Source organism: Urocitellus parryii, chromosome 10 (assembly GCF_045843805.1).
Source record: "Urocitellus parryii isolate mUroPar1 chromosome 10, mUroPar1.hap1, whole genome shotgun sequence".
In the NCBI taxonomy this organism is placed as follows: domain Eukaryota; kingdom Metazoa; phylum Chordata; class Mammalia; order Rodentia; family Sciuridae; genus Urocitellus; species Urocitellus parryii.
Window position 1 is genome coordinate 91,707,948 of NC_135540.1, and position 72,089 is coordinate 91,780,036.

The 72,089-nt window shown below is 33.1% G+C and overlaps 1 protein-coding gene across 1 annotated transcript; it reads left to right on the forward strand.

The window, feature by feature from the left end:
- Nucleotides 1-17,940: 17,940 nt before the first annotated feature.
- On the forward strand, nt 17,941-40,766 carry LOC144257233 (UDP-glucuronosyltransferase 2B31-like). Its single transcript, XM_077803347.1, has 6 exons — nt 17,941-18,690; nt 20,004-20,152; nt 30,694-30,825; nt 32,672-32,759; nt 33,655-33,874; nt 40,355-40,766. The coding sequence occupies exons 1-6, from the start codon at nt 17,967-17,969 to the stop codon at nt 40,632-40,634; spliced, it is 1,593 nt and encodes a 530-aa protein (XP_077659473.1). The 5' UTR covers nt 17,941-17,966; the 3' UTR covers nt 40,635-40,766.
- The last annotated feature ends 31,323 nt before the right edge of the window (nt 40,767-72,089 follow it).

A 72,089-nucleotide genomic window follows, 5' to 3' on the forward strand; every position in this document is an offset into this window, starting at 1 on the left:
CATAATATTTAGAGTAGTTATTGATAAGACAAACACTGAAAGTTAATTACATACATAATATGGAAGAGTGATGTTAAAGATTATACTTCTTTCATGTTATTACAATCATTTTATCAAAAATACTCAACTCCACTGCCAGCCTTTATGCAAATATAGTTGAAAAATGAGGGCAAATAGTAAGATTATTATTTTCTAGGAGGATGAAAAACTGTATATAATAGGATTAGAGTTCTCTAAATATGTGCCTTATATATACACTTAATTATATGAATAGAAAACAAAACAGAACAAAAACACTCATATTTATATGTGTTTGTTATCTAGGATGGAACCAGGTCCTCCTGCCTATTAAGCAAATGTTGAGATACTGAGCTGTATCTCCAGCCTTTAAAATAATTAAATCAATTTAAATTTTGAACAATAAGGAAAATATTAGTAACTAATTTCCTTTTTCATAATATTTCAATATACATATATAATAATATGATCAATACAAAGGATACTGAGGATTACTATAATATTGCTTGTCATAATCCATGAAGAAAGCTACTTTTCATAGACCTTGCGTTTTACAGTGAACACCTAGAAACATAGAATTTTATAAAAGGGACAAGTGTGTCAGAGCCAGGATTTAATCTGCTTTTATTGTTTTAATCACTAATCCATCCATAAAATTTCAATACATCTTCAGATCAATATGACGTCTTTATCATGTTTCAAACAGGTATCTGAAAGAAGACATGGACTTGGTTTCTATCACTAAATTGTGATTTTTCTTTGAGTACTTGTACTCATAATCCATTAATATTTGTTTACTAGATAATTCAAGCATTGCACTCTCAAATGATAGATTTGTTGTTCTCCTTGATTTTTCCTTTGTCATTTAATAAATGAAATCTCTAGGTTGGAGTTTGAGCTCTAAACTTGAGCTCTGCTCTCCCATCATTTCTCTTCATTTGTTTAAATCCTATGGATTCAAGTTCTGGTCTGATGAACTAAGATCTGTGTAATGATCACTGAAGAAAATAATGTATTTCCTTTCCACATTTTGTGCACTCATTTTCCCATATACACAAACCATTTCATCTCTATGTTTTGTAGTTAATGCAATCTATTTCTAATTGATTTTCCTTTAGCTCTAAAGAGAAGGCTATATGGTTATCAGCCATTCACAATGACCAGTCTGTGAAACACCTGGACTGATCAAGTTTGTCATAATCCACAAAAGAGTCAAATACCTGTGGCCAGCTTCTTACAACCTAACCTGGTTCCAGTACTACTCTCTGGATGTGATTGGGTCCTAATGGCTTGTGTGGCAACTGTGAGTTTTCCAGTCATAAAATGTCTGTTATCAAAGTTTGTGAAGCCTGGCGCAGTTGTGCACACCTGTAATCCCAGTGGCTTGGGAGGCTGAGACAGGGGGATTGAGAGTTTGAAGGCAGCTTCAGTAAAAAGTGAGGTACTAAGCAATCCAGTGAGATCTGTCTCTAAATAAAATACAAAACATAGGGCTGGGGATATAGTTCAGTGGTCAAGCGTCCCTGAATTCAATCTCTGGTACCCACTTTTCCCCAAAAAAGTTTATGAACAGATAGGAAAGAAGAAAAAGAGTAGAATTCTTTGATACATATGGTCAGTATGCATGATAGGCAGACTCTCTCATTTAATTCAACCACTCTGAATCAAAGTGTAGCAAGATTAAGCTCCATGTTCTATAAGGTTTCTGTCTTCCTGATTTTTTTTTATTTCTTGTTAAACATTAATGGGTATATACTTCTATATAATGGTATATATATACTTCTATATAGTTTCAAAACTTCTCAAATAATTTTATTTTAGTACTGTCTTGTATATTGTCATAAATGAAAAAAAAAATGAGACCACTGAAACTTTAGCTATTGATTTCAGAATAGCAGAAAACCTAATTATTTTTTTATTGTGCATTTTCTGAAACATCCTCTGTTGGTATAAATTGCAATCAAATGAACCATTTGTGTGCTTTTCAAAGCATACCAGAGCCACATCTTTGTTAAAGGTGGATGAACCTAACTTATTCAGACCATTGACATAGGGAAAAGAGACTACAGTATAAATTGAGCTCAATTCATACTAAAACAAAGACTAGTGAGGTTTTCTTAGGAATAAGAAGGAAATCTGGAGAGGGATCAATAAAACGTGGATGCAACAAAGAGGACTATTGAGCTATGTGTAAATGAAAAATTGCAAAGGAAGAGGTAGAAAATTACTGAAAATGGCCTAGCAGGGGGATTTAACAATGTGTAACTTTGTTCCTTGAGAGAAATTGATTTTCATGAGCACAGAGGTATCATGGATGATGAGATCACCTCTTGGGAAATAATCCATGAATTACTGCAGATGGAAGCCAGGCTAAGTCTAGTCAAAACTCTGAACACATTTTTAAAGAAAATCCTCTGTGCTACATGAGCATTTACAGTATACATCCTCATGAAATACAAAATATTTCAGTGTGGAATTTTTCTTTGTTTCAAAAATTGTGGATGATCCTAGTAGCTTTATACCCAAAACTATGCAACTTGGTAAACTTTTTGGTTAGCAAGACAAACGATCATGTCCACATGAGGTCATGAATATTCTTGAATTGCTTTTTTTTTTTTTTTTTACTTTGTTAATGATCCTATACAATTTAGTCATAAGAGAAAAAATAAGAGGAGGAACTATTCCCTTTAGTTAGTAATGGGAGTTGGAGATTTGTGAGTTTGGTTCAGTCCCAGCAGATTATAATGTTATATTTTCCTCCTTCTATAATAATGTCTCCCATCTTTTGCCTTACCTCTCTAGTTAGATTCTTCTAGCTACTTTAATACCTGGACTAGTTAGGATATGAAAACCAGAAATTTGTATTTTTCTTTTTATTTATTTTTCTCCCACAGTGCATAGAAAAATAAACAGAAAATTAAATAGAGAACCAAGATAAATTGAAATTTGAATAAATTAAAAATTCAATAAAAACAAATAGTGTGTGCAGCAATTTTCAAAGCCTGTGCTGGACTCCACAACTTGCTGTTTAATATGTGCAAATATCATTTTTAAATTCTGAGAGGAAAGAAATTAAATGAAGAACAGTTCTTTTGCCTGACAAGAGAAAAGTTTAATTAGTTGGATGGAAGAGAGACATAATTTTCATTTTTGACACATACAAAAGATTTTTACAGCAATATTTTTGTGCAAAATAAGAATAATTGTTATTGAAGCTAATTATTATAATAATCTCCAGAAAAGTAGATAAGTACTAGCTTCTTTTATTAAACTTTGAATGTGCCATCATGTCAGGAGCTGCCACATTGGAACGGAATGCCCCTTAGCCTTGAATGATGAGAATATGGAGATATGGCAAGCCAGCCATGGGCTGTGAGTGAATGAACTATGAGCACTGAGCGCACAGGGTGGACTGAAACAATGTGGCCCCTCTTTTTTTTTTTTAATTTTTTTTTTATTATTTATTTCTTTGTTTATTTGTTTATTTATTTATTTTTTTATTTGTTGTTCACAACATTACAAAGCTCTTGACATATGCAGGGAAATGTATGGCACTAGAGCAGATTATGCTAGTGAAGCTAGCCAATCCCTAAAAAACAAATACCAAATGTCTTCTTTGATATAATGAGAGCAACTATGAACAGAGCAGGGAGGAAGAGCAGGAAGAAAAGATTAACATTAAACAGAGACATGAGATGGGAGGAAAAGGGAGAGAAAAGAGAAATTGCATGGAAATGAAAGGAGACCCTCATTGCCCCTCTGTTTGAGCAGGCAACATTAGCCTCTTTTTGCTCACTCTGCCTGTGATCCCCACACAGCACATGAGATGGGCGTGGCCTTTCTAGATGTCAGTCAACCTGCTGACAGTAAGACATCATGAAAATAGACTCAACCCTCTGAAACCTGAACTCTTGCCTCATTTGAATAGCTTCTCCCCAATAAAAGCATTCAGCATGTGCTCCTCACTCTCTTTCTTGCCTGCCTTGCCCCTCTTGTGGGAGCTGCAGTTGAAAAGTGGTCACTGAACCCAAAGAAAAGGTACTTTCTGTGTCTATGTCTTTATTTATTCCAAAATTCCCTTGGAGTGACCCTGACTGGTTTAGTTTTGTGCTGCAACACCATCATATCAATAAAAAGCAAAATTCAAAAAAATAATAATGTACAAAAATAATCAATAAAATAAAAAAAATCAACAAAATCAATAAATTCATCAATAAATATTTGAAAAAGTGTTCACCATCTCTAGCAGTAAGAGGAATGCAAATCAAAACTATTCTAAGATTTCATTTCACTCCAGTCAGAATAGCAATTATCCAGAATACAAGCAACAATAAGTGTATAAGTGTTGGGAGGATGTAGAAAAAAGTTTCACTCATTTATTGCTGGTGGGATTGCAAATTAAAGAACCACTCTGGAAAGCACTTGAAATGGAACCACGTTTTGACCCAGCTATCCCACTCCTCAATTTATACCCACAGGACTTAAAATCAGCATACTATAGTGATGCAGTCACATCAATGTTTATAGCAGCTCAATTCACAGTAACTATACTGTGGAACCAACCTAAATACCCCCCAGTAGATGAATGTGGAAAGAAACTGTGGTATATATACATAATGAAATATTACTCAGCTTTAAAGAATGAAATTATGACATTGCTGATAAATGGATGGAGCTGGAGAATATCATGCTAAGCAAAGTAAGCCAATACCAAAAAAACAAAGGCCAAATGTCTTGTTTGATAAGTGGAATCTGATCCATATGGGGGGGCAAGCGAAGAATGTATGAATTTTGGATTGGGTAGAGTTAAGTGAGGGGAAAAAGGAGGGTGTGGTGGTAGAAAAGATTGTGGAATGAGAGATATATTTTTATCCTATGTGCATGTACGATTGCATGACTGTTCTGACTATGCATCATGTACAAACACAGAAATGAAAAGTTGTATTTCAGTTGTGTAAAAAAAGGTTAATTAATTGATTTAAAAATAAAAAGGGGAAAAGTAATGCATTATATTAATATATTATTATATTACATTAATGTATTTTAAAAATTGGAAAATTTTGTGTATATATTATTACAAGGCAAATGAGGCTCTATAAGTTCTACATATATCAAAGGATTTTTTATTTCATAATGAAGAAATTCTGCAAAATCTCTAATGACTTTGTCAAAATCAGTCTTTTCAATTCTTAAATTATAAAGCCAGATACATAAGTCCTTTACTACTCATATGCATTCATCAAAATTTTTTCACTTGTTTTAAGTTCAAAGTTTTTTCACGGAGAGCAATATTTACACATTAGGGAAATATGCAAACATGAAGTCAGACTTAACAGAGTCATATAAATCCCTTTTTATATTAAATGCCACAAATTTAAATGTTATCCATGTGTTTGTCTCTTCAATATTCAATCTTGGAGATTTCAAACTTCTCCTTTAATATAGGAAAGTAAGAAAGTGAAACTTTTAAAACTGTTGAAATCCTGAATCATGATGACAAGGGTCATGTTTGTGGCTGAATTTGAGATCAATATTGATTTTAGAAGCTGGGTAAAAAATTAACCAGAAATTATAGGTCAGAGAAGGTGAGATTTGGAAACATCTAATCAATTATAATGAGTACATGCATGATGCAAGAGTTAACCTAGAAAAAAATCAAAATAGGAAGAACATATTTAATAAGTTCATAAGTACTTCAATGATGTATAAGATAGAGAGTTAGGGCAAAGAAATCCGGGAATGCAATGAGCCCTAATATAATGTGTTTAAAAAAAAGAAAAAAAAACCCACTTTCAATCAGTTAACTGGCAATTTTTAAAGTACACATGTGATTCCTATTGGGGGCTCTAATAGGTAAGTTTAATGCTAAAACCCAGAAAACTCACTAATTCTCTCCACTGCTGATCTTACTCATTCTTTTGTTCATCCATTCTGTTCCATTTTATTTTATATGTTCAATTTTCTTTCAAGTATATGAATGTGTGTTCTATTTTAGAGAACAACCCTTCAGAACAGTTGATTGCTTTTGCTGTAGCCTACAGAGATCTTCAGTTCCAAAATTTGTGCTTATTTTTTAAGCAGAAAGTCACTGCACTCTATAGAATAAAATTTTTTTCCCTACAGTTAAGGCCTATGTTTCATTTGGATTCCAAGAACACACTAATCATTAGTGAATATCTTTCTCAGACACATATCTGGATGAGATTGCTGTTGTACACAGCTCCTTTTTTAGGGTGTGTTTATATTGGGAGTAGAAATAGTGGGAAAATGTTGAGTCATTTATGAACACTTCAGTCTGCTGCAATAAATGGAACTCCAAATCTATGTATTTGACAGTAGATGGGGTACATTCCCTTTTTCTCCCAGTGATTTTTTAGTTTTATTTCACCGTAGTCAGATTTATCTCATTTTAAAAATTTACATTTGATGAGATTTCATCTCTGACCATGCCTGAGATCTCCTTTATGTTTCATTTGCACTTGAAAATAATATATGTATTCTCACAATATTCTCTTCAAATTATGTTGCTTGACTTTAATATGCATCCAAGTACTGTTCTACATTTTTCTTCTAAAGGACATGGCAAAATTACCATCTCACTTCATTTCTCAGTGGCAATGCACATGGAATTAGAAATACTTTCACCTCAGTCAACTTCCTATACCTTTTGAGCTGTCTGGGAAAGTCTTGGTTCCACTAAGTAGTTTTTTTTTTTTTTTTTTTTTTTTTTTTTCACTGTGGAACTTTGCAAAAATTTACATGGATGATTTCATTCTAATTTTTAAAAATTGACAGTAGATATAAGTTAAGGTCTGACTTACAGGTTGTGACAACATAAAACCTGTACTCTAACAGGACATAGTCAATTTTCATTCTCTCCCAGTGAAAAGTAAATATATATATTCATTTCTTTCAGAAGAAGACACAGTGCCATGTAGCTACCTTACAAATATTCTGTGATGTTAAATGTGTTTGGAGAGGAGTGTTTAAAACATGCCAGTTATTCTATATGGCCATTCTTTAGTGAATATTCCTCCTTCTTATTCCTTCTTTTTTCTCAGGAGACTCTTGCTGCATCTTTTCATAAACCCAATACAAAAACATTAAATAAGTTGCATGAGTTAAAGTAAGATAATGGCCATTTAATTTCGAACCTGGACATATTCTGTCTTACTATAATCAGTAACAATGCAAAGAAAAAGAAAGAAGGAAAGAAAGAAAGAAAGAAAGAAAGAAAGAAGAAACTCTAAAACATTTTATGAAAACTTGGCAAATAAAATCAAGGAGATTCGCAAGGCCTTCCTGAATACTTCACACCACTTTAAAATCAAAGTAATCCAGGTTTAGTAAAACCTATTAATCTTTATGGGCAAAAACACCAGTATCTAAGACAAAAAAAAAATTCTCCAGCCTCAGGCATGATTTGTTTTTAAAATAAAACATCAATGTTAGGGAAAGTATAGGAATAGTTGGTGGTTTCAGTCATTCAGTAAATCTTAGTTTTCTGAAGGCTAACAGAATACTGAACCATTAAAAATAGCTGTCAAAGAGTGTTCTGCTACCAGCTCTGCCATCACAAGACTATGAGCATGAAAAATCTAAACACGTGAGAGAAAATTCAAAGACTAACCACTGTAGTAGGAGAAAGATTTCATTAAAATAGTTCATCTTAAAACAAAAACCAATTATAATCCACAGAAGGAGATCTAATATCCAGAATTTATATATTCACTTACCAAAAATTTTGGGGGTGGGAATTTAGTCTAATAGTACAGCACTTGCCAAGCATGTGTGAGGCCTTTGTTTTGATCTGCAGCATTGCAAAAAAAGGTTTTAACAGAAATTGAAATGACATGCCAATAATCAGGAAAGTGTGATCTTTACATCTGAAACAAACAGGCACTAGAATCTGTTAATAAAGGGATGAGTTGTATTTAACAGGCAAAACCTTCAAGATAGCCTGCTGTGGTCCCATCTCTCAGCCATGGCTGTTAATTCAGAGGGCTAAAAAACAAACAACAACAACAACAACAACAAAAAAAAAAAAAAAACAGAAGGAGGGGCAAAGGGGGATTGAGAAAAGACAGATACACAAGGAGAAAAAAAAAGGTCAGGCCAAATGGAATATCACCCTCTGAAAGAGGATGAATGGCCCAGAATTAGTACAGCACATTTATTATATAGGTTTCTTCAAAAGATTATTTTTGGTAAAGTTTCAGCAAAGCAGGTAATATGAAGAATGCAGGACTGGTGAGATATTAGGGTCATCTTGTTATGCTCAGAATTCTCCATCCCTGTGAGTTGGTGCCTGAACTCAAGGTCCCAATTAATACAGCTCAGTGCCTTTGAATATAGCCTCCTTGCACTAGTGACAGCATAACAGCTGGGCCATCTTGACCTGTACCTTTCTACAGGTAGTTCCAGGTGAAAATACAGCCATAAGCAATCAGAAACCATGGTTCAAGTTACTGCTCTTCACAATAGCCACTATAAATGTGTTCAGAGACATAAAGAAAACAATGTTGAAGAATAAAAGATATTGTAATTATAATCTAATATCTAATATTGTAGACACAAGTAGTGATAGTAATTATATTCTTTAAAAAGAATCAAAAGTAAATATTGGAATTGAAAATTACTGTATTGAAATTAAAAAGTTCATCATAGGGGACCCAAATATAGATCTGAAACAGCAGCTGATAAGCCAGTCAACATAGCAGGTTGGTGAACAATGATTATATGACCCCAAAACAGAAAGATTTAAAAAATGAAGAAAAATTAGTGATCCCTACAGAATTATGAAGCACATTTAAGGACACCAACATGTGTAAAGTGGGGGTACAAGAAGAAAAGAGAATGAGCAGAAAAAAAAACCTTTAAAAATACCTGAAAACTTTTAATATATGATGAAAGACATTGATTTATAAAATCCAGAAGTACATGAATTCCAAGTGAGATACACACAGAGGTCCAATCACAGACACATCCAAGTAAAAGGTAATGACTAAAGAGAGAAAATTTTGAAGGAACAAGAGAAAAACAATTCATGACACTTGAGGCACTCCACAAATAGTAACTATTGACTTCTTATGATAAACTGTGAGACCCACATGGGGCTAATATGTCATATTCAAAACAATGATAAAATCTGTTGAAGGTAAATCCTATGTACCATTATGATGTGGTTAGTTAGTTGCTTGGCTACCTCAGTCGTGGTGGGTAGAGACATGGAATCAACACACAGACTCTGGGAGCTGGTGAGAGAACTTGCTGGAGATCCTCCTCAAGTCGTTGTCCAGTAACTCAGTTTATTTTTGGAATGCATACAACTGTTATAGGTTCTACTGGGTCGAGCCATCAATAGTATCCATAAGTATCCTTATGGATATCCATAAGTATCCATAAGTATCCTTATGCCTAATGTAACCACACTACGAGGATGCTCTAAATATTGCTATCATCAGGAAGGGTCTTTGTCCCTAGGGGAGGGGGTTTCTCAGTTAGGAGTTCCATGCCTGAAGCTCCTGTCTATCAGTTTCCTGGCCTGGCAGCTTGGCAACGCAAACCACAAATGCTAAGGATGTGGCTTAACTAATGGCTCACTAGAGCATCCCATCCTGCAGGCGTTCCTATCAGGTCTGAATGAGTGTAGATTCTTCAAGCATTCTGAGCTGCTCATAGCTGCTAGCTGCTAGCTGTAAACTGAAAGTTATTCCAACACCATTAAACTATTTTTTTCCAAAATAAGAAAGAAATAAAAACATTTTCAAACAAACAAAACCAGATAATTTGTTTCTAGGAAATCTGCCTTACAAAAAATACTAAATAAATTCTTCAGCTTCAATGTGAGTAAACCCAGGCTTCAATTCTTTTTTATTTTACTTTTTTTTTCTTTTTCTCTTTGGTTCTAGGGATTGGTCTCTGAGATGCTTTATTATTAAGGTACATAATCACCTCTTTATATTTTTTGTTTTCAGACCATTATGTTGCTGAAAGTCTCACTAAGTTGCCCAGGCTGGTGCCAAACTTGCAATCCTCTTGCTTATGCCTCCTGAGTTAATAGAATTACAGGCATTCACCACTGTACCTGACCCAAACTCCAATTCTAATCCACACCATAAAGAACAATAAATATAATTTGCAATTATAAGATAGAGTAAAAATGTATATTTCTTCTAATTCTCTTAATAAATCAAAAGGAAGTAATACGAAGCATATATTTTATACAGATGACATATATGAACTTAATGAAAATATGGTTAAATCTTTTTTTATTTATAATTTGGTCTTTGAAATGACACGAAAAGCAAAAATGACCAAATAAAATTGATAAGTTGGACTTCATTAAATTAAAAGTTTTATTCATAAAAAGATATCCACAAGAAAATAAAAAGACAAATCACAAGATTGCACAGTATATTTGCAAATCATGTATTGAATAATGTTGAGCTTATAAATATGTGAAGAAATCTTTTAAAAAAACCCTTAAAACTCAAACATAAGAAAACAACACAATCAAAATGTTCTGAACTATTATTCCAACTCTGGGAGTGGTATAAAAGAGCTTGTGTGGCAAGGTCATTTATAAGGAAGTACTGAATGAACTTGGCCTCACAGGCCATAGGTGCTTTTCTTAGACTTTCATCTTCTATTTTCTTTGCTCTCAACGAACTATCTACTATTCAAATTTTTCCTATATCTCATGCTAGGGGAAAACTGAAGATATTTTTTTCAGAAAATGCATGAAAATGTAAATAAATTTTCCAAATATATATATTTTTAAAGTGTCTCAATAAGCATGTGTTCTAGAATAGAAGAAATAAAGTTAAGGAAGATACTGGAAAACACAAAGAACTCAAATGTTCATGTTCACAAAACTAGAAAAAATATCTAAAATTCATATGAAAGTATAAAAGATCCTTAATAGCCCAAGAAATCCTGAGCAAAAAGAGCAAGACAGGGGGCATCATAATACCCAATTTCAAAATGTTACTACAAAACATAGTAATAAAAGCAGCATGTTACTGACATGAAAATAGACACCTGGACCAATGGAGTAGAAAAGAAACCAAGAAATAAACCCATGAGGCTATGTTATCTAATTTCTGTCAAAATTGCCAAAAACATACATGGGAGAAAAGATAGCTTCTTTAATAAATTTTACTGGGAAAGTCATATATCCATACGTACAAGATTGAAACTTGGTCCCTATATCTCATCTTATAAAAAATCAACTCAAAATAGAGGAATGACCCAGGCATGAGATCATTTATGAAATGAATGATTCACAAATTCATGAATCTTGAATCATGAATCTTCTACTAGAAGAAAACAAAGAATGACATTTCATGATGTAGACACAGGCAATAGTTTTCTGAATAAGACCCATATAGGAAAAATTGACAAATGGAACTGCATCATATTAAAAACAATAAATGGGCAAATGAGCTGAACAGACACTTCTCAAAAGAAGTAATAATGGCCAATAAATATATGAAAAAATATTCAGCATCTTTAGCCATCAAGAAAATGCAAATCAAAACTTCATTGTCCTTCCATCATCTGCCAGATGAGGACAAAGCATCCCTCCTCTCTGGAGAACTGCTGTGTTCTTAGTGAAAGCACACACCACTGAACAAAAAATTTCCAAGTGCCTAGCTCAAGGTCTTCCCAGCCTCTGAAGTCTGAGAAATAAATTTTCATTCTTTAAATATACCAAAGTAGTGAATTATAGCAACAAAAATCAACTAAGAATATTCTGCTTTCAGGTGCCATCGATTCCTGTGGTGAACAGCTGGCTAAAATACTTGAAACACACTTTGTGTACAATGTCATCTTCTTGCCTTGGTGTAAACTGAAGTAGTAGATCATAGAAATTTTATCTTTTCCTTTTGATGTAGCTGCTTTTATCTAAAAATTAAGTGGCAAATGGTATTCATGGAGAAGGAAAGAATATGATGCATGTACATTATTTTGTGTTTGGATCTACATATTTAGGAAGAAGTAGAATCACTTTTGCTTGTGAAATACTAAATGAATTATTTCAGTTGGTAGCATGAAGTCATAACTTTCCTCATTTGAAAGTGAGTGTGAAGGAATATTTGAAATCAGAGAAATTTGTACAGGTGATATTATAAAGGGGAAATATAAAATCAGTGATAAATCTCACAAAGATTTAAGGCTTATTTGCAGGGTTATTTAGAGCTCTGTGGCCATCACTCATTAGGCATTCCAGAATATCCTAATCCTACCAATTGAAGAACTTAGAATTTCTCTAGAAATTATACATTTATTTAATTTTATTTCCAAAATAACAATTATAAACCTCACTGAATGTCTTTACATAGTTATATAGGTGTGGAATTATGAACAGTTCTAGCACCACTTTTTGTATAGAAATGAGAAATAGTTTTCTCTCACATTGCTGTTTCCTCCTCAGAAATTAAAATATTTGGCATATTACCTAAGGAATTTCCTCATGTTTTCCTTGGAAATTTTAACATGCTACCTTATTACAAAATAGACTAATTGTGGCAAAGTATTTATGGATATAGCAAGATCAATAAATTTTGGAGCTACAATGGTTGCTCACATTTATACCTCTTACTTTTAGACTTTTAAACAGAAAACAAAAGGAGTTCATTCTACAGTGTTTCATTTTAATGATTTTTTTTAAAAAAATGAATATACTGAAGTCGCATAAAACATTTTTTCTCAAGTTAACTTTGCTTTGTTCATACACTATGTATATAATATACATATAAATTAAAATATGGATGCATATATATGAATGTGTAAGTATCCAAATATGTAAGTATCAAAATGCTTATATTTCAGTTTGCAAATATATAAATATATTGGTTTTATAAAACCACAGTTTATACATCTATAATTATATGATTCCAACATTATTTTCCAAACATTATCTAATATATACACATGAACATTTTCTAATTCCCTGTAGATTTTTTTTCTTGTTTTCCTTAAAGGAAGATTCACAGCATTATTTGAGAAATGAGGAAATCCAAAATGCATTTCATTAAAATCTATAACAATTTGGTATTTTCCTAAACCCCCTCCCCCCACCACCACTTTTTGATTTAGTTTTAAGACTCCAATGGAAACCAGTTAAACCCTTGTCTAAGGTCAACACATTCCTGTGTTTTGTTCTATTTGATTTGAAATTTCAGTAGGGATGAATTTTCACCATCCATCCAGAGTTTTGACTCATAGACAGAGAAATATGCAAAGTAAGATAAAGGGATCTTTCTACTAGAAAGCCATGTGTTTCTACACTATCACAAATGACTGCATTTCATTGTTATTGTAGAATAAAGAGAAATACATGAGATACTTTGAGAATAATGTCAGTTAAATTAAGTTCTTCCTTATTCAACACATAAGTATCAATTATTCAATCAAAGAATATTTATAAAGTGAAGAGCAGAGGAACAAATCAGACAATTTCTTCCCCCATATACCTTACATAATACTTGGAAAGACATCATGTAAATAAGTAATAAAAAGAGTGTCAAAAAGGTTATAATAAAGAAGGAACACAATGCTGATATAATATGTCTGGTACTTAGCAGTCCAGAAGTAACACTATGCATTGTCATTATTAATACTTTTGTTATTATTAATACTACTAAGTGCCTAATTTACACTAGCCACATTAGATATAACTCCTTACTTAATAGGAAATGGTTTTCCTAACCCTGTATTCTCTAACACAGTGCTAGAGAACAGATACTTTACAGATTGGATTAAAAAGAAATGTGTTCACAGTCAAATGTACAAATAGAAATGCTAAAATACTGTAGTAAGTATTAAAGGTTTTCACCAATATTCTAGCTTATATAGAAGATGCTTTTGAGTTATTTAACTAAATATCTGTTCCCCCACGATATTGCAGCCAAACTCAACATTCATTTTCTTTTCATTCATGCATTTTAACTATTTTTCACTTCAGATTCCAGTATTTTATGTCTCAGAGCAAAAAGTATTATTTATCTTATCAAAATGAATTTGTTTAGTGCCTTCCACCAAGTCTCTAGTCCATCTCTGTAAAGCTTCCTTGAGGAACATGAATCTCACAAACAAAATGAATTCTCAGAAAATGTACATTGCTTATAAAATAAATATCTAATAATTCCTACCACCTGTACCTGAAAAATTACACTTAGATTATAATTTTTTTTAAAGAGAGAGTGAGAGAGGAGAGAGAGAGAGAGAGAGAGAGAGAGAGAGAGAGAGAGACAGAGAGAGAATTTCTAATATTTATTTTTTTTTAGTTCTCGGCGGACACAACATCTTTGTTGGTATGTGGTGCTGAGGATCGAACCCGGGCCGCACGCATGCCAGGCGAGCGCGCTACCGCTTGAGCCACATCCCCAGCCCTAGATTATAATTAAGAAGTAATTCTGTCAATATAAAGCAAGATATTCCTTAAAAAAGAACATAGATCGTAATGTATTTTAATTCAATATCACACTTTAAGACATATGTAGAAAACAAGTGTTCTATGTGTATTATTATTTAATCTTCAGAAGATTATCTTTGTCTCCATTCTTGTGGAAGTTTTGTATAATCTAATTATATATATATATATATATATATATGTATATATATATATATATATATATTTTGGTGGTGGTGGGACAGGGGTACCAGGGATTGAAATCAATAGCACTAAAACACTGAGCCACATCCCCACACCTATTTTTTGTATTTTATTTAGAGAGAAGTTCTCACTAAGTTGCTTAGGTTCACCAGTACCAAGGCTGGTTTTGAACTTGAGACCCTCCAGGCATGGGCCAATGTGCCAGGCTTCTAATTCTATTTTTGAAGGATTTTGTTGTTCACTTTAAGAGAAAGTGGCAGTGGCAGTTTGTGTATGTGGGGGGGGGGTGTGGGTAGAGAGTAGGAAGAAAATGAAGATAAGGAATAAGATCAAGAATAATGCAACATCAATAATTTTTATTACAAGCTATTGTTCTTAATTCATAGAAACATTTGAATTGGCATCAATAGTTGTGAATATTTCTTCTAAATTTTGTAGAAAGAAATTATTCCCCCACATATATTGTTTTTCTGTTAGATTCATAGATAACTTCAGAATATATTAAAGAAGAGACATCTATCAAAATTCATCAAGAAAAAAAATTAATATAGTCATTGGTTTAATAAGATATTCATAATAATATAGTGAAAAAAATTCTCAAGGTGTACAGAATACTATCTTTAGCAGTTATCTATAAATGAACACTGAATATAATGTGATTATCTTACCTTGCTGAATTACTTAAAACCTTTATCTGCATAATGCATCATTACAAAATATTTTCCCTAAGTCAGCCTCATTACGAGTTTAGCTGGAAACTGAGGACAATCAAGAAATATAATAGATTAGTTGAAAAAATAGAAAGTCAATCTTATTTCATTTTTTATACTTTTCCACAATTTTCTCAAATTAAGCTTGTACTATTTACATAAGGATATCACAGAATGAGAACAAATCCATGTTTGTAATTAGTTCACCAACTGAGGTTGTATTACTCTACCTTTTTTGTGTGATATCATCTACTGAATGAATACCTTTGGACCACAAACCTGTGAGACAAAGATTGAACATAAGTTAATGCTGCTATAGTTTACTGGAATCACACAGAGTACCTTGATACCCCATGCAAGTCACCGAAAGAACACAATGGTCTCCCTACAAGAAAATAATTATACTTTTAAAGAATGCTCTGGACAATGTACAGTCTGCATGGTTTATATTTAGAAAAGTTTTAGCTTGTTTATCTCTTCTCTAATTTTTTTTTAAATATAAGCTCTCTATATTAGAAAATATACATTTTATGTTCAAAAGTTGCTCATTATTACACAGTGAAAAAGAACAAATCATGCATATAGAATGCAATGAAGAAAAGAAAAGAAAGAATATCATTTTGGTTTTGAAAACACAAGTAGTTAAACTTTTGTCTCCTCCACATTTTTCTTCCTTTTGTGGGGAAAAGGGTTTATACTTTGAATCTTGAATGTGTCCCAAAGGATTGGTCCCTGGCTCAAGGCACCACTGGGAGGTGGTAGAAATTGTAGATTGTCAGGCCCAGTGGAACAAAGTTAGGTCATTTGGCATATGCCCTTGAAAGTAATATTGGGATCTAAGCCCCTTCTCTTACTCTCTCTATGTCTTTTTTTTAATTCCTAGCAACTTTCTCTGCCATACTCTCCTACTCTGATGTAACCCCTCAAAATCAGCCCAAAGCAATGGTGCCAAGAGACTGTGAAATGTCCCAAACTGTGAGACAAAATAATATTTTTTCCTCATCAGTTCATTATCTCAGGAATTTTATTAGAGTAACAATGCAATTTTGAGTAACTCACAACAGAATTTAAATTGAATGATATGGGATTGCTGTTATTTTAGATAATAATTTAGCAGTTGGTGTGTATTGATGATCTGAAATAAGAATAATTTTCAAAGAATCCCAAGCAAACATGCCTTTATCAGGAGCTTTCTAAAAGGTGAGGTGATTTGATCAAAAGTTTGTACAGATCTACACTGGAGAATTGCTGGCTGAACCTCTTTGATTGTGGTGTAAGTGCTCCCTGTGGGACACAGAAAGGTTAGAAGAAAGACTACTCAAATCCAGTTACTTAATAGCACATTCTACCAACGTATTAACTGGATATCAGGGCAAAAGTTGTCCTATAGAAACAATAACCTAAGAAATATGATAATTTAAACATGTAGCTATACATGTATACTCCTAGTTTCTAAACAGGACTCTTGGAAAGGTTTCATTGAAATTCTAAACCTACCACCATAATCGTAAAAATCTTAACCTTATTGAAGGAGTGATTTAAGGGGTGGTGATTGGAAAAGTTCACCAAACTTTAAGATAAGCTATACAGGAATACAGATCTGAGAGAAAGTGAAATAAAATAATTTCTAATGTAACTTCCTTTTACTATTCTTAAATTGAAAAACATAATAACTAAAATGTTTCTTCAGATAACTAGAATGCAACACATTTCTTAGTAAAACAATAATTATAAATATCTAAAGGTAAGTTAAGTTCCTAAGTATTTTTTTTAATTTTTTAGTTGTATATGGACATGATGACTTTATTTTATTTATTTATTTTTATGTGGTGCTGAAGATTGAACCCACTGCCTCACACATGTAAGGGAAGTGCTCTACAACTGAGCCAAAACTCCTGCCCCAGTTACTATGTATTGTCTGCTTCTAAGAACATATTAAAAAAAAAAAAACAGTAACATTAGATATTAGAATGTTTTACACTATTGTTAAAAAGCATCAATAATAACTCTTAAAAATAGTAAGGTAGACATCATTCAAGTGTCTGCATCACTGAAATCTTATTTTCAGTAGGGGAGTCTTGTAATTTGAACATAGCTTGTCACCACCCATGTTTCTGTTGAGGTTTAGTTGTACAATATTGAGAGGTGTGATTACTTTGTCAACTTTTTAATCACTGTGACCAAAATACCTAAGAACAACTTAGAGGAGAAAAAGTTTATTTGGGGCTTAAGGTTTCAGAGGTCTCAGTCCATTCATGGCTAACTCCATTGCTAGGGGCCTAAGGTGAAGTAGAACATCCTGAGGGAAGTCCCAGCAAAGAAAAGCCACTCAGCTCATGTCAGCATCTGGAAGGAGAGAGGGAGAGAGAGAAACAAAGAGAGAGGGACACCACAGGACAGATGAACCCTTCTAGGGCATACAAACTTTTATAACCTTGATGTACTCTACCTTGTGTTTGTCCTTCTATCATCCACATGATAAGCCTTCACAATTGTACTTTGAAGTGCAGGAGTTATGCTTTAACTTTGGATTGATTTATCCTGAGACATATAAACCTGAGAAATTGAAGAAAAGAAGAGCTGCTAATGTAAAAGAAGCATTACATTGCACCAATATGTCTGTGAAAAGGAACTCAGTCCTTCTGCTGATACAACTGATGTGTTACTTTAGCTCTGGAAGCTGTGGAAAAGTGCTGGTGTGGCCCACAGAATACAGTCATTGGATGAACATAAAGACAATCCTGGATGAACTTCTCCAGAGAGGTCATGAGGTGACTGTTCTGACATCAACAGCTTCCATTCTTATTAATCCCAACACAACATCTGCTATTAATTTTGAGGTTTACCCTGCACCTTCAAATAAACAAAATTTGGAAGAACATTTCTCCAAATGGATCCATGAATGGATTTATGCTGCTCCAAAAGATGACTTCTGGGAATTTTTTTCATTAGTACAAAAAGTTTTCAAGGAATATTCTGATACAATTGAACAACTGTGCAGAAATGTAGTTTTAAACAAGAAAATTATGATGAAACTACATGAATCAAAATTTGATGTGGTTCTTGCAGATGCAGTTGGTCCCTGTGGTGAGCTGCTGGCTGAGCTACTTAAAGTACCATTTGTATACACTCTCCGCTTTACTCCTGGCTATACATATGAAAAGTACAGTGGGGGACTTATATTCCCTCCTTCCTATGTGCCCATTGTGATGTCTGAATTAAGTGATCACATGACATTCAAGGATCGAATTAAAAACATAATGTATATGCTTTATTTTGATTTTTGGTTCCAAACATTTGATGTGAAGAAATGGAATCAGTTTTACAGTGAAGTTCTAGGTAAGCTGTTTCTTTGATTAGTACTGTGAAACCTAAATTTCCTGTGACTTTGAAGCTGAGCTTGCATGAATATATAATCAGAAGAACTTTCTTTTCTGTAAGTAAAAGGATGGAATGAAAATATAGATGAACAATAGTCTCACCAATAAAAAAAAGAACCCTTATATTATGGGGCCAGTTAGAAACCAGTGGCAATTACTTATTCAAATACTTCAGGAAATAATAACCTGCAAATTGAATCACTGAAGATTACTCTGAGCAATTACGTATCCATTTTAGTATTCTTTTCATCTTTAAGGACAGTCATTATTAGCCTCACTAAATGTTTTAATAATGATAGATATGTACATTAATAACATACACATGTATTACTAGCACAACCATATATATGTACCATGGAGGAAATTGTTTACTTTTGAATAGAATTGTTTACTAAGTTAGAAATTAAAATAATATTTATTTGCATTGCTGTGAAGATTCCTTCACCGTTAAAAGTGTCTCTATCTCAGGCACTGAAAGTTATAAATTATGATAACTTATATTTCATATTCCTTTGATAAAAACAAACTAATCATGTGTTAAGGCCTAAACCTTGGTGTACAGTGGAACCACACCTTATGAGTCTATATTTCTTAAACTGCATTTACCATTTAAGACAATATGAACTAAATTAAGCATCAGAACCAATCTCTATTTTAATATTTCTGTAAACTTTCTGGCTGTTACTTTCAAAAATCTATATTTTAACAAGTTAATACTATTAATCTCTTAATATGAGGCAAGTCCAGTAGTGGTCATGAGAAATTCAGGCATACTCACTAAATCATTACAGTTCACTTGAAGAATCAAGGATCAAGGGAATGGTTTGCTCAATTGTAAGATTAGACTGACTACTCCTAGCAAACATATCTCTACAGTTACAGGAGCACTGATTGTTAATGGATATCATAAAGATTCTAAAAATTTAGGTTACTTTTGCACTTTTAGAGAGAAAATAAAATGAGTGTTTACTTCTAAGGAGGCGTAGGTTAATAATTTAATTATTTGTGATTGTAAATATACTAATGGAACACTAGGAAGTACCCACACAACTAGTTTCTGTACATATTAACGTATGTAAAACATATCAAATATAGTATGCAAAAGGGTGCTCTAAAAAACATATCAATTGTTGTATGCAAACACACAAACACACACATACACATGAGCATTTGAACACCTTGCCTACACAAATCCAACTCATTTCAAGGCAATATATCAAGCATTCAAGGTACATGTCTCTCATTTTCTTTTCTTCTCTTTTTTCCATTCAGGGAGACCCACTACAATATATGAGACAATGGGGAAAGCTGATTTTTGGCTCATTCGAACCTATTGGGATTTAGAATTTCCTCGTCCACTCTTACCAAATTTTGACTTTGTTGGAGGACTCCACTGTAAACCTGCCAAACCCCTCCCTAAGGTGAATCTTCTCCTGTTTGTTTTGTTCTATTTGATTAATATTTTTGGTAGAAATGACTCTGCATTCTTAATTCAGAGTGTTTAACTCAGAGATATGAAAAGCACGATAAAGAGTTTTGCCAATTATAGACCCAGGCATTTCTATGCCATCACATGTAATGGTATTTCATTACTGTCACAGAAGAAAGTAGGATATTGGGCATCGTTGAGAATAATCAGGAAAATTGATTCCTTCATTATGTAATACATAATAAAGGATCAATAATTAATTCTAATAAATACAAAGAATATTTATTAAGTAACTGTCATATACCAGAGATAAGTGCTGGATATAGAGAGTTATAAAGTTGACACAGTTTCTGCATCCACCAGACTTTATATTCCATCTGGGTACAGAGACTGTAACAAGTAATAAATTTGTGTGTGTGTTATCACAAGGAAATCATACAATACTAATGAAACCTCCAGCAAAGATCATTTAAAAAAATCCTAAAAGCCTTGAAAACTAAGGTGAATTCTAAAGATTCCACAGAAGAGGAAAAGGGGTTGAGGGAGAGAGGGAGACACAAAAGGAAAAGCACATACAATAGTAAGGGAAACTCCCAAGAACTTCAAGAGTGGTTCATCAGAAGAAGGCTCAGCAAAGTGCAGATGATGCTAGAGAGGTAAGTGAAAGCCAGATAATTAGTAGTTATTTAAAATATCTGTGAAGCACACTGGATAGATAATGAAAAGAGTTAAGCATAAGAGAAATGTGAATAAAGTTTCCAATTTGAAAAATTTCAAAATGCAGTCACCAAGCAGGATTTTAGAGCGAAAGACAATGCAGAGGAACCACTCAGAAATTTGTTGCAAGACTGCAGATAACAAATGATGTAAACATGGATGAGGTTGTTCTAACATGTGACTATGCTTATTTATCTATTAATAGTCAAACTTCATATTGTGTTACCTGGAAAAAGTAGATAATACTGATACACAATGTCCTTGGTAAAAACATAGGATCCATAGCAATATTCGCTATTGTAATTATTCCTTTTTTGTTTCTATAAAACTATTTTTCCTTCTGAAAATCTAAACTTTGTTATCTACTTTCAGAGACCCCAACTATACCAAAAAGATAGGATTAACACTTAGAAATAGTAGTATTTGGGTATTTTTACATTTAATTCATTTTAGCATACCCTAAACACTGCAGTGTACATTAATTTGGATTATATTCAAATTGAGAGATAGAAACTCACAATATGGCTGAAACAAACTACAATAGATGTTCTCTTGTAAATGTAGACTGCCCAGGTACAGTATGATAGCTCTATTACCAATAATATTAATTAGGTAATATGTGCCAGGCACAGTGGATACAATTTCATATATAACAGAAACTAGATTTCTGAAAAATCAACAAAGTATTTTCAGCCAAAGACCTAGAGAATAGATATTCCATCAATTTGCTTAAAGGTAAATGTGTGAGTTTTGACAATCAAATGAGTAAGTGGAATTGCTGAAATTATATTGTAAGTGTTCAAGCTCTTCACAACCTTTTAACTTTAAAGTAACTGCTTTTCTCAGTGATATGAATGTGTGGCCTTTACTTGTCTTCATTCCAGATTTGAACAAACTCACCTGAGAACTCAGACTATTACATCTTAAATCATGATAGGGATGTTACCTTGAAAGAGCTTTCTGCCATATGCCAACCTTAGAGGACACCTCAGGAAAACTCCCTTGGAAAACTTAGGCCTCAACATCACAATTTCCTGACAGAATGATCATAGAAAATTGCAAATATAATGATGATCTAAGATTTCTTGTCATTTATTTTTGAGTCCACCCTTTAGTTTACAATTACAAAATCATTCTGTCAGCAAATAGGATAATATTTCATAGAGGAAACAGAAGAATCTAAAACATTTTAAATAAATACCATGCTTAGAAGAAAACATTACTTGCCATACTCTTATGTGATCTCTTAAGAGTTTCTTTTTTTTCTACCTCTTTAAGGCACCAACATATTGAGATCTTATTCAAGCCTCATATTCAATAGAATTATTTTGTTGTTTGTGATAAGTTCCATACAATACAAACAGAAAACCAAAGTTAGTGAAAGTTCTGACTAAAAACTGAGACAGAGTTATTGTAAGTGTTTAACCATTAACCTCTGATCTTGAGAGATTTCCCCATTCACAGTAGGAGAAAGTGACCAGGTCAATAAAAGGGAAAGACAGCAGAGAGAGGAGGAGGAGGATGAGAAGGTAGATAGCAGTGTTATCATGATAAGGAATAATAGTAGCAGGTGTTATTTAATAGAATAAACAAGGTTAGAATACAGGCCAGTATTAGAAACACTGTCTTCTTGATCTTTATTATATAAAGTAATGCTCCCCCAAATTACTTGCCTTTCCATTAATAATTAGATTCTCAGACAATTTCTCTATTGTTTAAATATAGAAATTTGTCAAAATGTCAAAGATCCAAATGTATCAATACTCTTAACAATGCAAATAGCCTTGGGTTTCACAGTATACCAATTGTAATTATACAAACAAAAATTCAAATGAATGTAATCTGTGTTCATGGCAGTTACTTATAGAATACATATTGGAAAAAAGTCTTACATTAATTAATTAACACATTAAGTGATGTTATACATTAAGTAATGGTCTTAAAAGTTATTCTGGTACATACCACATCATCACAACCACTTTATTTACTTATATATTTATTTTTACCTCTCTTCTGGTACTATGGATTCAACTCATGTGCACTCAACTACTGAGACATATTCCCAGCCCTCTTTTAGATTTTATTGAGAGACAGGGTCTCACTGAGTTGATTAATGCTTTGCTGTTGCTGAGGCTGGCTTTGAACTTGAGATCCTCCTCTCTTAATCTCCTGAGCTACTGGGATTACAGGTGTGTACCACCTTGCCCAGTACAATTACTTTACAAATAAATGCGTAACTACATTAAGTCATAACACAAGTTTAGTTGGAGATTAAAAGGCAAAATACTGATTATAATAATATCATTCTTTGTGAGAAAAAAAAGAATTTTATATATACAAAATAATTTTAATCTTCCATTTACATTATATATGTGCATGTATCTATTCATGTACTTACATGAACAGAAAAAAAGACCCCAATGAAAAAATTCAAATTTTGAATCAGCAGTATCTCTAAATGAACCAAAGATAATTTTGGCGAATCTTTTTAGACATTACATACTTTCTTCATGCTCTTCCAAATTTTCATATGATTAAATTATTTTCCTTGAAAAATAATGTTACAGAAAGACTGGGACCTGTCTGTGTCAGGGATTGATTGGTTTAAAAAAAGGGTATATTTATAAGACAGTAGTAGTAAGAAAATCTTTGTACAATACGAGATTAAGAATATTTTGAGCAAGGAGAAAATATATTGAATATATTGCTGTACACTTTGCTCTAGGATACCGGAATCACAAAATAACTGGATGTGTCACAAGTTCCTAGGAGTAGTGCAATGTCCACTATATGTGATTGAGCTACTCAACAAGTTGACCTGTTCTATAAAAGGGCCAGAGGAAGTCCCACTGTGGTGCAAGAGCTCCCATGGTTCATAATGAGGTGAAAAATAAGGGTTCTTTACAGCCTCTGATACACACTTCATTCTCATAGAACTTCATTATCATTAAAAAATTTCAGGGAAAAAGATGAGACATATAAATAACCCAAAGATATGATTACTCAAGTACATGTATCATTCCAATGCAGTGAAAATGCTGATTATGGATCAGTATAGTTCTGGACATGTACAGGATTGTTAGGATCCTTAGAATTATGTATAAGAAATTCCAAACCATAATATTAATCTTCTGAATGCTAGTGTTTGTTCATCTCCAGTTTTTATGAGCTATTATAGAGGAAAACTTGGGAAACTCTCACAAATTATAAAGTAAGGAATGAATTACTATAGAGAGAGGAAACATAAAAATGTACAAAAATCCTATGCACAGGTAACTTTACTTCTGGGCTCACAAGGACCAAAATAAGTAATAATAATTCAAAACTAAAAAATCATCCAGATAACCTGCCTGGAATAAAATCTAGTGAAGTACTATAATAATAGCTATAGTTAAACACTAGCTATAGTGTTTAACAAAAAAATTAACATTAGTAATGAATAAAATTATGAATTAAGGGTCTACATATAATAATTTCTAACATCATCTCTTGAATTACTATTTAATGGCTCTATGTCATTTCTTACACACACACACACACACACACACACACACACACACACACTTATTTCTACAAGTAAGCCTAATGGAGCCTTCTATGTCATTACACACATCTCTTTCCAAAGAAAGTGAGTGACTGGGTCAATTTAAAAATATCCAGAACTCCCAAATTCTAATAATACATGCTTTTCTCTTCTTAGTTTACATACTAATAATTTCTCTGCTTTTCCTACATTTTTATTGGTTCATTTGAGTGTACATAATGATGAGATCTGATGTTACATATTCATACATGTACAAAATATAACAGAATACTTTGGCCAATAAAACTGCCCAGGAATTTCCCTTCCCTTCCCACCTCCCTCCCATTGGTCCCTTTCTCCACTGATCTCCCTTTTATTTCCATGAGATCTACCCTCATTTTTTTTTCCATTTTTCCTCTCTAGCTTGCAAATATGAGAGAAACTATACAACCCATGTCTTTCTGAGTTTGACTTATTTCATGTAAAAGACTCTAATTCCATTCATACTTTTTTAAAATGACATAATTTTATTTGTTATTTTGGCCGAATAAAACTCCATTGTGTATATATACCACATTTTCTTTATTCAGTCATCCATTGGCAGGCACCTATGCTGGTTCCATACTTTGTGTATTATGAGTTGTACTGCTATAAAATGGGTATGCATGTATCACTGTTATAAGATGACTTTAATTCTTTAGGGTAAATACTGAGAAATGGTATACTGGGTGATATGATAGTTACATGCTTACTCTTTGAAAACTATCCATACTGATTTCCATAGTGGTTGTACACATTAACAATTCCTCCAATAGTGTAACAAATTTTTTCTGCATATCCGCTCCAGCATTTATTTTTCTTTTTATTCTCAATGACTACTATTCTGACTGGTGAAAGATAAAATCTCAGTGTAGTTTTCATTTCCCTTCTTTCTAATGATGTCGATCATTTTTTGTTTTTATATTTTTGTTGACTATTTATATTTATTCTTCTGAGAAGCATCTTTTTAGTTCATTTTCTCTTTGATTATTTGGGGTGTTTGTTTGTTTTTGGTGTAAAGTTTTGGGAATTCTTTATATATCCAAAATATTAATCATTTGTCAGAAGGTGTTATGCAAAGATTTTCTTCCATTTCATAAGTTATCTCTTCACAATTCTAATTGTTTCCTTTGCAGTTCAGAAGCTTTTTAATTTGATGCCTTCCAATTTATCTACTCTTGGAATTATTTCCTGACGTTTAGGTGTTCTATTTGAAAAAGCCATTGCCTGTGTCTTTATGCTGGAGTGTTGACCCTACATTTTCTCCTAGGAGTTGTATAGTATTGGTTCTAATTTCTAGGTTTTTGATCCATTTTGAGTTGATTTTTGTGCAGGGTAAGAGAAAAGAGTATAGTTTCATTTTTCTGCAATATTCCCAGCATCATTTATTTAAAAGGCAATCTTTTATCCAAGGTATGTTTTTGGCATGTGTGTGGTTTTCTCTGTGTTTTCTATACTATATTACTAGTCAATATGTCTTATTCATGTCAGTACCATGTAGTTTTTGTTAGTAGAGCTCTGTAGTATAATTTGACATCAGACATTGTGATGCCTCCAGCATTGCTTTTAGGATTATAATTGCTTTGACTATTATGGGTCTTTTATTCTTCCAGATGAATATTAGGATTATCTTTTCTAGTTCTGTGAAGATTGTTATTGATATTTTCATGAGGATTACATATATATATATATATATATATATATATATATATATATTATGTATATTGCTTTGGATAGTTGGTGATTTTAATAATATTAATTCTACCTATCCATGAACAAGGGGGGGTCTTTCCATCTTATTTTATGTCTTCTATAATTTCAATCTTCAATTTTAGAGGTTTTTAACTCTTTTGTTAGTTTTATTCCTAGGTATTTGTTGTTGTTGTTGTTGTTGTTGTTGTTGTTGTTATTTTGTTTTGAGGCTATTGTGAATGAAATAATTCTTTTGATTTTTTTTTCTCTGCAGATTCATTGTTGGTATATAAGAAAGCTATTGATTTTTGTATGTTGATTTTATACTCAGCTACTTTGTCAAATTTGTTTATTAGCAATATCAGTCTTTTGTTGGAGTCATTTGGCTCTTCTAGATATAGGATCATATCATCTACAAACTAATAATTTGACTTCTTTCTTTCCTGTTTTCTCTATCTTATTTATTTATCTTTCCTTGTTGCTATTTTACTGGTTTTGGAATTGGTTTGTTCTTCTTTTTCAAGGGCCTTGAAATGAAAAAAAAAATAGGTTTTATGTGGGATCTTCATGATTTTATTATACAGGAACTCATAGCTATAAACTTTTCTTTTAGAAATTCCTTCAATCTGTGCCAGAGGTTGTATTACTATTCTCAGTTGAGTCTAAGAATTTTTAAATTTCTCCCTTAATTTTTTCTATAATCCATTTTTATACAATAGAGATTGTCCAATCTCCATATGTTCATATAGTTTTTGTGTGCTTCTGTCATGTTGATTTCTAATTTCATCCAATTATGATCTGGTAGAATATAATAAGTAATACTACTTGTTTTGTATTTGATGAGAGTTGCTTTGTTGCCTTAAATATTGTCTGTTTTGGAGAAGGTTTTCTTGAGCTGCTGAGAATAATGTATATTCAGATGCTGTTGAATGAAATGTTCTATAGATATCCATAAGTTCATTTGACTTATAATATTTTTCAGGTCCAAAGATTTCTTATTTATTCTATGTCTGGATGACCTATCAAAAGATGATAAAATTTTGTTAAAATTCCCAAGAATTATTTTATTCAGGTCTAACCTAGGCTTCAATTTGACTAGTGTCTGTTATGTAATTAGTTGGATTCATGTTTATGAATTAAATATTTATAATTGTTATATATTCTTGTTGGATTATTTACTTTACCAGTATGAAGTGACCAGCTTTGTCTCTTCTGATTAATTTTGGCTTGAAGTCTGTTTGTCAGACAAGAGTAGATAATCCTGCCTATTTTCTGATTCCATTTGCATATGTATCAATTTTTATCTTGTTACTTTCAGCCTATGGCTGTCTTTACCTGTAAGGTGTGTCATTTATGAACAACATATCATTGGGTTTGGTTTTATAATTCATTCTTCGACACTATATATTTTAATTAAAGAATTGAGATGATTTATATTCAATGTCATTACAAAGAGATGTTTATTAATTCCTGTCATTTTGATTCATTTATGTTTAATGTGATCCTATTTCTCATTTGCTTAGCTACTCTTCCCATCAGATTTGTTCATTTGTGAACTTCAGGGTTTGTTTTTTATTTCTTCTATATGGACTCTTTCATTAAATAATTATTATCATCACGGTTGCTTATTTTCTTTACTTTAGAACTGTCTGAATATTCAAAGCTGGCCACTTTTTCTTTTATATCTCATGTTCTGTTTTCAGTATTGTCTACTGTAGTATAAAGATTTTCAACTGACCTTTTATTTGATTTATTTTATCTTTGACTTTCAAGATTTATGTTTGGTTCTTTTTCAATATTTCTATCTTGTTGAATTTTTCATTCATATTCTGTAATGATTTTTTTAATTCAATCAATTGTTTTTCTGTGTTCTCTTGGAATTCATTGATCATTTTTATAATTCATTGATCATTTTAAAATATAATAATTTCATTGATTATAGTTTATAATAATTTACTTTTTGAATTGTATAACTGATGTTTTAAAAATTTCAATATCTTTGGCATCAGTTGTTGCAAAATTAGGAACTTTTAAGTGATTTCATGTTACCTTATTTTTACATAATTCTTGTAGTCTTGTGTCGGGTTTTATGCATATTTTTCTTCCATACTTTTTTTTTTTAAAAATTAGTTACAGATGGACACAATACTTTTATTTATTTAGTTTTTTTTTAATGTGGTATTAGGCATCAAACCCATAGCCTCATGTGTGGTAGGCAAGCACTCTACAACTGAGTCACAACCCCGGGCCTCTTCCATTTTTAAGGCATAATATTTACCTGCTTTAAAAAAAAATTCCAAAGTGTCCTGGAGTGATCTGGATTAACACTGTTTTATAAGTATGGTGTTCACAACCTTTGAATTAATTCTCTCTATTTTTTCTGTGCAGTGGATTTCCATAGGTGGAAGCCATGAACCCACCCCCAGCTGTTTCTATTTGAGGCCTTATCATTAGTTTGAGTTTTTATCTCTATTATTCTCTGTATTAAAGTATAGTTAGGGATTGAATGCCATTAATTTTCATGTGAAGCAAGATGAGCTATATTTTGGTTGAATTTATTTCAGCAGTGCACTTCTCTACCCTGTAAACCTGTAGTGTCACTGTAGATATCCAGCTACTCACAGAATAAGGGGAAATAAACAATAACAACATTGGATACAAATAATATACAGCATTAAAATAAATACCTGGATTCTATTGTGACTTCTAAAATGTTAATTGCTACAAAAAACAGAGAAAGTGGGTCAGCAATTGTGAAGAATGAAGCAGTGCATAAATATAAACTAAATCTGACATTAAGACAAGAAACAGGTGTCAACTATGTCATCCACAGAAGTAATAATTTCAACAACATTAATGGTGGGATCAAGAGTTATATAAACCAATTAGTTTAAAGATGGCAAAATTACAGTCAGTAAGAGGAAATAATGTGAGACAGGAAGATAGGGAAAAAAGTTTGAAATTTTAAAAAGTGAAGAGAGAGAATGCAGAAGAGAGAGCAGGTGAGAGTTATAAGGATGGAGGAGAAAATAAGAGAAATAAATAAATGGAGAGAAAAATAGAGGATAGATTTTTGCTATAACCAGGAGAATAAAAGAGAGATACAGAAACAAACAATTAAAAAAATACAAAACAAAACAAATATATACAGAACAAAAAAACACTAACTCTCAAAAGACAATGCAAGGAAAAACAGCTACATTTTAAAAATGCTGAAAAAAAGAAAGAAATGTATATATGTCCATAAATCAATCAGTAATGGAAGAATACACAAACACACAGAAAGAATAAGAAAAAATAAAAATATTCATAATGATAAATGAAGGAATCATTTCCATTGAGGTGGCCAAAATAGTCAGAATGGATGGTTACTGACTATACTCAACTATTTATCATTCCATTTATTTTTTAGCTATATACTGAGAGTAAAAGCAAAGATTGGATTTTGTTATCACCTTCCTCTTTTTGTGTTTCTCTCTGAGCTACCACTTGGAATGGACTAAGTCTGAAGGTGTTTGAAATAATTCTCACTTCACTTCTTACCAGTATGACATATGTTGGAATGGGAAGATGTGTCAGTTGGAGCTTTGTGTGCACAGACCAGATCTATGCACTCCTGGGGTGGGGTTGCTGCAGTGTTCTATGAGATGAGTTCTGATGGAGGAAACTTAGGTCTAATCAGACCTCAGGGGTTTTGTTTGGTATATACTCTGAAGAAATTAGATGGACACACACCTAGGCCCTGTCAGTTGCTTATCTCTGTAGGGAGTCTGAATCTCAGAAGCCTCCTGAGAATTCTACTCATTTCACAGGGGAGCTGATCTTCCACACATTCTGCTGTTCACCTGCACATCTTTCCTAGGCTCAGTCCCTGAACATTTCTATAAGTTCCTTGTTCAGATTCTCACCCACTTCAGCTGGTCACAAGAGCCACCAGCTCAAAGGAAAAGCAAGTTGTGCTCCCCCTTAGTTTTTCTGACTTGAATCCCCTGGGGTAAAATATTTTCTATGCCTGCTTCACTCCCAGGTACACTCTAGGCCACACAGTAGGCATTATAGCAGTGTTTGCTCAGATCTCCTCTTTCTGGCAAGAGAGACTGGAGAAAGGCCACCTCAAGATGAATCCACCTTATCTCTCCCCAGGCAGTAAATAAACACATTAAATCACAAGTGCCCAGTGGAGTCTCTGATCAGCTAACTTCATGTTGCTTCTCTGATCTCAGGTTTTTTTCATATAAAATATCCAATCTGTTTCTCCCTTCATTTTTTATTTCTCTGTGGTAGACAGTACCATTACTACTGATTTAGCTGCTTCCACAGTTTGGTTTCATTGTAATCTTCTCTGTTTAATAAATCCAAACTTCTGAGTCTCTGAGACACTCTCACTGTCCAGTATTGAATTTTAGTGAAATCCTTCTTTCACCCACCTCACTAAGAAGCAGTATTCTCACTGCTTGTATTTTGATCCTTGGAGCAACTAGAAAGGCAGCATTCCTCTAATCTGACATCTTGTATCCCCTCCCTCTTCATCTTTTTTGATGGAGCAAATGTTTTATTCACAGGAAATGGAAGAATTTGTACAGAGTTCTGGAGAAAATGGTATTGTGGTATTTTCTCTGGGGTCGATGGTTTCTAACATGCCAGAAGAGAAAGCCAATATAATTGCATTTGCTCTTGCACAGATTCCACAAAAGGTAAGCAAAAGTGCCCTCTTAGTGACCAAATATGTAAAAAGTCTGTTAAACTTTATAAAGGGTTTGCTAATGATGTATCCTTTGTGAAACATAACCTATTGTGATCTCTCTAGTTCATCTCAGAAATCATGTTTTAAACAAAAATATGTGTGGTAATTCTAAAAAGTAGAGAGTGTTTAATTCATGTTAATATTAACATTGTGATCATAAAAAATGTATTTTACAGGTCCATTTTGAAATTTAATTGTAAGGTTATCACAGGCATTTATTTACACAGGTACCACATTCGTCCCTGCTACTTCTTCCTTTTCCTTGCAGGATCCCTGAGGGCACTATATACATGGCTAATGTTATCAGAAAGCTATAAAAAGTTAACTCATAACTTGACCACCACAATAATGCTAAGCAGGTATTGAAGAATGCTGAATTTTATCATGATTTTAGATACCCCAGGCAATCCCTTATTCCTTGCTTACCCTCATTTAAGAATCTGATTCTTGCCATGATATTCTACTTCATCTTTGGCCCAGAACAATGGAGCCTTCCAATATGGATTGAACTTCTGAAACTGTAAGCCCAAAATACATCCCCTCCCCATTTAAAAAAAAAAAACTATAAATTTATTTAGTAAACTGCTCCTGGAGTTTTGAGGAGAAAAGCTACCCAAACCATGGGGCCAGATTTCCACTCAGTCACATGCATTTGTAGAAAAAGAAAAAACAGCTTGCACTAGTGAACAGGATCCTGACAATGTCTGACAATTAGAGAAAGTGTAGAGATTATTTCTGCTTTGAAATGGACCCTGTACATTACGAAATGTACCCCAAATAACTTTGCTTCTAAAACATCAGACTAATACCTGATGAAGAAAGAAGAGAGTATAAGGAAGAGTCAAGCAGAAGCAAGCCTGGCATGTGATGAAATTCAAAAGTTCCCACCTCCATAAAATGCTTCAGTATTACAATTTCTAACATAACCACTCTTGTGGTCTTTGAGTGTTTTGCATCTGCTCTGTAGTTTCCTATCTGATATAGCCTTCTCCTAATCACCCAATTATTTTTCCTTCTGTAGACCTAAATTTACTTTGCTGCTCCCATTGCAAATTTAGAAGATATGAAATTATACTTAGAAATAATACTCCAGTTCATGAAGATTGCTTTTAATTTCCAGAGTCAGCTCCTTATTTTATTCCTAGACATAAAAATATCTTGGAGATATATAAGACTACTAACAAGATGTGTACTGCATCATTAAATGATTACACACAGTTTTAAAACATTTAGCAACCTCACAATTTTGAACTTTATTTTAATATCCATGTAATTATTTGTAAGTTGCAAATGAGTTCTTCCTTTTAAAACTTAAAGAATTTCAAAATTCACCAATATTGATAGAAGTGTGGGTTAAGGTCCATAAGTACAAGTAAAAGGTTTCTTTTAGGTAGTGTTTAATAAAATTAATGTCAAATACAAGTTATATGTAATTCCTAGTTAGTGTTAATTTATTTCTAACAGTAGCTGACTGCATTGGTTTGCTTTTATGTATAAAAAACAATGCAAACTGAAATAAGCATGTTAAACAATATATGTCCTGTCTTATCTATGTCACTCACAATAAATAAACATAATGATATTAATTTGGAAAATGAAATCTAGGATTAAAATGCATAAAACAAAATAGTTATGGAGTTTTAGTTTGTATTTTCATAATTCTCGTTACTTAAAATTGTACTTTTATTCTTATGTGTTAAATGTTGAACTAGATGATCAATTAAATTTTTAGAATGCAAACATGCTATAACATTAATCTTTAAATCATAGAATAAAGTGCATTATTTACCAAACAGGTCATCTGGAGATATCAAGGCAAGAAGCCAGATAAATTAGGACCCAACACTCGAATATACAACTGGATCCCCCAGAATGACCTTCTTGGTAAGACTCTGAGATAAGTCCTAAAAGCATGAGTACCATCAATCTGGATGCTAAAAATTCGACAGGAAACATTTTATTCAATACTTGTTATTTAAAAAAAAAATCAAACACAATGTTCAACTTCTTTTTAATTATTTTCCAGGCCCAGGGATGGTTTGAAAAAAAAACAAAGCAAAAAGCTGCAATTTTAATATACACCATCATTATATACAGAATCCAAGTTATCTTTATTTCTGGTGCAATTACCTCTGAAAGAATTTGTCACTCAGTTCCTGGATTGTCTCTCTGTGTTTTTGTATGTCTTTCACTTATTCTTTCCTCTCCTGCAGGTGTATTTCAAATATCTTTCAAAATGGCATCCAGGATTTTTTTTTTTTATGGACAGTGACACTTTATTTTCTCTAGAAATTAATGCACAATCTTCATTATGAAGTGCAAACATATTTTGTAATGAAGTGTAGGCTCTCTTTTCTCTGAATTCAGTACCATCATCATCCTATTCCCTGCTGCTTTGGACAAGCTACATAGCAAACTTAATGACTTCAGTTTTTTAATGAGATAATATGCTTACATGTCCTTCATGACCTTATTTTTCATAAGTGCATATTGATTCTTTTACTAAAAAATATTCTATTTTTTCTGCCTATTAATGTTGTATTCAATATTCAATTCTCAATCATGTACTCTCTCTTTCATGTAGTTTTCGGTTAGCACTCTAGTGGACTAAGGTGCTTGTTCCTCTGAGATATAAAAAAAATAATTAATGCAGGGTCGTGTTTATAATAATTTGTCATCTAAAATACACACTGATCCCTTTAATGTCTTATAATACTCACTTCTCATGTTCCTTCTAAGATTTAAATTAATAATTTTTTTGACATTAAATCAATTCTAGGTCATCCAAAAACAAAAGCTTTTATAACTCATGGTGGAGCCAATGGTGTTTATGAGGGGATTTACCATGGGATCCCTATGGTGGGCATTCCTTTGTTTGCCGATCAACCTGACAACATTGTTCATGTGAAGGCCAAGGGAGCAGCTATTAGGTTGGAATACAGAACACTGACAAGCGCAGATCTTCTCAAGGCCTTGAGGATGGTCATTAATGACCCTATGTGAGTACAACAACTTTGACATTGGGTAGTATTCATAGAAGAATTGTCTTTTCATCAATGAGTATAAATTTTAGCCCATTTGGAGGAGGGTAATTTTTTCAATTAATTAATTTTTTATATATGACAGCGGAATTCATAACAATTCTTATTACACATACAGAGCACAACTTTTTATATCTCTGGTTGTATACATAGTGTATTCACACCAATTCATGTCTTCATAGCTGTACTTTGGATAATAATGATCATCATATTCCACCATTATGAATAACCTCATGCTCCTCCAACCTCTGCCCTATCTAGAGTTTGTCTATTCCTCCCATGCTTCCTCTCCCGTTCACACTATGAATCAACCCTCTTATATCAAAGAAAACATTCGGCATTTGGTTTTTTGGGATTAGCAAACTTCCCTTAGCATTATCTTCTCTAACTCCATTAATTTACCTGCAAATGTCATGATTTTATCCTCTTTTATTGCAGAGTAATATTTCATTGTGTATATATGACACATTGTTTTTATTCTTTCATCTATTGAAGGGCATATAGGTTGTTTCCACAGTTTAGCTATTGGGAATTGTGCTGTTATAAACATTGATGTGGCTGTGGAGGAGGGTAATTTTGAAAGAATCTAAAGATTCAACCCATATTAAATCTATTTTCAACCAATTTAACCATTACTATTTCATAGTTATATAAAACTTCAAATATCATAAGTATTTCAAAGTTGCATTGATCTTATAAATTACATAGGTAAATGATTACTGCGTCATTTCTACACATACACAAAATGTTTACCATATAGAGCCATTTGCAATGAGGATTTAATTTTTAAATATGACAGGATCGACACAAGAAAAGAATGATAAACTTATAGAGATAATACAGTATCTTAAATCCATACTTAAAATTTCTGCAACCATAAATTATTTTACTCAAAAATTATTTCATCAGTATTAATATTTTCACAGATTCTAATGATGTATAACACACAATATACCATTTATATCTGAATTAAAAAGTGTGAATTCAAATTCAAATACATTTGATGTTTCCATAGTTATAAACCTCTTAAATACTATAATTTTTGGAAATTTTATCACAACAAAGAAATGTGACAATGCATTGAAGTCATTTCTTATTGCCTCCTAGGCAAGGCAACTCCATTTATTTTTTGTATCTATAGATTATCCTATTCTAAATATTTCACATAAAAAGATAATAAAAATTATGGTCTTTTTCAATGGTTTCTTTCGCTAGTGTTGTTAGTTTTATCATACTTTGCCAAGGGTCAGCCTTTATTGTTTTTTATGTGTATAATTTGTATGAACATAAGTATTCATGTCTTCTGGTAATTTCTAGTTTTAGAACTGTTAAGTCATATGATAATTTTTTTTTAAAGAGAGAGTGAGAGAGGGAGAGAGAGAGAGAATTTTTTTTTAATATTTATTTTTTAGTTTTCAGCGGACACAACATCTTTGTTTGTATGTGGTGCTGAGAATCGAACCCGGGCCGCAGCATGGCAGGCGAGCACGCTACCACTTGAGCCACATCCCCAGCCCCATATGATAATTTTATATGTATTAAGATCTGCCAAACTATTTTCCAAAGTAGTTGCAAAAATTTTTGCAGCATACAAGCAATATAAGAGAGTTCCAATTTTCCCATATTATTTTTAGCATTTATTATCACTTGTTTATTTTATTGTAGTCATCCTAGTAAAAAGGATTGTAGCTCACTGTGGTCTTGATTTCCATTCCATGATAGCTAAAGAGCATCATTTTATGTGCTTTTTGGTCATTCACTTATCTTCATGAAAGAAATGTTAATTCCAACATTTTGCTCACTTTTAATCAGGTTATTTATATTTTAATTATTGATTTTAATGAGTCTCATCAGGTATATGGTTTGCAAATATTTTCCAAACATTCCATATGGTTGATTTTTTTTTAACTTTGTGGTAATCTTAGAAGCACAATAAAATTTTTTTCATGATATTTGATAAAACAAAATTTCAATAATTAACCTTTTCCATACTGCAAAAGGGAATTATATGGAGTATATAGTTTCAACGTAGAATGACTGTCTTCAACTCAATTCTCATTTCTCCTAATGCTAGTATAATGGTTTAAGGAAGGTATCACTTAAAGGACAAGTTCAAAACTACATTTCCAAGAAAAAATCCTAACACATTGAATAATAAAAATACTCTGAGAGAAATTAAGAAAGAATGGGAAAAGAGACATAAAACAATGTATAAGTGAAAAAGAGAATACAGATTAAAACATCAGAGGTAAATATGAATATATTAGTTTTACATTATGTCCTAAAAGACTTTCATTTCCCTAACAATTTCTCCTCCTTCTCCCCTGATCCCTTTCCTCTTGTATAATAGTCTTCCTGTTACTTTTATATCACCTACCCTGTCAGATTCCACATGTGAGGGGAAACATGAAATTTTTGTATTTCTGATTTTTTACTTATTTCACTTACTACTGAAATGTATACTTCCATCTATTTTCCTACAAATGACATATTTCCTTCTTTATGGTTCAAAAATACTCTCTCTCTCTCTCTCTCTCTCTCTCTCTCTCTCTCTCTCTCTCTCTCTCCTATGTGTGTGTGTGTGTGTGTGTGTGTGTGTGTGTGTGTGTGATATCACATCTTCTTTATCCATTCATCTGTTGATGGAAACCTGGGCTGGTTCTATAATTTGGCCACTGTAGAGTGTACCATGAAGAGTGAAATATTCAGGTATCTCTATAGTAAAATAAATCTTTAACTCCTTTCAGTATGTACCCAGCAGTGGTATATCTTCATTATTTGGTAGTTCTATGTTTAATTTTTTTGTGGAAATTTCACCCTAATTTCTGTTAACTGCACTACTTCCCATTTCCACCAACAGTATATAAGTATTCCCTTTTCCCTGCATTTTTGCCAACAATTATTTTATTTGGATTCCTGATGATAGTCATTCTGATTGGGCTGAGAAGGAATCTCAGAGTAGTTTTAATTTGCATTTTCTTGTTGGCTAAAATGTTGAAATGTTGAACATTTTTAAATGTATTGGGTTATAGTCAGATTTCCCCCCCTGGGACCAAAATACCTGACAGGAAGAATTTAAATTACAGAAGGAAATTTTTTTTTAGATCATAATTTTAGAGGTTCAGTTCCCAATCAGCCAATTCCATTGCTGTGGGCCTAAGATGAGGTAGAAAATCACAGCAGAACATCACCGCAGAGGAAAGCTGCTCAGCTCATGGGAACCAGGAATCAGAGAGAGAGAGAGACAGAGTGATAAGGATCCTGGGACAAATATAATGCCCAAGTTTACACCCCCAGTAATCTCCTTCTTCCAGCCACACCCTAGGAATAGTTACCACCAGGAATGCATTCACTTCCATTCAAATTAATTAATCTGCTGATGAGGCTGTAAATCTTATCATCTAATTATTTCACCTCTGAACATTTCTGCACTATCATATGAGCTATGGGGGGGGGATATCTTATATTCAAACCATAACATGTCTTTTCAGTTCATTGGCCAATTTATTGATTGGTTTATTTGGAGAATATTTTGGTATTAAGCCTTTAGAATTCCTTATGTAGTTTGAATATTAATCCTGTCAGAAGAGGAGAGGGCAAAGTTTTTATCCTATTCTATAGGCTGCCCCTTCACTGTGGTGGTTGTTTTCTTTACTATGCAGAAGCATTTTAATTTGGTGACTCACATTTTTTGATACTTCCTATAAGTTTCAGAAATATAGGAGTCCTATTCAGGAAGTCATTGCCTGTGCCTATATCTTGAAGTGTTTCTTCTTGTTGGTTCAAAGTTTCCGGTCTTATACTCAGATCATTGATCCATTTTGTGTTTATTCTTGTACAGGGTCAAAGTTAGGGATTAAGCTGCAGTCTTCTACATATGGCTCTCCAGTTTTACCAGCACCATTTTTAGAAAAGGCTGTCTTTTCTCCAATGTGTATTTGGGGCACCTTTCTCAAGAATCAGATGGCTATAGCTGTATGGGTTTATTTCTTGGGCTTTTATTATATTTCATTGATCTGTGACTCTTTTTATCCCACACTATTTTCTTTTTGTTATTATGGTTCTGTAGTATATTTTAAAATTGGAATTGTGATAATTCTAGCATTTCTCCTTTTGTTCAGAATTGCTTTGGATATTTGGGGTCTTTGGGGCTTCCATATAAATTTTATGATTTTTATTTTAGTTCTGTGAAGATTTCCATTGGTAGTTTGACAAGGATTTTATTAAATCTGTAGATTGGTTTCAGCCAGATGGCTATTTCCACAGCATTCTTTCTGCTAATTCATGACTTTCCATCTCCTAGTATCTTCTTTCTTCATATTCTATAAATTGTATTGTAGCAAACTTACACTTCCTTGATTACATTTATTCCTACTGATTTTTCTTTGAAGGTATTGTTGAAAAATGTTTTTCTGATTTCTTTCTCACTGAGTTTTTTATTTGTATATTAAAAAAGCTATTGTGTTTTGTGTGGTGATTTGTATACCATTACTTTTCCGAGTTTGTATTTCATTATCAGATTTAAGTCTTCTAGTTGATTCTTAAGGATCTTCTAAGTGGCATTACATATTACCTAAAAATCCTATAATTTGATCCAATAGTGAGTACATAGGTGTCCTTACTTCACCATCCCTGCAAGTTAATTGTGATACTTCCAGGTGATCACTTAGGATATGCTGTGTTTTTCTTGTACTCTTGGGGGCTTATTTTAGAAAATATATTTTATGTTATTATGAAATACTTTTAAAACAACATAAAATAATAGAAGAAATGCCTATGGCTGCTATGCTAATATGGCCAAGAAAAGTACCTCTGAGGAGTGGCATGATGACCAAGACCTTAGCCATGAGAAAGAAGCAAGACTGGGGGTATTGTATGAAAGGATGCTCAAGGAAAAGCAAGATGAGATTATAAAGTATGAAGGTGTCAAGGGAGAACACGTTGGTGACACTGGAGAACAGGAAAAACACACATGTGCCTGAAACACTAAAAACTAGGAATGGACCCACAATATGATTCACTTATCACACTTCTCAGTATATATTAAAATGATCTAAAATCAGTATACTATAGGAACTCAACTACATTGATATTTATAGTAGCACAGTTCACTGTAGCCAAGCTATGAAACCAGTGTAGGTGCCCTTCAACAGAAGAATGGATAAAGAAATTGTAGTGAATACACATAATTGGAGTATTGGTCCTAAAAGATGAAATTATAGCACTTGCCAGTAGATACATAGAACTGGAGACTATCATGCCAAGTGAAACAAGCCTGGCTCAAAAAGCCAAAGGTCAAAATTTTCTCTTATATGAGCAAGTTAATCCAGAATAATGGGGTGCATCTGGGGAGAAAGGGAAAAAAAAGAAGAGATAATTTTATCAAAAGAGAGGAAAGATCAATAGAGTAAACAAAGGATATTGAGGACGAATAAGCAGGAACAGGAAAAGGGAAGAAGAGTGGAAAAACTCTGGCTAAAGTTCATGTGTATATTTGTGGATATATCTCAGTGAATCCCAATATCAAGTATACACAAAAAAACACTAATTAAAGTATAAACAAACTTCAGAAAGATCAGTAGAGTAGAAGGAGTGAAGCAAGGGGAGGGTATGGGAAGAGAGGAGTGCTAGGGGCTGAGTTAGAGTGAGTTATATTTCTCACTTTTCCTGCTAAGCATAAAAAACCTGTTTACCAGATGATCCCTGCTACACTGAAATGTTACACTACTGAACCCTTTTGTCTGTACTGATATAACTAAAGCAAATGCAGGCTATTTCTAATGTTACATATAACTAAAAAAAGTCAATAAAAATAAAACTAAAAGGACACATATGCCTAGATAGAATGAGAGAGAAAAAATGATATCAGAAATCATGGCCAGTGTCTAACCCATCAGAATCCACTAGTTCAAGAATAGACTTCAATTTTATTCTACTTATGATGAGAATTCACATGAACATTTTGAACAGAAGAGCTTCATAATTAGATGTGTATATTTTAATAAACCCAAACTGGCTACTGAGTGGAAAATACAGTAGAGGGTAAAAAAGAAGAGGAAAAACAGAGAGGATAATTAGGAAGCACTGCACACCATGATTTGATTTTCTTTAAAGCTTCAAGGTGATCTTTGATAAATTATATGCTTTCTCTGTCACTTATTGAACTCAGAATAGTTCATAACTATTTCCTCTAATGGAAGAATTTGACTTACCTTCTTGAAATTCCATGGGCACTTTTGAAATATTTATACATCAGAACATAAGTTAAAATCAGACATTATGTGGTGTCAAAAGAAAAAAAACAAATCATATGCAGGGCAAGTCTCTGATATTTATTTTAAATCATCCATATGGCACTTGTAAAAAACTTTCATTGACTTCATGTGCTTAGACAGATTAACTTATTTCAATGTTGATCCTTTTATGTTTCACCTTTAGATATAAAGAGAATGCTATGAAGTTATCTAGAATTCAGCATGATCAGCCAGTGAAGCCTCTGGACCGAGCTGTCTTCTGGATTGAGTTTGTCATGCGCCACAAAGGAGCTAAACACCTCCGGGTGGCTGCCCATGACCTCTCCTGGTTCCAGTACTACTCTTTGGATGTTATTGGGTTCCTGCTGGCCTGTGTGGCAACTGGGATAGTCATCATCACTAAATGCTGTCTGTTTTGTTGCCAGATGTTTTTTAAAACTGGAAAGAAGAAAAAAAGAGAGTAATTTTATCTAGGCCTGGCTCCTCCCGTTGCTCCCATTAAAGGAGGCTATATGGCCAGGTTCCTACCTATCCTAACAACTTTTCACAAATCACTCTGTCAAGTCAAATTTTATCTTCATGAAATTTACTCCCTGTGCAAGAGACAGAAATATTTCTGTTCAAGGAAAAATTATTTGAGAAAATAAAATTAAACCATATGCGTTTATATTGCCATTTGATTTTGTTTTGTAGCTTTCACCTCTTTGAAGATAGAGTTCACAAATTAGAGTATTGTTATTTTCTTTCCATTGGTTTTCCAGGAAACTGGAAGTGATGCTTACCTTTCATTGTACATTCAGCCCCAGCATCCATCTTTCCTGAAAGATGAAGGAAACAAAGTCATTTGTCAGTGGCTTTAGAAATGTAGTGATGCCTACCTGCTTTCTCTTATCCAATAGAAGTATGTGGGAAATATTTGGTTTCATGAGCTCATTCCCTTTTGCTCTTAGCCCTTTAAAAATGTTCACCTAGATGTCCTCATTTTCATTTCTTCTTTCAGTGGATATATAAAATATCAATTTTTTGATTTTTGATTGAACAGACAGAAGGATCTGACTCTAACACAGAAATAGCCTATGTTTGCTTTAGTTATAACAGTACAGACAAAGGGGGTTCTGTAGGTGTAAGATTTCAGTGTAGCAGGGGGTCCTCTGGTAAACAGGTGGTTTTACGCTTAGCAGGTCATGGCTGTCACTGCCCACTTCTGGGGAGCTGTTGTTTGATTAAGACTCTGAGCTAAGGCAGAGAACCAGCATGATCAGGGGTTTGGGAATTTCACACAGGATTTCCCAGAAAAGCAACTTCCCAGCCTTATGTTGGCTCAAACCATAATTCATATATGGCTTCCAAAATTCTTACATATTTATGAAGTCATAGTGTTAATAGACCTGGGAACCTCTGAGACACTGAGGCAATGCGAAGACCCCCTTCAAACCCCGAGTCTTGTGATCAGTTCAGAATAATTTCAGATATGTCACTCAGGGTAACAGGAAAGAGTTTACTGAAGGGATATAGCAAATGGGAAAGGGGACACTCTCAAAGTGGAGAATTGTTCCTCTCAGAGAGGACCAGGAAAACATGCCTCTCCTGCACTCGGGTTTCATTGGGCATCCCAGGGAAGTTTCCAGTAAGTTCTGCCCAGGTCCACCTATGGATTTTGACTGAGAGAATGGTGACATCAGACTTTGAAGTACTGACTGTCATGGCAACTCTAGGTCACTTTGGCCCATGCAGAGTAGTTCCAACAGGATTTTGTTGTTACTTTAGAACCTGGGACTGAACTCAGTGCATTTGACCACTGAGCCTATATCCCTATGCCTATTTTGTATTTTATTTATAGGCAGCGTCTCACTCAGTTACTTAGGCCCTTGCTAAACTGGTTTTTAACTCATGATCCTTCTGTCTCTGCCTCCTGAGTCCCTGGGATTATAGGTGTACACCATTGTGCTCAGCTTCTAATTGGATTCTTAACTACACATTCTTACAGATTTTACATTGAGGAAGAACTATTGTTATCTTCCAGAGTTTCAGGATCTTAAGACATGTGTCTCTTGGGTTCCTCCCATTAACATTATCTTGAGTCTGCATTTTCCTGCAGTTAACAGGTAATTTGCTGAGGAATGTGACATATCCTGTCCACTTAGGCCAGGCAGGGCTGCAGGTCAATTGCTTCTTGGAAAATAAAACATGTTGGGGGTCAGCACAGTGAGCCCATTTTAGAGAATTATTCTCTTCACTTTGTGTTCCCATCAATCCCAAGTGTCTGTTTCCTAATGAGAAGAATTATTTTTAAAACTATCACTTAATACACTCAAAGTACTGAAGAAAAATGTACATTGAAGTGTAAGAAATCTTTGGCAGTCAGTTGTATAAGACACACCAGGGACGCATATACCCAACACATGGAACTCTGAGTACTTCTCTAGGCAACTGAATACAGTTTACTATTGCAATGTTCACTTTCTTTATTTTTGAAAACTAATTTTAAACTTCAGAAAATGTCTTGATGAATATAAGCACAAAGATTGAGGACTTATGCACATATTTCTCTAGTACAACTGTCTATGTAGCACCCAGAAAATTGTTTCTCTTTAGTTCAATTAGATTCTTAGTTTAGAAACAATTTTGTCATTTTGCCTAATGAATTCCTTCTCAGTTGGGTGAAAATGTTTTAGTCCCAGATTAGGAGGCCTATAACTGTGGTTCTAGCACTTCTGTATTTCTTTATTAAGGGTGTGCAATTCATTCTATTTAAGGCATATAATTTTAAAGCATAGAAATGCAAATTATTAGTCTTGTGTTTTAAATTGTAAAGTGAAAAAATGAGTGAAAGGATTTCTATTATATATATTCTTAACTACTTCCATCTCTTCCTTTAAATTATTTTTATATAATAAATATTTGCAAGCTCCTAACATGAACTCAAACAGTATAAGATATAAAGAGCCAAAATCATATTCAAACTCCTTTCAGTTCACTTGCAGAAACAAGGATCAGAGTTCTTCCTCTGAATTTTACAAAAGAGATGGAAGAATGCTGGAAAGTTCTTTCCTTTAGTCTCATACATTGAATGAATTTATAACTTAAAATATTTGTTTACATTTGTGTCTATTATCATTCCAGATTTAGAGGATAAACAAATACATGGTACCTCTATACCAGCTGGCTTACAATGATGATATTTAAGATTTGGAAATAGAAACGATTACACATAGTCTGTTCCCCACATTTTCTTACATTGTGTCATATATATGTTTATAAGACACAATTTACAGATATGTAAATATAAGCAACATATATGTAATAAACCGACTTATATACATATTTTACATGCACACATTGTAAATAAACACATAGGTTTATTAAACTACATGCACTTTTAAACAGATCTTTGCCTTTATTATTGAAATTCCTTTCAGACACCAGGCATATGTGTATTTACATGACAATTTCCACAAAGCTGTAGGACTACAGCTTTAATCTTCTTTTTCCTGTTCAGTATAACCCACTACATTATCAGAGAAAGAGGCCAAAGCAGATATCTGGCTCATTCACACCTACTGGATTCAGAGTTTTCTTTCTCAACCCTACCAAATGTTCATTTTGTTGGAGGACTCCACTGCAGATAGTTGTTTCTATCTTTCTTACATCTTCTTCAGGTATGATTCTCTCTTTCTTGCTCAAAATGACTCACTCACAGTTTCCGAATGACCTGAAATGTAGCAAAGATACCTATAAATTGGAATTCTTGTATGTCTATACCACTACAAATAAGTGAATTTCATTTTTGTTACAGAAGAATAGGGACTTTTGATGGGACTTTTGAGGATAGGGTCAATTAAATGAAGATTTTCTTTACTTAACACATAAGAAAATACCAGTCATTCTCTGAAAGAATATTAAAAAGGGACTAACATGTACCACAGGAAAATGCTGAATATGCAGAAAAACAATGTAGCACAATCTCTGCCCCCAACACCCTTTCATTCTGCATTGAAAGTTAGACTGTGAGCAAGAAAGATAAATTGTGTGAAAATTCTTATAAGAAGGAAAAACCGGAAGTGTTTCCTGTCTACCTCAATGGTACTGGTGTTCTCAGGAAAACTTCCAGAGAGGACATGAGTCTCCATACTACAGCTGCCTCACAAAACAGTAAAAAATGTAAGTTGCAGACGTATCCAGGAATACAAATTGTGCGTTTTTAATGAGTACCTATTAATTTGTACCTCTTGTATTAGTAGGCTGTCCTGATTTATAATTATAAACAGATCTATAAGCATATTCTTTAAAAGAATCAAAGAATTATTGTATATTTAATGAATATCATATCTTCATGACATAATTTGAAAGCAAGCATTTTCTACTACATCATTACTTGATCTTTCAATGGATGCTTTTGGTTACTTTCTTCTTAGTAGACAGAAAATCTGATTTTATTCAAAGTTTAGAACCAAATATGCTAATTCCCCATTCCACAAGCAGAGAAATGAATATTCTGCAAAGTCCAACCCTTGACTAAATGATTTCTCCATTCACAATAAGGGATAATGACAGTGTCAATAGAAAAGTTAAGAGAACAGGTAAAAGAAGAAAAGAAAAAGGATGATTAGCAGACTAATCATGACCAATAAGAAAGTCTATTATGGTAGTGAAGAGTTTTGGAAACAAGATTCACATCCACATTGGTGATTGTCAGATCTATGTGAATTCTAATTGCTCCAAAGTGCTTCCTTACCATTTGCTATTAGATTCCCAGAAATTTCTGTAATTTACAGGGATCAGATATTTGGAAAATATATCAAAAATCTGAAAAATACACATTATCTTATTTATTGTATATTTTAATATAGCTAGATGTAAGGTTTTGGAAAGTTCCCAATATGAAGAATCCATAAATGCCTGAGATGATACAGGCATTGTCATTACATATTATATATATGTATTGTACTATCATACCAATATATATATATATGTATTGTACTATCACATCAATCTCCTCAAATTACATAACTGTTATGAGAAAATCAAAATTTTACAAATTGTAGTAAAGGAGAAAAAATAAAAGTGCATTTTGCCATTTACTTTACAATTAAATTGATAAATTATATATAGACAAATAACTAAGGTATACATAATATTTAGAGTAGTTATTGATAAGACAAACACTGAAAGTTAATTACATACATAATATGGAAGAGTGATGTTAAAGCTTATACTTCTTTCATGTTATTACAATCATTTTATCAAAGAATACTCAACTCCACTGTTGCCTTATATATACACTTAGTTGTATGAATAGAAAACAAAACAGAACAAAAACACTCATATTTATATGTGTTTGATATCTAGGATGGAACCAGGTCCTCCTGCATATTAAGCAAATGTTGAGACACTGAGCTATATCTCCATCCTTTAAAAAAATAATTAAATCAATTTAAATTATGAACAACAAGGAGATTATTAGTAACTAATTTCCTTTTTCATACTATTTCAATATTTATAATAAACTTTTTAATTTTACAATTGTGTTACAGAATGAGAATGTCTTGTCATTATCACTGGTTAGTCAATAATAGAAAGATTTGCTACTTAATTATGTAAGTAATACATAAATTAAATGAATACATTAATTAAATAATGAGAAAATATTTTCCACAACCTGGATGTAGGAGGATTTAGCAGAGTATCAGTGAGATTAAATAGTGGATAAAATTGCCTACAGTACTAAAGTTCTTCTGAATCACATAGAATATCTGTTGTACTGTATGAGTCACAGGAATACTGCATTCATCCTGAGCAGATGCTATCAAGCTAAAATTATAATTTTGGACAATACACTATAGATACTATAGGCCTATAAGCTAAATATTAATTTATTTCAATTTTCCTTTAAACCTTTTTTTCAAACAAAATTTAATCACTGGTTAGTAAGCAAAATATACTAATTAGTTTGGGAGTATGTAGACATCATTTCACAGATGAAAACACAACACAATAAATTGAAAGTAAAAACAATAAGAAACATAAGAAAATAATTTTGACAAATTTCCAATAATTTTTGGATCCCCATTTCATATTTTTTGGATACTTTATTGAACAAGCAGAATTATTCTTGTATAGAATATAAATATAGCAAGAATCAGAAACCACCTGTTAGGATAATTCTAAGACAATTCCAGGAAGCATGTTCCTTTTCTTCAGGACTTTTCTAAAGATTAAAGTGAGATAAAGAATTGTGTGCCTAGATCTCTACTGGTAAAAAGCCTGGTGGAGCTCTCCAATCAATGTGCAAGTTTATCTGGCAGACACAGTAAGGTGATAACAAGAATTTGTCATGGCCAGTTCTAGGCAGCACAATCTACTTAAATCTCAGTTTTACAATGTGAATTCAAGACAAACATTCCATAACTAAACAAGTAAAGAAATATGTTCATCAAACACGTAACCACAAATTTGTATGGAGAATCAATAGACCTATAACTATTTCATAGAAATTCTAAATCATAATGCCAGAATCCTAAACTCCAGTGATTTTTAAACTCCCAAGGATAACAAGGATTTAAGATGAAATTTATTATGTTATCATTAAATTTAAATTATAGGTCATTTTAGAGAACAGAGAAGGGTAAGTAAAAAATCATCTGAATTGTACCTAATTTTACTTTTAGAGAAAGAAAGGACCAAGAAATGCACCATATTGCCTCACACAATCCTCACCATCATATTATTGTGTAGCATTCTGTACAACAGAATCTTGCACCAAAAACAGGTTAGTAATAAATGGTTTTTTTTTTTAGTAAAACCAGCACAAAAATCCAAACAACAACAACAACAACAAAAAAAGACAAATCATAATTTCTGCTAAGAGTATTTAGTGAAATTTGGCTTTTTAAAAATTTCAAGATAATTTCCTTGAAATAAACACAAGTGACTTAGCAGAACTACAAGCAAGTACAAATAAAGATGAAATATAGCATACTGTAATACAAGAATATATATTAATAATTTATGAAAGTAGAAACTATCATATTATTTCATGGCAATATCACCTACATACAAGGTGTCCTAAATATCCACCTCACTACATTTATGTAAAAAGTTTTCATGAAAATCTTAGAAAGTTTAAAAGCAGTAAGGAAGAAAAGTTTTAGGACCATCTCAGCAGTTCTAAGGATCACTGTGATGGGGTTATGCAAGAGAGGAGAGACATTGTGCTTGTCAATGAATACAACAATAACAAAAAGGATTTATAATGAATATGCATTGTGGAGACCCATGGAAAAAATATTAGTAAGAACAAATATTGGAAGTCAAGGAGATTCTCATGAAAACAAAGTAACAATGTTCTGCTTTATAGAATTTCTATTTGTTCTTTTTAGTTATACATGACACTAGAATCTGTTTTGACATATTATGCATACCTGGAGTATAATTTTCCATTCTTGTGGTTGAACATGGAGCACATAGGAAATATATGTCTGATTCATTCCACTATTTTTCCATTTCCCTTCCCAATCTTTTCCCCCAAGGTCACTCTGCAATCCAATAAACCCCACCTCTCCACCCCACATCTGCAACACCAATTGTGAGTTGCAAATGCATATCAGAGAGAATATTGTACCTTTGCTTTTGAGGGATCGGCTTATTTCACTTAGCAGAATAGTCTCCAGTTTCATCCATTTACCAGAAAATGACATAATTCCATTCTTCTTTATGACTGTGTAATATTCCATTGTGTATATGTACCATATTTTCTTTATTCATTCATCTGTTGAAGGGCAAATAGGTTGGTTTCATAATTAGCTATTGTGAATTGAGGTATTATAAACATTGATGTGGCTTCATAAATATAGTGTGCTGATTTTAGGTCCTTTGGGTATATGCTGAGAAGTGGGATAACTAGGTCAAATGGTGGTTCCATTCCAAGTTTTCTGAGAAATCTCCATAATGCTTTCCATATTGATTGTACTAACTTGCAGTTCCACCAGCAATGTATGAGTGTACTTTTCTCCCCACATCCTTGCCAACATTTCTTATTACTTGCATTCTAGATAATTGCCAATCTGACAGGAATGAGATGAAATTTCACTGTAGTTTTAATTTGCAATTCTCTAATTACTAGTGATGTTGAATATTTTTCATATATTTGTTGACTGATCATATTTTTTTTGTATGAACATTCTGTTCGGTTCCTTTGCCAATTTATTGATTGGGTTAGTTGTGTTTCTGGTGTTCCATATTTTGAGTTTTTCTATGTCCTGGAGATCAATGCTCTATCTCAGGTATAACTGGAGAAGATTTTTCCTCATTCCATAGGCTCTCTGTTCATATTTTTGTTTCTTTTGCAGTGAAGAAACTTTGTAGTTTTATATTATCCCATTTACTAATTCTTGATTTTATTTCTTATGTTTTAAGAGTCTCATTACAAGTTTCCACTGAACACAGAACACTGCTCAGACAACATGTGTAGAATGGTAGAAAGTAAGGAAAATGATTCCATACCCATGTTTACCAGAGAGAAAAGGTTAATAATTCTTGTTAGACTGATTTGCAGGATTCGAGCTACAACTGAACTTTGCAAAAAATAGCTGAGATTTAAACAGTCAGAATCTAGAAGAGAAAAGAGATCTAAAGATTCTGACCAGACTTTTTCAAGGACAGAATCTACATCAATACTCACTTGTAGTCAATGAGGGAAAAATCACTTCTTTCTCTGAAAAATCTAAATTGATTTACTTATCTCATCCCTCTCCGTTGTTTTCTCAACTGGCTCTGTCCTAGGTTAAGACTGCTAGCAGAGAATATTTGCTGAATGATGTTAGCATTGAGATATATAATGAAAAAAATTTCCATTAAAACAAAACAAAAAGTTTAATCATTGGTTCTTTGGTGTCTCATTTGTGAGGGAAGTCAATTGGGATCTCTAGTCTTCAGTCCAAATCACCATTGATGGAGTGAGGATGGGAATGGCCATCTGACAAATTTTCTGGTGTACAATTTGAGTTTTTGGTGATGGTTTAGGTATCAATATCACAGTCACAGTTATTTCTAAGAGCAAAACCTGAAAGCATTTAACTTCAGTAGATGGGATATCTTTAGAGAGCCCAATAAGTATCTGCAAAGTCAGGATATAGTTCTCTATGGACAAAGTCAGGAGGCTTGGAGAAAATACCAGCAGTTTTATTTTGTAGTTATAGTCACATATTGAAAGGAATTAGAATTGAAAATTCATTGAGTGTGGACACATGAAACTGTTAAACATACATGTTAAAGCAGCACAAAGTGATGTGCTATAACATTCCATTTTAATAAAATGTACCTACAATTCTTAAGCTCATTTACAATCAGTGATAATCTAAATAATGTTATTCTTGACAAAATGTGTCTCACTTCTTTGGATTTATAGGATTGTTATTTACATCAGTACATAAAGAATGGAAATTGTCTACCTAGGGCTTTGTATGCTTGCCTTGTTGAATCTTTTTGCTAGGAGTATAAGATGAAAATTCTAATCTCCTCTGAAGGCTGGGAAATCAAGTCATTTGTCAGAGTTCACCTTTAATAGTTTTAGATTTGGGTAAATTCCTTTTTTGTTGCAGTCCCTAAGATATTTTTAGGTTCATAGACCAGGTGATAAATATTGTGTGTATAAATGCAGATAGGAAGGAATCCTCATGGCTCTCTTGTCATAAAATAATTTCTTGGTTTATTAACAAAACCAAATACCATTAAGTTGAACTCATGTCAAAATTACATAAATGCATAGTTACATTCTTTAGTTAGTGTTTCAGTGGTTAATTTTAGTTTAAATGGGATAGATATGTAATTATCATATAGAAGGGGAGAGTATATATCATGTTATCAAGCTGAGATGAAGATTTTCAAAAACTGTTTGGGGGAAGATATACTATGACATCAGCAAAACTAGATATCATCTCAAGGTTTATCTTGTTAACCCTATGTAGCCAGTTAATACATACAGAACAAAAATTTAACCTTGTAACATACTTAATACTGATTTTTAAGAAACACAACTTTGTTTATTAAACCAATGTCAAACTAATCTTTTTACTAAATATTTTATTCAAATCATGTGAATATGAAGTATGTTTAGATTTCTTTTCCCCCCTATATTTCTAGATGTTTGGTTACATTTAATATCTACATATGCTGATTTAACTCTAAGTCACTGTGAATAGAAATCTCATGAATTTCATAAATTTCATAAGAAGGGCACTTTAGCTTAGCAAATATCACATGTATATAATACTTACTTACATAAATAAATAAACTGCATAAACATAAACAGACACCTTCACAGATCCGAAGGCCTTCTTTCTAAAATTTCAGCCAGGGATTAGAAAACAGTATAGTATAAAACTCTATGCTTTACTCCTGTAATGGTTAATTTGAATTGTCAACTTGATTGGATTAAGAGACATTGAGGATTAAGAGGCTAATGTGTGTGTCAGGGTGTGTCTAGGAATGATTGGCATGTGGGATATCCAACTAAAATTGAGACCCTTCAAAAGAATGGGCAGCATCATCTAATAGGTTTACGGATTGGATAGAATAAAAGTTAGAAGAATAAGGAAGCAGCAGCAGATACAAGCTTGATTCTTCTTGAATGGGTTCTTGATTTTGGCTCCTGCAATCATCTGAGGATATCAGACTCTCACTTCCTCACTCTTCCAAAGCACCATCTGCCAGTGGTTCTCCAGAAGCCTTCAGTCTTGAACTAGGGTAACACCATTGATTCCTTGTGTTCTGGAGCTTCATCTTTTTTGGACTGCACAGCTACTTGCTCTTCCAGCTTCCCAGCCTGCAAACTGTAATTCTGAACCATCCAGCTTCTGGTCATGTAAGCTAACCTAATATGTCCCCTTTATATAATTATACTTCCTATTGATTCTGTTTCTCTAAAGAACCCTGAAAAATACAATCATCATATAATATTTCATCTAAACTGTGTTTTTGATAAAAAAGTAACAAGTTGAAATGACTTACTCAATATGCAGTAAGATTTTGAACTAATATTTTTGAAGAAGGCTTTTAATATTTATTTTCTCTTTGCATAAAGGGCCTATCTTATGGTGGCTGAATATTAAGCTGAGGAGAGAGACATCTTTTTCCCTCTAGTGGATAACATATTTATTTTATTTCTAGTTAGTCTTTTGTTTTTTCTCCATTCAAACTCAAATAGTTGCCTCTAGGGGATGCTGAGTCTCTTAAATGCTGTCAGTTGAGCCAAAGGAATAGTGACTTTAAGAACCTTGAAGCTGAAGAGGGAATTATAAAGGGTGACCAGAGACACAGAGTGAGAGAACTAGTATGACCTCAAAAAACAACATATCAAAAGGTGTGAAGGAGCTGAGGGGAACTATGAAGGTAGAAAAAGAGCAAGAGGAGGAAGTAGTGATGGAAAGGAAGAGGTTTTAGGGATGCCAGTGTGGGTGATCATAGGTTTTGAAGAGAAACTTGCACACATATGACCATAGTCTCAGTAGTGAAGTGTTAGATAATAACTAAGTATCCAATATGGACTTATAGATAGGCTGTTTTTCATATACGTATATCTTCTATAACTTATGTTCCTGGGACTTTGCTTACCTATGAATCTTAGGAAATAGTGGCACTGTGCCTAAACCCAGATGAAATTTAAATATATTATACTGTTCAAAGATCCATTAAAAAGACAAAACATTCCATGCATATTCTGTATCTAGAGAAATAGAAAATAGAAATATGATAGTCAAGACAGAGCTTGGAGAAAAGAGAATTTTGTCCAATTTATATAAATTTTTGGTTTTGCAAAGTAGTAGTGTTCTGGGATTGTTTTCATTAGGATGTAAATATATGTAAAATTACTGAACTATGTACCTCACAAAGGTTAAAATTATATATATATATATATATATATATATATATATATAGATATAGATATAGATATATATATAGATATAGATATATAGATATAGATATAGATATAGATATAGATATAGATATAGATATAGATATAGATATAGATATAGATACAGATATAGATATAGATATTATGTGTATTTGACTTTAATTTTCAAAAGAGCCACTATTCTAGTATGTCCTGAAAATATTTATTTTTTCTTTCCTTATGTGTTTAAACCAGTCATTAGTCTTTACTCTGCTCTTGGATTTGTAATGGTGCAAATTCTCTTCTTCACAGGAAATAGAAGACTCTGTCTAGAGCTAGGAGAGATTGAGTTATGGTGTTTTCACTAGGGTCAATGGTTGGAAACATGACCAAAGAAAAAGCTGTTTGATTATATGAGATGATTACATGAGACTTTGCCTAGATTCCACAAAGGTTAGATAAGATGACCTAATGGTACAGAACTATGGAAAGAGTCTATTGAACTGACTATAGGGTCTGATAACAGAAATTTCCTTGCAAAAGGGAAATTCTTGTGATATCTTTAATTTGTCTCAGCATTCACTTTCACTACCAGATAAACATGAATGCTGCTAAAATAATGCAAGATTTATATGTGATTTAAAAACTTTGGCATTAACACTGTGCTAAGAAAGAAATACATTTAACAGGTTCAATGTGAAAATTGATATTATATTGATATGCCAAATAGACAGGAAATTCCCAAATTATTTATTTTAAAAAGGATGTCCTCTTGTACCATGCAGGACACCTGAGGACAGTGTATATATGAATGAAGTTACATTTTAATAAGCACTAGCACAATGATGACAAGTAAGTATTAAACAGAGAAATCTCATCCCACATATTGTTATGGCTGTTTACGAATGAGGAGTCCTTGCTTTCCAGAATGCTGAAGTATAACACCAGAGAAGCAGGCCAAGGCTAGTTTAGAGTGGAAAGTAGAAGCTTTATTAAAGGACAGTAGAAAAGACTTCTCCCCAGAGGAAGAAGAGGACCCAAGAGGTAGAATGGATGGAAGGGGAGGTCTTCCCTCTTTTATAACTAAGGTCTTCTTTCAGCTTTCCCCACATTCCTGTCCTTTGTTCTCTGTTATCTTGCAGTGATGGAATGTAGGTGGGAAGGCACAAAGGGTGCTGGACAGGTGGGATGAAGGAGCAATCTGGGCAGGAAGTGTTTTGGATTAGCATCTCCAGGGATATTTTCAATTCCCCCAAGTGCTACCCTGGTTTCCTGGATTCCATTATCAATAATGGCCTCTGTTTTGTTCATATATTTACCTAACTACACTAACTACTTATTCCATTCATCTCCTAAATGATGAAAGAGAGCTACTCCTGGTGTTGTCTACTTGCCATTCAAAGAAGGAAAGGCTGGGTAACTACCAAACCAACTAGACTTGGAGAAAAAGAAGAATCAACCTGTGCTAGTGACTGGCCATGCTAGTTTCTCAAGATTGAAGATGACTGAGTTAGGCTGGAGATAGAAATCTGCCCTTACCATGGACTTTGTGGCTTAGAAAAATGTGATTCCATAAGGGAAAAACAATATAATAATTTATTTTAAGAAAGGATGTCTGAGTAAACTTTCTCAAATATCACTCAAAAGGAAAAAAGTGAAATATTCAGTTAAAAATTTTTACTACTGTAAAATACAGATTTGTAAGAATAAGAAATGTGGCAGGTGATTAGGAATGTTTATGTAGCTTATTGTCCTAAAATTATAATAACTATCAATATTTAAATATATATATATATATATATATATATATATATATATATATATATATTTCACATTGATAAAACAATTAAACCTAGCATTGCTAAATATAAATATTCTTACATAAAACACTTTCTTCTATTTAATTACTATTTCAGTTGTTCACATTATTATTCTTTATTATTTATTATTTATTGTTTTCATACATCATTTCATTATATGAGAAGCATTAAGCTATAGAATTTCTTAATCTCTTTCAAACATTAATATGATATATTTGAAATTGACTCAAGGAATGAGAGGGCTGATTTACCCTAAAAGGTTTTATGGAGATTTAATGGCAAGAATCCAGATACATTAGGACCCAATACTCAACTGTATAAGTGTATTCCTCAAGGTGACCTTCTTGGTAAGAATGAGAGAATGAATTGTTATGCTCGAATTTGAGACCCCCAAAAGACCACCAGAGACCAAGATCCATGTAATCAGCAAAGAGGTGTTTATTGTGAGCTAGCTCAGTCCTCCCCGTGCACACAGCAACTGGTGATACTGAGAGGCCATGAGCCCAGGGTTTGCTGCAGTTTTATACATTCTTTGGGGAAGGCAGGGACCCCACATATATCATAGCATCTCTTAGCAAATCATCACACATTGTGGGAAAATCAAACAACAACTCTAAAACATGATTAGCTTATCAAGTGGCAGGAAAGAATCTGGAAAGGATTATTGGTTTGTTCAAGGGGTTGACACACTTAAAAATGATTGATTTAAATCATGAGGGTGTCCCAAGGGGAGTACATGCCAAGCTGCAGGGCTTCTAGCTTAGATAGTGGTCACCACACCTAGGTGGGGGCCATCTGGAATTTCAGATATTTTGATAGCTTGGCCTATCTTAGGTGATCACCATCTGCAGCTTTTCTGAGAACTGTTTCCACAGAGCTTTTCTGTGGTATTTTCCTGACTTTAGGACTGCAGTTGGTCAGAGGTTAAGTTTCAGAGCAAAATGAGGTCCCAAGTAGAATGAGGTTGCTTAGGTCTTTCAGAATCATAAAAATATGAAGAAAAGTCAATCTGAAACATAATAGTTGAGTTATTTATAAGTACTGAAAATATTAATGAAAAATTTATTAATTACCTAAGTTCTATGTATTTACTCTCTTGTCAGGGAAAAAACAGATACTGAACAACTATTTGCATTTATTATATGTGGCATAATAAATTATCTCTATTTCAGTTGTAATATACTTTCATAGTTTTTTAGTAAATTCCTGCATTGTCTCTGTCTCCAATTTGTTCAATTTTAGACCTATCCTTTGAACTACCACAGGACTATTTGAAATGCCATAAAAATAAGATCCTGTTCCTTTACTACAGTGTTCTCTGTATTTTCTGTGGTGAGCCATTTCTGTGAACTGTGGCAACCATTACAAGATGGCGCTGGTTTCCCCTGTAGTCTGTGACAAACAACTCCTTATCAGAATGAGTTGGCACGCTGTGACTTGGCACCCTATGAGAAAAGTCCATGTGGCAGTTGTGCATTGGGGCTTTATCTGCTTTATTAAGGCTGGGGCACACAGGAGTAGTGTTCGAGAGAGAAAAAAGCTAAAAGACATGTCTAAACAAAGGCCTGAATAAACTGCTGAAGGAAGAATCCTGTGTCCTGTTTCCTTTGCTGGCGAGGGGTCGTGGCAATTTTCCTTAACAAAAAAGAAAACACATTCTTAATCATGAACTGTACTTCATTTCATGATGAAGTGTAGTCAGTCCTACCTCTGATTCCAGCACCACAACCACCCTGCTCCCTGCTGCCTTGGACAATGTATTGCACACTCAAAGTTGTCATTATTCCTTTAATAGCACACATTCACATCCCTCAGTGTCAATGACTACACTTGGTATTATTACTATCAGAATGCCCTCTTTCTTTTTCTCCACATGGCAGCCTTTCTTCATCTTTCAAGTCTCAAGTTACATACTTCCACGAAGAATTCACTTATCTCATCAATGAACTTAGGTGCTTCTTGCTCTGAGATTTAAATCAATTTTAGTGCAATTCTCATGGTTATAATACTCTGCTATCTAAAAAATAATTAATTTTCCATGGTTTATGTTCTCATCTTATTTCTGACTTACAACTGATAGTTTACCTTAATTTATTCTAATTCTAGGTCATCCAAAAACCAAAGCTTTTATAACTCATGGTGGAACTAATGGCATCTCTGAGGCAATATACCATGAGATTCCTATGGTTGGTATTCCATAGTTTGGGGACAAAACTGATAATATTTCCCATATGAAGATCAAAGCAGTACCTGTTACATTGCATTTTCACACAATGACAAGTACTGATTTGTTTAAAGCATTAAATACAGTCATCAAAGACCCATCATGATTTTATCAAATTTTTTCATTTAGGTGTATGTATAGATAGACTCCCTTGATAGTGAAAATAATTTTTTCTTATTTTTAGTCCAATTTTCAATAATTAAAATAATTTAGACAATGTTATATGTGCTTTTGCTAAATCAGTTCTTTTAAAACTGAAAATCAAACTGATAGCATTTACACATGACTAGTTATCATATAATCCATGTGATGCTAAAAAATATTTCCTGTGTAGCTAAATGTAAACAATTTTATTTTAATAATACAACAAATACACCGAAAAGCTAAATGAATTTAAGGGAATTTTAGATAATATTTCACAACCTCAATTTTTGAAATTAGTAATCTTTTTATATTTTTGTAAACATTATTATGAAGTGTGGAGAGATTTGATAATATATGTAATAGAAAATCCAGTTAATTTTTATTTCTATCATTTAAATACTCATAATTTCTATTTCAATGAAACTTTAAACTCCTCTTTTATACTTCTTTGTAAGATATATATGAAGAGTTGTATCCTATAGTCACCTGACTGAGTGCTTCCAGAACTTATTCCTTCTATCTAACTGCAATTTGGTACCTGTTGCCCATCATCACTAAATGCTGTCTGTTTTGTTGCCAGAAGTTTGCTAAAACAGGAAAGATGAAAAAAGTGGAGTAGTTGATTAGGTCTGAACCTGTGAGTTCTCACACATGGGCTTCCAGTTTACTCCAGCAATAAGTGGATACAATACAAGATTCCGTGTTGTCTGTGAGAAAGGAAATTTTCAAAACATAATTGAATATTAAAGTTTATTTTCCACAGGTTTAATTCCTGGAAAAGGGGTATAAACATTTTAGGTTAAAGAAAAATCAAACATTGTTGAAGATTAAACAATATGAATCTATGTAAAATTTTAACATATTGATTTATTAATCATACCCCCAAAAAACTTGATTAGCTTAATTTTGATTATGCATTGAGACAAAAAAGTAAGTAATCAGTCATGGGATCAATATGGTTTCTCAAATTCTCAGCCTGCTTTAACTTCATTTTGGTGCAGAATTTTGTACATTTAACTTTCTTGAAGAAAGCACTCAATAATTACAATGGTGTAAAAAATGTACTCTTCCCTTTGGGCTTAAGAGACCAGTATTGCTGATGTCTTTTATTATAAACCAGTCTCACCATCAATTCTCTCCTGAAACATGCAGAAAGTCATTTTCCTTCTTCCACTTAAATCACTTCCCCAAAACTAAAAACATAATGATTCCTATCTGCATTCTACAGTACAATTGAGCGCTGAAGAAAATATTTGGTTTCATTAGCTCATTATTATTTAATCTTAATCCTTCAAATAAAATAAAATGTCCTGGTTGCCCACTCTCATAATCATACTTTGGAAACAATATTAGGTTTGGTAATATGGAACAGAAACAGAAAGAGGCTTCCTGAATTTGGCTGTCTCCTCAAATACGAAAACAATGATACCTATATTTGTTTCAGTTATCTAGTGAACTGTAATGAATTTTGTAGACAGTCTGCAATGTGTTTACTATTGTATAGTTTGAAATTATGAAGAGCTTGTATAATTTTCTCATTCCTCAGTAGCTTATTGTCTCATCCCACTGATACACTAGTAAAAAAAGATCTAAATCGTTTGGAATGACTGAAAGTAAAATCATCATATTTTTCTTTCAAAACACAGCATGTTATCCATTATAATCAACAGTAACAGTGAAAGCAATACAAATTATATAAATTGTGTGGAAATAGGTAAATCAAATTATAATCACTGTCCTTAAAGAAAACATCATGGAATATTTTTTATGAGGACGTGGCCGTGGCCCAAATTGAGAAATAGTTGGTGTTTTAGTCTACTTTTTGTCTGCTGTGATTAAAGACCCACCAGAACAATTGTAGAAGGTGAAAAATTTATTTGAAGCTCTAGAGTTTCAGAAACTTTAGTCAATAGAAGGCCTGCTCATTTCCTTGGGTGTCCAGGTGAGATAGAACATCATGGTGGGGGAGTGTGGTGGAGAGAAGCAGCTCATATGATGATCAGGAAGCAGAGAGAGAATCCACTTGCCAGATACAAAACATATCCCCCAAAGCCATGCCCCCAATGACTTGCCTTCTCTAGCCACACCCCACCTCCCTCCAATTACTACTCAATTTATCCTATCAGGTCATTAATTCACTGATTGGTTTTGAGCTCCCATAATCCTATCATATCCCCTCTGTACCACCTCACATTGTTCCACATGTGAGCTTTTCAAGGACACCTCTCATCCAAACTATAATAGTTAATTAACATTTTTTATTATGAAGACCCATATCCAAGCCTGACAAGAGACATTATCCAACTCAAGACATCAATTCAAAATAAATATTAATTTTTTTCATCTCTTTTCCACTTCTTATTGGTGTATTATAGTCATACAAACTGATTGAATTTGGTGTGATATATTTGTACATGTGCAGAAACACACAATGTAACAATATAATTTGGCCACTATCACTCACAAGCACTTTCCCTCTCCCTCCCAACCTCCCATCTTTTGGTCCCTTTCCTCTGCTAGTCTTCTACTGGTTTTTATGATATTCACACTCATCTTTCCTTTTCCTCATATGAGAGACAACATAAAACCCTTGGTCTTCTGAGATTGAAATATTTTGTTTAACATATCTCCAGTTACATCCAGTTTCATGCAAATGACAAAATTTTATTTTTTTTATGGATGAATAAAGCATTGTATGTAATATTTTTTTATATAAATTTTTGTTGGCCATTTGTATCTCTTCTTTTGAGAAGAATCTGTTTAATTTGTTTGCTTATTTAATAATTTGGCTGGTTGTTTGGTATAAGGTTTTTTAATTATTTATATATTCTAAATATTAATCCTTTTTGAGAAGATAGCTAGCAAAGATTATATATATATATATATAGGATTGACATATTATATATATAATCATATATCTTCTATTCCATATTTTATATATATATATATAATCATATATTCTTTATCCATTCATCCTTCATCCATTGGCAGACATCTAAGCTGCTTCCATAGTTTTGGCTATTTTGAATTTTGCTTTTATAAACATGGGAGTGCAGGTATCATTTTTCATGGTAAATACTGAGAAGTGGTATAGCTGGGTCATTTGATGTTTCCATACCTAGAATTTTGAGGAACATCCATACTTATATCCATCATGGTTGTACTAGTTGACAATGCCACCAACAGTGTAAAATTTTTCCTTTTTCTTCATATTCTCTTCTGCATTTATTATTATTTTTATTCTTGGTGACTACCATTCTGACTAATATGAGATAAAATCTCACTGTAATTTTGATTTGCATTTCCATGAAGTTTAAATATGCGGATTTTTTTCCCCACATTTTTGTTGGCAATTTGTATGTCTTTTTTTGAGAAGTATCTGTTTAATCCATTTGATGATTTAATAATTTTGTTGGTTGGTTGGTAAATTTTTTTTTAATTTTTATACATCCTAAATATTAATCCTCTTTTAGAAGATAGCCAGCAAAGATTTTCTCCTATTGCACAGGTTTTTTCTTTACAATTCTAATTGTTTCCTTGGTGTGCAAAAGCAATTTAATTTGATGCCTTTCAATTTTTGTATTACTCTTGGCATTATTTCTTGACCCTTAGGGGTTCTGTTGAGAAAGTCATTTCCTCTGCCAATATGCAGGATTGTTGACCCTTTCTTTTCTTCTAAGAGTTGCATGCTTCTTGTGTAATTCCTATGTGTTTGATCTACTTTGGGTGGATTTTTTTTTTTTTTTTGGTAGGGTGAGAGATAGAGCTCTAGTTTTATTCTTCTACAAATGGATAACCAGTTTTCCCAGAACCATTTCCTAAAATCAATCTTTCTTCAATGTATATTTTTGGCATCTTTGTTAAGGATCAGGTGACTGTAGATATGTGGTATTTTCTCTGAATCTTCTATTCTGTACCAATGGTGTATGTGTCTATTTTATACCAGTACCGTGCAGTTTTTGTTGCTATAGTTCTATAGTATAATTTGAAGTACAATTAGGAGGAACATACCTCAACACAATTAAAGCCATGTAAGTGAGACTCACAGGTAACATGATATTGAATAGGGAAAGGTTGTAATATTTTCTTTAAGTTTGGGATCTAAAGAAGGATGTTCACTTTTACTATTTTTTTTCTCAATATAATATTGGTGGATCAGCCCAGAACATTTAACCAAAGAAAGAAAGAAAGTTCATCAGATTTGGAAAGGAAGAAGTCAAACTGTGTTTTGATTCCACATCATTTTATATACAGAAAACCCTACTTACTTCACCAGAGAGCTTTTGGATGAAAAATACAGATGCAGCATTCTTGATAATGTTATTGGATACAAGATCAATTAACAAAAATGACTAGTCCTTCTAAACAGCAATAAGAAAGTACCTGAAAAAGCAAGACTCAATCCAATTTACAATAGTTATAAAATATAGCAAGCCAGGAATAAATTAAACATGAAAGGTAGAATAATTATGAATTATAAATTTTGAAACACTGATGAAATAATTTCAATGATACACACACAAACAAATGAAAAGAGAGCAAGAGCCATGAAAGACACAAGGAGAGAGTTCTTCTGAACAAAACGACACAGTGAGAGATATTATAATACTTTGTCTCCAAGTATATTACAGAGTTATAAGACTGAAACTGCAAAGGATTAGCATAAAATCTGATACATGGACTAATGTAACAAAATAAACCAAAAAATCAATCCTCCAATTTAAACTCAACTGACTTTCAATTAGGGACTGTAGGGGTTATGTGTTTTGGCTTGGGTTCTTGATAGCTTCATGACTATGGCATGCTTGGTGACTAGGAAGTTTCTGTGCAAGGACATAGAATGCCTGGATGCTGGGAAAATTTTTAACAACCTTGACCTTGATCTCAGGCACACAGCTCCTGGGAATAAAGGAACTCTCTTGTTAGAAAACCACAATGTTTCACCGAGACTAACCCTGTCCACATAACAGTAACTATACAATGAACTTTCTTGAGAGCTATACAAAGCTCCTAACATTGTACATTGCAACTAAGCATGCAACTGAGGAATAAACTGCATTATGTTGCTAAGTGTTTAACCTGCCTAGTAATACAATGAACAGTATGTACTTATGCTGCCTATGATCTAAAGTAACCTATTGACATAAATAAAGCTAGCAGCTCAGGTGAGCAGCTTTTGCTTTTGCCTCTGCACTTTGTTTCTGTCTCCTTTTATTATATATTTTTACAGGTGACCCAGAAGATATGTTAAAGAATGAAGAGTTTCTTCCATAAAGAGTGATAGGAAGTTTGAATTTCCCTATGTTAAAGAGTAAAACTCTACCTCTGCCATACACCAAATATTTAATCAATTAAAAAATAGAATAAAAATGTAAATGTGAGCACCCCAAGAATAAAACTACTGAAAGAAAAGTTTCAAAAATCTGGTTTGGGCAAATGGTTATGGACTCTAACAAAAAACTAAAAGAGAAAATTTAAAATTGGATCAGCAAAGAAAGAATCTGGAGAGTTAGGAGAAAAACATATGGAATGAGAGAAAATATTTGCAAGCCTTTATCCAAAATATATACATATCTATCTATATGTGTGTGTGTGTATAATATATATTCACATATATTTATACCATATATATAAATATATATTATGTATTATATTATTATAACATATATATAATATATTATTATAAACACATTATAATATATATATATATATATATATATATATATATATATATTAACCTTAGTTATATTCATATGTGAATGGGAATGTATGATGATTCCATAGCTTTGCTATTATGCATAGTACTATAATAGCAACAGTCATTTGGGACTCTCTTTTGTATACTGACTTCAAATCCTTTGGATGCTTGCCTTGAAGTGGAATACCTGAAGAATATGATAGTTCTATTTTTAGATTTTGGATAAATCTCCATCCAGTTTTCCACAGAGGCTACTGAACATTTCATTCCACCAACAGCACATGAACATTTTTTCTTCTTCACACCCTTTTCGGCTTTTGTTATTTTGTTGTTCTTGTTGTTTTGATAGCTGCCATTCTGACAGAGTAATGTAGAATCTCAATGTACTACTGATTTGCATGTCCTTATGGCAAAATATGTTCAGGTCATTTGTTGTTGTTTTGAACTTCTTTTTAGAAGTATCTGTTCAGATCTTTTGCACATTTGTTGTTTCTATGACCTGTTCTTTTGTTGAACACTTTTTTGACTTGTTTATATATTCTGTGTATTAATTTTTTCATGAGATGAATAGCTAAAAAAATTTTGTACTATTTAAAGGTGGCTCCTTTGCTCTCAATTGTTTCAGTTGTTGTGCAGAAGCTTTCAGATTTGATGTAATCCAATTTGCCATTTCTTACATATACTTCCCAAGCTTTGTAGTTCTATTCAGAAAATTGTTGCCTCTATTCCTATATTATGAAATGTTTCCACAATGTTTTCCTCTAAGCTCCAAATTTTCATGTCAAACGTTAAATTGCTTGATCAACTTTTTGATAATTTTCTATAGAGTGAGAGAAGGAAATCTACAATTAATTGTCTACAAGTAGATATTCAGTTTTCCCAGTTTCCCAATTTTTGAATCTGTCTTTGCTCCAATGTATATTTTTGTAACCTTGGCCAGAAATCTGTTGATTTTAGATGTGCAAGTTTATTTCTGCATGTTCAATTATATTCCATTGACTACAGTCTGTTTTATACCAATATTATGCTATTTTGTTAATATGGCTCTTTAGTACATCTTTGATAAATTCAGCTTTGGGTCTTTGTCTCAGGATTTCCTTGGCCATACAGTCTTTCATATGCCTTACCTACTTCTGTGAAGAATATCATTGGCATGTTGATGGAGATTTCATTGAATCTTTGGGTGTCTTTTGGTTATGTGAGCATTTTACCAATATTAGTTCTCCCAGTTAAGGAACATGGGCAGTCTTTCCAGTCTCTGCCAACTTCTTCAATTTCTCTGTTTCTTTGTTTTACAACTTTTATTTCAGCGGCCTTTTGCAGATTTTGTTAGGTTAATTCCCAGATTTATTTTATTTTGAAATTCTTGTGAATATGACTGCTCTGATTTATTTCTCAATTAGTTCAACACAGGTTTATTTAAAAATCTACTAGTTTTGTATGTTCATTTTATATCCACATGCACTTCTAAGTTTCTTATTTCTAAGAGTCTTATTGAAATGAGAAGTGTCTTCTAAGTATAGAATCAAATCATGTTAAGGAGAAATAATTGTACTTGTACATTTCCTATTTGTATACCCTCTCCTATTCCCAATAGCCTGAGTGACATGCCTCAATATTAAATTACTATTCTGAATAAGAATGGTGACAGTGGACAGCCATGGTGTGTTCCTAATTTATAGAAAATACTTTCAGTTTTTCCTGATTCAGTATCTTGCTGGCTGTGGATTTAACACACCTAGCTTGTATTATGTTGAGATACAAGCATTCTATACCAACTTCCTACATGATTGTTTTAGGAAGAGATATCAAACTATGAAGATTTTTTTTTGTATTAAGATGATCATTTGATTTTTGTCCTTAGTTGTACTCATATGCTGTGTTACTTTTTTTGACTTGCATTTATTGAAACATTCTTTCATTCCTTGATATGAAATGAAGCCAACTTGATCATGATACATGATATTTTACTATATTATTAGAGAATTGGATCGGTGAGCATTTCATTGAGGATCTTACATCTATATTCAGGGAAGATTTTGGTTAATAGTTTTCTCTGTATCATTATAAATTTTGATAGCAGCAAAATACAGAACTTGCAGAATGAGTTTGGAAGGATTCCTTCCCTATTTATTATGTGGAATGACCTCTTCAAATCTGGAAAAATTAGTAACACATCTGTTCATTTTTAGGGATATCTTTGTTGGCAAACATTGTGGCTACTTTATTCTCACTGCTCACTGTTGACTGCACACGATTTGTAAGGCTTTGTTTCAAGAATGCTTGGTCATATGTGTCTCAGTATGTCCATTTATCTTACAATTTCCAATTGATTGGGATATAGTTTTTCAAATTATTCCCTAATGATCATCTGATTTTCAGATGGTTTGGGGTATAATATCCACCCTTTTGCATCTGATTTTACTCATGTAGCTCTTTCTCTTTCTTTGATCTCTTTATCAAATAATTCAGCTCTCATCTTTTTGATTCATTTTTTCCACTTTATACTGTTTGGATGTTTTCATAGTTCTAAGATCTTAAAATGCATCTAATTAGATTTTGATCAGAAATGATTTTTTAACCTAGGGTCTCATAGCTCAAATAAAATAGTTTTTGCTCTTTTTTTCACATTTTTTGTTACATTGTGTTTCTCTTTGCATTTAAATTGATATATATTTTTTAAATACACCCTTGATTTCTTAATGATCCACAGTTTTACAATACTGTGTTGTTCAATCTCCATGCATTCTCTCTCTCTCTCTCTCTCTCTCTCTCTCTCTCTCTCTCTCTCTCTCTCTCTCCTTTTTTTCCCATTTTCTCTTGCTCTAGATTTTTATTTTGATTCCATTAAGGTCTGATAAATTAGAAAAAAAGTCTCAAATTATTGAACAATTCATTCAATAATTTGCATTCTTTATGACCTAAGTTCAACCAGTTTAGGGAAATATTTGACTATATGTTACAAAGAATGCATATTCTACAACTAATAGATATAATACTCTATAGCTGTCTTTCAAGTTCTATTGGTCAATAGTGTGAATTAATTCTGAATATTTTTATTTGCTTTTCTGTGGGGTTATTGATCTATTGAAGAAAGAGAGGCTATGAAGGTCCCACTACCCTTTATTGGAGACTATTTCTCCCTTTATGTCCTTCTAAATTGCTATATGCTGAATGACCAGGGTGTAATGTTGAGCCCTCATTAATCTCAGGTACTTGTGTCTGGGTCATGAACTAGAGGCTTTTTATCTCCCCTGTTTCATAAGTGGAATTACCAGTCAGTGTTATAGCAGAACTAGGATATGACTGGAATAAATTTTTCTTGATATGGCTGTGTGCAATTTCACAGTGAGGTCTAAATCCAATGCCCTCATTTTGCTGGGAATGAACCGAAGCTCCAGCCAGAAAGAAGAAAACAAACCAGAGTAAGAATCAAAAAACAAAACAAAACAAAAAACAGATTTATAAATACATTATTAATGCAGTGAGAATGAAAACATGTAACAATGCAAATAAGGGAAAGGGCAGAAATATTGTAGAAAAAGCTAAATTTTAAAAATTAAAAAAAACCAAAAAATTTTAAAAAGATTGGGAAATGAAAGAGTAATATATATGTCTGCTATGGAGTTAAGTTCATTTCCAGAATGAATACCCAGAACTATCATTAGTCCTGATGAATTTCAGCAGGGTGTGTGCTGGGCAGATACTCAAGCAATGCAACTGAGGCTATTGCAAGTTACCAAACTGTGGCATAGACCTGCATTGTGGGCAAAGCTTGGAGACCACTGAGTTCTTCACTCAAGGATAAAACATCATCGCTGGGAAACTAGTGATATGCCAATACTGGTCAGAGTTCATTAGGACCTGGTCCTTTAATATGAGTTTTTCATTGCTTAACAGGGAGAGTGGAGACACCAACCATAGTGCTTTACACAGACCATGTTCCCCATTCATTAAATTCTCAGGACATTTGTAAAAGATCCTCCCCTTTACCAAGACTGTCTCTTGTAACTGCCTCCCATCCTGTCATACAGCAAGTGTCCCCAGGGACCCAGTATTAGTAATGCTTCTTGTTTTCTGATCCAAGGAGTAGTTACTTCATAACAATTGTGCCCTTTTAAAGATGCCTCCTGGTTATAACACCCCAAGAGATGATAAGATCTATATTAAATACATCTCTATAGCTAGTTTTTATGCAGAAAAAAAGCATTTTCAAATTTAACTCTTGCATTGGATATAAAATTTATAAGAACTCTAGGTTTCCACTGTAATTAGGATTACTAGTTTGTGGTTATTATCTGTTTGCCTGCTATCTCCCAGTTTAACTGGTGCTTGCATATCAGTTTTCCTTGCCCCTTCCTGGGAGCTGGCATTGCAGTTCCTGATTGTGTTATACCTTTTTCTGAAATGCCTGAAGCTCCTAAGTGGTTGCTGTTTTCCCATCACAACTTCTTAGTTTCCTGCTTGTCTCCTCAGTATACTCTCTCCTTTTGTTTATGTGAGTTTTCTCACTGATTGTATTTCCAAGTGAACATCTTATGAGGGCATCTGTGACATTATAAAAACTAAGTATTGTGTTTATAGTCTGGATAACTCTGGCAATGTAACTCATATCCTTAAAGATTAACATTCCAAAATGGAAGTTATTACTTTCCTGGCCACCTCAGGGGAAAAACCTTTTATCTTGTGGACCTCTTAATCTAAAATTACTGGTTTCTATCATCATCATGATATTCATAGATATGTTTCAGATGCTACTACATTTCTTTTGTATAAATCTCATTCTGGTACTCATGTCTTCTTGTTTCTGTCATAGAAGCACCCAACTCCCAGATGATTTTACAACCTGTTCTTTCTTTTCTTTTTCTTCCCTCCTCCTTTTCCTCCTCCTCCTCTTCTACCTCCTCCTCCTTATTATTTGGGTTCTAGGGATTGAACTCAAGGGCACTCAACCACTGAACCACATCTCTAGCCCTATTTTGTATTTTATTAGAGACAGGGTCTCACTGAGTTGCTTAGCACTTCACTAAATTGCTGAGACTGGCTTTGAACACCAAAACCTCCTGCCTCTGCCTCCCTGAATCACTGGGATTACAGATAAAGCCTGGCTAACAACCTGTGCTTTCTAAATTAGACTTTTACAGGAACCCAGCAACATCCCTGAATCATTCCTAAAAGGGAAACCTGAACTGCTTGCCCCATGTTGCCTCTGAAAAGCCTGAAGCAGCCAGGGCAGTCATTGTCAATTTCCTGTTAAACCAGTAGGGGTTTCATTAATCAGAGTGGGAGGAATGAAACAAACACAATGGGTAGATAGTGTAGATAATGTATGATTAGGTCAGGCAGATGAGGTTTAATTCAAAAGTAAGCACAATGATGATATCTACAGAACACTTCCTTCTCTTTGCAACCTGTTCTCAAGAATACCTGGTCTCATAAAAAATGTTCCTCCCAGCAAGGAATTGCTAATTAATATCCCTGTCTCTGGTCATTTCCACCTTTTGGTCAACATATGGGCCAATTAAGAGAAAAAAAGGGGCATGGGAAGACAGGAAACCTAAAATAAATAAATGGGCAGAACACCCTTTCTCCATCTGGCACCAGTTCTGTCTGACCCCCACCCCCAGGAGATATCTCTCTCTCTCTCTCTCTCTCTCTCTCTCTCTCTCTCTCTCTTATTCTTTAAAGAAAACTTCTTCTTTCCTGGCCATTTCTTAGGTTTTTGATCTTTAACATGGGGGAACAAGAATGTGATCCTGATTTTTCAAGATTGGTTTCAAAAGCATGCAGTAAAAGGAAGCCATATTTTAAAGAAAAACAAAATCCCCCTTTAGCAGAAAACATAATCCTACATATAAAATGCTTTAGAAAATTTTGGATAAAAATCTTGTTTAAAGAAGAAAAACAGCAAGTTTCCAGAATAAAGGATTACAACACAAAGACGAGTTATATTTTACCCTATTTGTAATGAAGAGTTTCACATGCATTTAAGGCAACCATCCCATTGAAAATACAACAGAAAGGAATAAAGTACTATTATGGTTTGTATGTAAGCTAGCCCCCAAAAGCTTACATGTGAGACAATATTAAAAGTTTCAGAGGAGAAATGATTGGGTTATAAGTGTCATAATCCAATCAATAAATTTATCCCCTGGTAGGGATTAACTTAGTAGTAACTGAAGTTGCATGGTATGGCCTGAGGAGGTGGGATTAGGGGCATGGTTTTAGGTATGCATTTGTTCCTGTAAAGTAGAGACTCTCTGCTTTCTCATTATGATGTGAGCTTCTTCCCTTTGCCACACTCTGCCACCATGATGTTTAGCCTCACTTAAAGCCCCAAGAATTGGAGCCAGCCTTTTATGGACTTCTGAAAGTGTGAGCACTTAAATAAAGTTTTCCTCCTCTACAAATATTCTGGTCACATCTTTTGAACTATGAAATTACAGAAATTAAGGGAGATACAGTATGGATGTACAATAAGTAAGTATGGATGTATAATAGATTATAGAACCTAGAAACCACACAGATTTTATTTAAATGATTTTTAATTTGTTCTAATTATTTATACATGAGAGTAGAATGCATTTTGACACATCATACATATGGTACATAATTTATCATTCTTCTGGTTGTACAATTTGTAGAATCATACTGCTTTTGTAATTGTATATGTACACATGGTAATAATATTGAATTCATTATGCTATCTTTCTTATCCCCATGCCCCCTCTCACTCCTTTATTCCCCTCTGCCTATTCCAAAGTACCTCTATTTTTTCCAAGCCCCCCCCCTATTGTGAATTAGCATTCACATATGAAAGAAAACTTTGCACCTTTATTTGTTTGGTATTGGCTTATTGAAATTAGCAGGATATTCTTCAGCTCATCCATTTACCTGTAAATGGCATAATTTCATTCTTCATTTAGTTTGAGTAATATTCCATTGTGCATGCAAACCACATTTGCCTTAGCAATTCACTTGTTGAAGGACATCTAGGTGGGTTCCATATTTTGACTATTGTGAATTGAGGTGCTAAAAATATTGATGCTGTGGCATCTCTGCAATGTGCTGATTTTAGTTCCTTTGGGCATAGATCCAGAAGTAGGATAGCTGGTTTAAATGGTGATTCCATTCTAAGTTTTCTGAGTAAACGCCATACTGATTCCCATAATGGTTGCATCTCTTTGCAGTCCCAATAGCAATATGTTAGGATATGCTTTTCCATATCCTTGCCAAAATTTATTGTTGCTTGTATTCTTTTTTTCTGCCTATGCTCTTTTTATTTATTTTTTATTTTTTAAATTTGTTCAAATTAGTTATACATGACAATAGAATATTCATTGATACATCATACATAAATGAAGTATAACTTCTCATTCTTCTGTTTGTGCATACTGTGGAATCATACTAGTCATGGAGTCATATATGCACATAGGTTACTAATGTTTGATTCATTCTGCTCTCCTTTCTACTCCTACATCCCTTCCCTGCCCTTCACTCTTTCTAACTAATATTAAAGGACACTATGAGATGAATAGAAAAATGAATAATATTTGCAAACCATGCATTTGATAATGGATTTGCATCAAGAATACATAAAGTTAGCAACTAAAATTAAGAATATCACTAAAGAAAAAAATGTCCAATTGATCTGAATAGAAATGACTCCAAGAAAAATATTCAAATGGCCAAGGGACACCTGAAAATAACATTGCAAGCATTAGAAGGAAATTCAGAACAGAACCATAGAGAAGTATCTCCCTACACCACCATAAAATAGTTATAATAAAAATAATGATAAAATGTTGGCAGTGATGTGAGATATTAAAATAGTCACGCAATGCTCGTTAGAATAGAAATTGGTTCAGTCACTAGAGTACAGTCATACATACTCACAAAGGTTAAACCTAAGATTTTCATAAGACCACAAAATTTTACTTTAACCTATATACCAAATAAAAATGAGAACATATCCAAATAAAACTATTACATACATATTAATAAATACAATTAATTATAGTAGCCAAAGGCTGTGAAAAAACTAGTTTGCAAAAATTTAGGAATGAACAAACAAATGTAATATATTTTACTCCATGAATTGTTATTTGGCACTGATAGAAAAAAATACACAAATGTTAACATGAAGTTAAAGTAATAATTCTATGGAATAAGGCACTGGGCTGCCTCCCACATGCTTTCTTTAAAAAAAATAAATAATTACAAAACTGCCTGGTTTAAAACAATGCAGTGTGTTACATTCCTCAGCAAAGAAGCTCTTATCTGCCAGAGAAATGCAAGCCACAAAATGCCAATAATTGTACCAATTACTCTATGGGGAGTGGCATGTTCTTTTATTTACCCCAAGAAAGACCTGATTACAAAACATAGGGAGATAAGGATATTTACCTGTAACCTGAAAATCTGTTTAGGTACAGGGTGTATTTAGAACAGGTCAACATGGTCCAAAGTGACCTAGAATTGCCTGGGAAGTTAAATTGCACAGTGAGAATTTAAAAGTCTGATATCATCCTGCACTCTTTCAAAAGTCAAAGGTAGACCTGGGCAGACACTTCTGGAAAATTCCCTGTATGTCCTAAAAACTGGAGGGCAGGAAGGGCATGCTGTCTTTCTCTTGAAAGGACCACTCACTCCCTTGAGTGTGTCCTCTTTTCTCTTTTCCAGTCCATTCAATTAAATTCTGCCTGCTACCTTAGTGACATGTCTAAAACACCCTGGCATTACCACAACAATAGGATGAGAAGGACTTCTATGGCTGCCTCAGCTCAGTGGCATAGCTCATGCCCTGTCACAGAATAAAAAGGAATGACTTCTTAACACATGCCACAATGTGGATGAACCTTTAAGACATAATTGCAAGTATTGATATCAATCACCAAAACACATAACAATTATTTAAGTGTGTTGCAATAAATCATAAAAACCAATATATTATATAACAACTAATTGAAATGTCCCCAGCATAATCCTATCTTTAGAGAGAGGAAATTGATTAGAGATTAACTAGGAACCAGGGATGTGGAATGGTTACAGGTATAGGGAGAATTTGAATTGCTAAAATGCTTCAGCATGGAATATTAACTGAAGATTACAATTCTGAGTTTCTCCTCTGAGATTAAACAATTGAAAGGTATACTTAAAATGGTGAGTACTTTCCTATGTGAATTATATGAAAACAAAATTTTTACTGAAAAAAATCTGTTAAACCATGATACCTAAGAAATGTAGACTCAACAATAATTTTACTTTAGTTCCAGTCAAGGACTCTATAAGCACAAATCACCTCACTTGCCATTGTTCCACACTCTAAAAAGCTTAACATGAATACACGTGCAGAGCTATCAATTCCTAACTTCAGGAAAGCATTTATGATTATGAAAGAATCATTACACATAGGCAAAAATGAAGTCACTTAATATTTGATTTTTCTACTTGTCATCCAGATATCTGAACTGTTGACTTATGTGTTTCATTTAATGTGTATAATTTACATTTTAGCTAAGTAATGATTTCTTCTTGGACATCAGCAGAAACAGAGAGAATTCAATGTGAAAGGAAGACTTGCATTTTACTAGGATGTCCTCAAAAATGACTGTAGTTCTTCTGCTGCTACAGCTGAGTACTCACTTTGGCTCTTGAAGTTGTGCAAAGGTGCTGGTGTGGGAAATGAAATACAGCCATTGAATCAACTTAAAGAGAATACTGGAGGAGTTCACACAAAGGAGGTATGTGGTAACTGTTTTGAAATCTTCAAAGTTCGTTTTTGAGGATGGTATAACTCATTTACCATTACATCTGAGAGCTATTCATTATTGTCAAGAAAAGATGTAGAGAATCTTTGCACTCAATTGTTTGATGTAGTGGTTTATAAATTGCCCCACACACAAAATTTGAAAATATTACTCAATATTACAAGAATCTGCAAGTCAACTTTCTGAGTTTGTAGAGAATGCATACAGAGATGTAGTTTTAACAAGAAACTTATGAGAAAACAAAAAGAATCAAGGTTTGGTATTGTTCTTACAGATGACATTTGTCCCTGTGGTTAGATGCTGGCTGCAATACTTCAGAAACTATTTGTGTACACTCTCCACTTCTCTCCTGGTTACACATTAAAAAGTATAG

What these genes read in the sequence shown, in the direction of transcription:
- LOC144257233 (XM_077803347.1), top strand. Translation starts at nt 17,967, where the DNA reads ATGTCTGTGAAAAGGAACTCAGTCCTTCTGCTGATACAACTGATGTGT. An exon ending in CTGCCAAACCCCTCCCTAAG is followed by an intron (nt 20,153 to 30,693) that starts GTGAATCTTCTC and finishes TTTTATTCACAG; the next exon opens with GAAATGGAAGAATTTGTACA. An exon ending in TTGCACAGATTCCACAAAAG is followed by an intron (nt 30,826 to 32,671) that starts GTAAGCAAAAGT and finishes TTTACCAAACAG; the next exon opens with GTCATCTGGAGATATCAAGG.